This window comes from Podarcis muralis, chromosome 5, assembly GCF_964188315.1.
Source record: "Podarcis muralis chromosome 5, rPodMur119.hap1.1, whole genome shotgun sequence".
Taxonomy (NCBI): Eukaryota; Metazoa; Chordata; class Lepidosauria; order Squamata; family Lacertidae; genus Podarcis; species Podarcis muralis.
The window spans coordinates 53828837-53898563 of NC_135659.1; the positions used below are offsets into that span (position 1 = coordinate 53828837).

The 69727-nt window shown below is 45.7% G+C and overlaps 4 protein-coding genes across 10 annotated transcripts in view; 1 reads left to right on the top strand and 3 right to left on the bottom strand.

The window, feature by feature from the left end:
• The first annotated feature begins 2251 nt into the window (after window positions 1-2251).
• EPS8L3 (EPS8 signaling adaptor L3) lies at window positions 2252-28319 on the top strand. 2 transcript variants are annotated; one of them, XM_077928837.1, is made up of 21 exons: window positions 2278-2403; window positions 2786-2877; window positions 4518-4575; window positions 5606-5670; window positions 7091-7155; window positions 8404-8562; window positions 9424-9573; window positions 11110-11186; window positions 11632-11819; window positions 13510-13601; window positions 14633-14747; window positions 18060-18124; window positions 19566-19640; window positions 20140-20288; window positions 20711-20819; window positions 21047-21081; window positions 21602-21695; window positions 23899-24021; window positions 25037-25122; window positions 26558-26690; window positions 27823-28319. In XM_077928837.1, exons 3-20 carry the CDS (start codon window positions 4535-4537, stop codon window positions 26688-26690), a joined length of 1821 nt encoding a protein of 606 aa, XP_077784963.1. In that variant the 5' UTR covers window positions 2278-2403; window positions 2786-2877; window positions 4518-4534; the 3' UTR covers window positions 27823-28319. The 2 variants fall into 2 exon arrangements, with proteins under 2 accessions (XP_028589688.2, XP_077784963.1); XM_028733855.2 differs by lacking the exon at window positions 2786-2877 and having other exon boundaries at window positions 2252-2403.
• A 391-nt stretch (window positions 28320-28710) lies between these two features.
• On the bottom strand, window positions 28711-37394 carry LOC114599169 (glutathione S-transferase Mu 1-like). The gene is made up of 8 exons (XM_028733859.2): window positions 37237-37394; window positions 35984-36059; window positions 33733-33797; window positions 33402-33483; window positions 33202-33302; window positions 31572-31667; window positions 31384-31494; window positions 28711-28995 (listed from the first exon to the last, which is right to left on the bottom strand). Exons 1-8 carry the CDS (start codon window positions 37270-37272, stop codon window positions 28900-28902), a joined length of 663 nt encoding a protein of 220 aa, XP_028589692.1. The 5' UTR covers window positions 37273-37394; the 3' UTR covers window positions 28711-28899.
• Window positions 37395-38736: 1342 nt separating this feature from the next.
• On the bottom strand, window positions 38737-57202 carry LOC114599170 (glutathione S-transferase Mu 1-like). 3 transcript variants are annotated; one of them, XM_028733862.2, is made up of 8 exons: window positions 56938-57202; window positions 54510-54585; window positions 53484-53548; window positions 51921-52002; window positions 51674-51774; window positions 51265-51360; window positions 51063-51173; window positions 38737-39706 (listed from the first exon to the last, which is right to left on the bottom strand). In XM_028733862.2, exons 1-8 carry the CDS (start codon window positions 56971-56973, stop codon window positions 39614-39616), a joined length of 660 nt encoding a protein of 219 aa, XP_028589695.2. In that variant the 5' UTR covers window positions 56974-57202; the 3' UTR covers window positions 38737-39613. The 3 variants fall into 3 exon arrangements, with proteins under 3 accessions (XP_028589695.2, XP_028589694.1, XP_028589693.2); XM_028733861.2 differs by lacking the exons at window positions 51063-51173; window positions 51265-51360; window positions 51674-51774; ... (2 more) ...; window positions 54510-54585; window positions 56938-57202 and adding exons at window positions 41107-41217; window positions 41309-41404; window positions 41693-41793; ... (2 more) ...; window positions 45297-45372; window positions 47112-47253; XM_028733860.2 differs by lacking the exon at window positions 38737-39706 and adding an exon at window positions 50249-50498 and having other exon boundaries at window positions 56938-57194.
• Window positions 57203-64875: 7673 nt separating this feature from the next.
• Window positions 64876-69727, bottom strand: part of AMPD2 (adenosine monophosphate deaminase 2) — a 50697-nt gene continuing 45845 nt past the window's right edge. For all 4 annotated transcript variants that reach the window (XM_028733865.2, XM_028733864.2, XM_028733866.2 and 1 more), the window contains one exon: window positions 64876-68058. In XM_028733865.2, coding sequence (XP_028589698.2) covers window positions 67843-68058 — 216 coding nt within the window. In that variant the 3' untranslated portion in view covers window positions 64876-67842. The remainder of the gene's footprint in view (window positions 68059-69727) is intronic.

A 69727-nucleotide genomic window follows, 5' to 3' on the forward strand; every position in this document is an offset into this window, starting at 1 on the left:
CACTGTGACTTTATTTCAAGGCATATCCCTTTGCAAGAATCCACCAGCAGATGTCACTGCAGAGATGAACAGCAGACTAACAGGGATGGGTTTTAACAAATGCCCCCTCTGCACAACACACTTAAAGCAGTATTATGCCACTTTAAGCAGTCATGGCTTCCCCCGGCCCCAAAGAATCTTGTGAAATGTAGTTTGTTAGGGATGCTGACAGTTGTTAACAAACCCTTATTTATGTGAAGAGACCCTCACAGAACTACAATTCTGATAGAGGTTTAACAGTCAATCAGTCAGTCTTCCCTATTATGGTGACATATCTTGTGTTTCTATTTCTAGTTAAAGTAATTATTTCTACATTTGTGTACATATTAGAATACACTTTTTTTTTTAAGATGAATTTTCTTTTTCAGGTCTGCAGCGCAAGATTTGTGTATTCCAGTTAAATCCACCCTCAAAACAATGACAGATTATGGTGCCTTTGATAACTGAAGTATCCAAGTCTCTTTTCGGGCCAGAGTGGATGGTTTGCATAGGCTAAGGCTAGAGTCACAGGCAGATGAATTAATATGAAGATCATATTACCAAGTCTTGGCTCTGGTTCCTGAACTGTGCTTTCTCCCTGCTTTATATCTGAGCATCACAACTATTGCAGCTGCACCCAACTTACTTCCAATTTTGCAAGGAGGACACGTTGCCATTTAATTGAGCTGTGCTGTCATGCAGACTTAATGTCATACAGTGAGGTTTGGCACTAAACCAGAAGTACAGAAATCAGGAGTGAGAACAAAAGAGGGGGGGCTTTGTTTCTTCTCTCCTGTGGGCTACATGCCCTGCTCATCCTGCAAATGCCTTGGCCTGCTATTTGAAGTGGCAAGGATAGGCCCTGGGGGTGGGGGTGGCCCTCTGGCTTGTTGAGTCAGTAGTCCAAAGACCAGAAGAATCTTCCATTGGCAACCACCTCATTCACTTGGCCCTTTGGTTAGCATGAATGGCTGATATTTACTAGATGTCACGTTCTTGACCACCAAATCTCCAGGGGGAAAGTTGACAGAAACCAGACAGCAAGGCAGAAAGCCTCAGGGCTGTTTGCTATGCACATTTTTCAACTTGATGGGAAATTGCACATTGGAGGTGGGTACACAGAAATACAAAAAGTTCTAGCAAAAGTATAGAAGAGATTCACCCAGAGGTAACAGAAAAGAAGTAAGGATTATCAGAAGACATAGGCCATAGGCAGAAGTGAGGCAAGGTTAAATTGTCTTTAATTCTTGGGAGTGGAGGTTAGTTGTGGATAAGCACAATTCATAGTTGCAGAGTGATGTTTCTTTAAAACCTTACAAAGGATTCAAAGAATATATAATCTGCGTAGCTCATTGGGATTATTCCTTTTCATACCAAACTCTTCAAAATGAATGGATTTTGTCCCTAGGGATGATACACATTTCCTCAGAAAGGAATATTCTGACAAATTCTTTCAAATTTTCTTGTTTGAGAATCTCCTGAACTGCTGGGGAATATTATTCCTCTCATGGAGAATATTCAGCAAAATCACCTCCTCAGTTTCACCATCCCTGAGACCAGTTACGGGTCTTATTTTCCATAGGATTTAACATTATTTTAGTGTTGTTGAATGCCATTGACCCTGGCTCCTCCCTGCCCTCCTCTTTTAACCCATTGCTTCCTTCATCCACCCAAAGGAACTAACAACAGAGTTTCAATGAACATTATGCAAGCTGATTTTTTTTCCAGAAAAGGAGTTTTTGAGAAATGTTTGCAGTTTTTTTGGTTTTTGAGCTCCCCATAAACTTTTGAAGGCTTTCGGTCCTCCCCTGGGGAATGTTTTGCAAATGGCCCACTATTTCAAAACAAATAGGATGTGGGTGTGGCCCTCCCTGGGAGAGGGAAGGAGCCCTAGTCCCATAAGACTGTCTTAACCAACCTGGCATCCTCCAGATGTTTTTGACTACAAACTCACATCCGTGTGCTCTCTCCTAAGTAAGTACTGTTCTGGCACAAGCAGAGTTGGTTGTGGTTTGAGGGGGTCTATGAACAGGAGGTATGATACTGAAATGGCCGCAGTGTAGGAGATGTACACGGCAGTGGCGGCAGCATCAACAGTACTGAATGGGATGGATTGCTTCTTTCTGTACACGAGAGACCAAAGAGCACAAGGTGTAGCCTCTGCGTCACAAGCAGTCAAGCCCTGATGGATATGAATTGCTCTACGCCTTTCAGACCTTAACTCTGTTTGTTTCTTTCTTTCACAGAGGGGGCAAAGTCTAAACTCGAAGCTATGTATCCAACCCAGTCGACTCCTTCCCTGCTCTGCTTTCAGGCGCTGTGCGCAGCAGAGGGGGGCCTTGCACTTGTTCTACAGTAGGAGCTATCGCTGCAGCATCTGAGAAGGTGAGTTGCTTCACCATTTCCTAGCCGCTCGCTGATGGTACTCAGATTTCCCTGTCCTTCTGGTTTCTCATACTTCCAGGTACAGCTAATCCCATTTCCAGGGAGTGTTTGTCACGGTGTCTCAAGGGAAGGGAGGAATAGAGGGACTTTCCATTCAGTGGAAGGGATGTTCTGAAGCTGAAATTTGCATGAAAGTGGGGTTTAAAATAATCTATACATGTATCAAAAAGAACTGCTTGTGCTTTTGCCTTTCATACAAAGGGAATGGCCACATCCCCTTCTCCAGCTCAACCCCACATATGGGAGAGACTGTAGCATAGTGGTAGAGTGTGTGCTCAGCATGCAAAAAGTCTGAGGTTTAGTCCCTGTTCTCTCTAGTTAGAAGGATCAGCTTGAAGGGAGCAAGGGGAAATCTTCAGATCTTCAAGAACTGCTGCCAGTTACTGGAGACAAATGAACAAACAAACTGGCCTGGTAGGAGGAAGCTTCCTGTTGTCCTCGTACAAAGCTTTCTGGCTGGAAATACCCTAAATATAATTGATTCCTGGTGTCCTGGCATCCCAGCAATTTGGAATATGGAGATGGAACAAACTGCTTGGCTCTTAAGAGCACCCATGGCTACTAAAGGCCACTATTGTATAAATGGAAACATAAGACTCAGCCATAAAATATTATTGATCATTAGGCAAATTTCAGGAGAGATAACTATGGCCTAGTTCCCATGGCACAGTAAGCTAAACTATGGCTTAGCATGAATGTGTAAGTAGGTGTGCAAGCTCTGGGAGAGGGGATTGTGGTTGCTTTGCTCTTCATTGGCCTTTTGCCTGCTGTGCTGAGCTAAGCCATAGTTTGGCTGAGGGTGTCATTTGAACCCGGGCTTACCACTTAGTTCTCCCGGGCAAACCATGAGCTGTAAACTATTAGCCTGGACTTGGACAACACACTAAGCCTGAACAATGGCTTAGCTCAGTGTGGTGCAGCAAAACAACTGGGTTGAAGCAAAATAGGCTCTCAAGGAAACTGAAATACTTCCACATTTGATGTGGTGTGGCATGTGAAGCAAGCCAGCCTTAGTTACACCACGCAGAAAATAAGGAGGATTTGTGGCACTAAGTTTCCATGGATTAAAGCCCATTTTGTCGGCTGCATGAAGTTTTATCCCAGCTGGTTTATGTGTATGTGTGCATATGTACATATGTAATCACACAGAGAAAAGTCAAGTGTGGGGGCATAAGCAGAAAGTCCAAAGGGCTGTGTAATGCTCGATTTACAATGAGTGACATTTCCATACAAAGCTCAACTGTGCAAGGTAAACATAATTAATGGACTTGGTGACTAATAAGGGTGGGCACATCTTTCAGTTTCTTCCCAGTTTCTTATTTTTCCAGTCTTAAGTTCAGTTCTTCACATTTTAACATCAGCATGTGAATTATTCATTTTTTTAAAAAAGGTTTTCATGAAAATTCACCAGCATCTTAGTGTGAATTTCTCCTAATGTACACATTTTTGCAAAGAAAATATCCCTACAATTATGCATTTATGTATATTAGTTCACTAATAAGTGAATGTGTATGCACACTTTACTCTGGTATATTCCTTTTTATACACATTCTTTGGCTGCATTGCAAAATTCAGATAAGTGTGAATTCCACAGGGTGGCTGTGTTTCAGACCTTGTATTATTTCAGAGAGTGCGAATTAAGGAATATTTAAGTGTGAACTGAATAAAAGTTCTCCACCATCCCTAGAGCCTAAGGATGATGTGGAATATGCAGTATAAAAAGGAAGCAGTACTGAGGACCATCTGATGCTGTTCAGGTTGTTGTTTTTCTGTGTTGTTTTCCTTCCATTCATTTTTCTTTCCCTTCTTTTCTTTCTTCTTCTATTTTGGATTTTTGCTAGTTCTATTTCTTTTTCTCCTTAGCTGTATTTCAGCCTCTGAATAGATTTGAGTGGGCAGCTAGATGTACAGTAGTTCACAATTTGATCCAAAGTCTTTAATAGAGAGAAGCTTACCACACCCCACTACTTCTTTCATGCACACCTGAAATATTGATTAGATAGACATGAGTGCTGGGCGTCTGTCTGGAGATATAACTGATGTATAATCCACAGGATCAAAAGTCAGGAAGATGGCAGCTCTCTTTCACCACAGGAATGACATTTCTTACAAGTAGGTTTATGCATATCTTTCATACCATTTGATACCACTGGAGGACTCTGCTTGCCACAACCAACTGTTCTTCACGTTATATTCATTCTTGCACATGGACAAGTGTCTTTCTTCATCAGGAAGAATTTGATTCTGAAAACTTTAGACCTTTTATGTTCCATCTTTGGAAGATGCCAAGTTCTAATTAGGATTCTGTGGTTTGCAAATACAAAATACTACATAGTTCCCATGGCAGTTTTAAAATATGCATATTTTCAGCCTTGTTGCTAGTTAAGGTTTGTTTGCTTTTTTGTTTATTACTTGTATATCCCACCTTTCTTCCAAGTAACTTGAGGTTTAGCCTTACAACATCTTTGTGAGATGGGTTAGGTTGAGAGATGGCAACTGTCCCAAGGCAATCCAATGAGCTTCATGGCTGGGTGGGGATTTGAGCTTTGTTAACTAAGTTGCTGCTATCAGGATCCCCTGAAGGCTCATTGAGATGGATGCTGCAGCATCCCTACTTGTGGGGAGATGCCATCAGTACCCAGTTTTGACTCCATGTAGTAGTGATGAAGGGACGCGGGTGGCGCTGTGGGTTAAACCACAGAGCCTAGGACTTGCTGATCAGAAGGTCGGCGGTTCGAATCCCCGTGATGGGGTGAGCTCCCGTTGCTCAGTCCCTGCTCCTGCCAACCTAGCAGTTCAAAAGCACGTCAAAGTACAAGTAGATAAATAGGTACCGCTCCGGCAAGAAGGTAAACGGCGTTTCCATGTGCTGCTCTGGTTCGCCAGAAGCGGCTTAGTCATGCTGGCCACATGACCCGGAAGCTGTCTGCGGACAAATGCCGGTTCCCTCGGCCAATAAAGCGAGATGAGCACCACAACCCCAGAGTCGGTCACGACTGGACCTAATGGTCAGGGGCCCTTTTACCTTTACCTAGTAGTGATGTAGGGTGAGGGAATTTAAGGCACGTAAGGTGGATATATTTAGACATTTTAAAACCTAGGGAACATTTCAACCCCTTGTGTCTATTTGCTTCCTCCACAGTGAAACTGAGAGCAGCTTCAACAAAGCCAACAGCATGACCAGGCCAAGTGGCAAGTCCATTTACCGTAAGAACAGCCTGTTCTTTTCTCCTGCGTTCAACATCTCCAGTCTTAATAAGTCTGAATCCCCATCCGAGAGCTCTCAGGGTTTCTTTGTTCATTTTTATTATTTGCTGCAAAGTCTCATATTGGAAGCGGGGAGAGAGAGATAACCAAATTGTAGATGCCACCTGCGTCCTCTCCTATTTCTGTCACAGCAGCATTAGAACGCTTTGTACCTCAGGGAATGGCCTTAGAGTAATATAGTTGCCACTTTCCTTTATGATTTCACTTCCCCTCCTCAGACAGCAGTGAGATCAGCCGTCCCTCACACACAAGCTAGTTAGAAGGGTGGAGAGCTCCCCCCCCCCCCATCTTCCTGCTTCTCAATAAAAAATAAGAAATGCTCCCTAGTTGCACAGTTAATCATTTTACATTGGAGCAATATTAATAGAAGCCACACATCCATTCTAATCACCCAACAATGAAGCCATAGGGCTGTACAGTGGTGCCCCGCAAGACGAATGCCTTGCAAGACGAAAAACTCGCTAGACGAAAGGGTTTTCCGTTTTTTGAGTCGTTCCGCAAGACGAATTTCCCTATGGGAAACTCTTGCGAGTTTGTTTCCTTTTTCTTAAAGCCGCTAAGCTGTTAATAGCCGCTAAGCCGTTAATAGCCGCTAAGCCGTTAATAGCCACTAAGCCGCTAATAGCCGTGCTTCGCAAGACGAAAAAACCGCAAGACGAAGAGACTCGCGGAATGGATTAATTTCGTTTTGCGAGGCACCACTGTAGTAGACAACATGGTGAAGCAGAGATGATTACCTGACCTCCTAAGCTGGTAAGTCACGTCACTGCTGTTTACCAGGAGGGATGAGGTAGTGGGAAGGGTGATGTAAAGCAAGCCCTAGGAAGTAAGGTCTCATAACATCTTCCTGCTTAAGGCAAAGGTGAAGATGGGGCCTCCATGGCTCTATGTGCAGAAGTCAACTGGACTGGCAGTTGGATTTTCTTTTGGTATTGGCAGTAGGATTGTGTCTGCCACTGCACCTCAGGCCAATGTGGTGGCAGGTGGTGTGGCACACACAATTCTGCCCTCCAACTAATGGGTACAGCTAGGGATCTGGATGCTGCGTCCCCACAGCACCTGCTGCCTAAGGCAGTTGCCACACTCTGCCTAATAATAGGGACGGCCCTTCTCCAACTTATGCTGTTGCTTGCAACTCATTGGCCACACGAGAAACTCCTGCGAAGCTGTCTTCCTTATGAATTGTTGGAGCCAAAGTTATTGGACCATTCTGAATTCCCTGATATTTGTACAAGAGGTTGTACAAACCTCATACAGAGGTTTGGATTCATATATTTAAGTGAGGATTCCCTTACATCTGGGGATACTGAAGCTGATTTCTTCATACTGTGTCTCCTCTATCTCCCTCTTGCTCTCATAGACCAGCGGAAGGAATATACTGAAAGTATGATAAAGCACCAACATGAATTCCAGCACCGGGTGGAGGTAGGATCAGCTTGGGGAAGCAGAGACATTTTATTCTGTCCAGACATGGGGGAAGAATGAACTGGTCCCATGCAGTGGTGCCAGTTCCTACACTTGGTGGTGCAACACAATTCCTATCGTTTTGCTAACCTGCTGGTGGCCTCATACTCTCTCCTACAGGGGATCCCATGTGGGTCGCCCATTCCCTGACTTTCATCTCCTACATGTGTTCAAAGGAACATGTTTGGTGAAGGGAGCAGAATCGCAGCATCAGGCACCATACCCAACCTACACACGTTCATTTGAATGTGTTCAAAGAACACCTACATGAATAAGGCTTTCTCCACAGAAATGGGAAACCCGCTCCACTGTATGTGCAGAGGCTCTCATCATTCATTCAGATGAATGTGGATCAGGCAGGGACAGAACACGCCAACCGTGATCCCACTTGCTCCCTCACTCAAGGCTGAGCCATGGGCAGAGGAGCCAAGAGCTGTGGGGGAAGCAAGTAGCCAGCAGTGCAACAGAGCTCAGGAAATCCTTATTGTTCAAGGAAAGCTTTTATACTCCTTCCTGCCCAGGAAGATTCAATGGGAAGCTTGAGTGGGTGGAGCTAGTCCAGGACCAGAAGGTTTTCTACCAAGAAGATTGCCACCAGCAGGTCCATAAATCACCACAGGGCAATCCAATAAAACCATCACACAAATGATCCATGAGTTCCTGAGTACTGTGCATAGAGATTTGTATACCAGAAGGAGCTCAGGCCCTAGTCTATCAGATCTGAAGTTACCCTGAGGTCCAGCACTAGAAGTCTATACTTGCTACACAATTTAAAAATACTTAGCTGATAAATCACCTGCTTTTTGATCATCCAGTTAATCAATTAATTAAATTTAAATATATTTGTATACCACTAAAACCTCAGTGTAGGATTTTCTGAGACAGTAGGAGGAATGAGCATCTTTAATATTTTCTTTCATTCCTTTTCGTAATAACATACTAGGACCAAATTATCACTAGAAATAAACACACTACTCAGTTAATTATAATTTGCCCCTGTAGATAAGCATTTCCTCCACCAATGGTTCAACTAAAGCTTTCAGCTTACAGCCCTTATAATTTCATAGAAAGTGTAGAGCCTTAATGCACCACAGCATAGAAGACCATTCTATGCAATACTTCCTGGTCCCTTCCATGGAAACTGTTTATGTGGGGGTGGAGTGTCCTGATTACCTGCTGCAACAAATAAACTATGGCTTCTATTCCCAGCACCTTCTTACCTGCAATGTTGATGGCAAGGAAATTATCAATGTAGAGAACTGTATTAACCGACTCAAGATGATGGATGCCCAAGGTCAGGTGTGGGGACAAGACATGCTTTTGCAGGTGAAGGATAACAGATTGTTGCTGACTGACATTGAGGCAGAGGTAAGCAGAGCTGCTTTATCTTATTGTGCACACCATGTAATGTCAGCGGGGGGCAAGTTGTGATATGTAACTGAGTCTACATCTTGATTGGAAGGGACCAGACCTCTAAATACAGTGGTGCCCCGCAAGACGAATGCCTCGCAAGATGAAAAACTCGCTAGACGAAAGGGTTTTCCGTTTTTCGAGCTGCTTCGCAAGACGAATTTCCCTATGGGCTTGCTTCACAAGACGAAAAAAATTATGGGTTTGAATTTCTGTGTGGTGGGTGGCTGGGGGAACAATTGGGGAGGGGTTTGCAAGAATCTGGAAGCTTGTGTGTTTTTTTCTGCATTTTTATGATTTTCTGTGACCATTGGGCCACTCTGCTGTTTTTTTAAAAAAATTCTGGGTTTGAATTTTGAAATGCTCTTTACAGTATGTGTGACTTTAAAGAGCACTTAATAAACTCTTGTTGTACCAAATTTGGCTTTGTTTGGACTTTTTTTGACCATAGGAACGCATTAATTGATTTTCAGTGCATTCCTATGGGAAACCGTGCTTCGCAAGATGAAAAATTCGCTAGACGGAAAAACTCGCGGAACGAATTAATTTCGTCTTGCGAGGCACCACTGTACTTATTTATACATTTATTCATAAAACATTTCTATACTGCCTTTCACACCAGCTAAAGATATACCTATGATATTACCATCAAAAATGATTAAAAGTCAAGCTGGTTTTAGCAGATCGTCCTCACTCTGTCACAGGTTGGCTTGTAGAGCTCCCCACCCCATCCTTCAGACCTGGAAGATTGTGATAGGATTGATTGCCAGGGAATCCCCAATGGCCTGCTCTGCTACTGAATTCTTTCTTTGCTTACAGGAAGAGCTGGATAGTTACCCCCTGGAATATATCCAGGAATGTGCCTGTGTCCTGGACAGCTGCATCTACAACTCCATCTTGGCCATCACTGTGAAAGAAATGAGACCATCCAGGACTAGCATCATGCTGTTTCAGTGCGAGCAGATTGGAGTGAGCAACTTCAGGGCCCAGAGGAAGGAAGAGACCTGGGCGGGGAGGGGGGTTAGAACAACCTGTATGTTCCATGAAATGCAAGATTGCATTTACTGTGTCTTTTTAGATAGCCATGGTGGGGCCATGGCACATGGGGAACTTTCCCCCGAACCACAATCCTGATTCACACCCACCCACCCAGCTGCTATTTGGTAGTTTGTTTGTTTTCTCCTGTGGCAAATAGCAGCTGGGGTGGGGAGGGATTTCTGCCAGGACCATGGGGGAAGAGCAAAAATCTCTCCTTGTGCTCCTGATTCTCATTGCCTCCCATTGCTGTGATTTAAAAACACAATCATTGCAGTCACACATTAACATGTGTAGTTTGAGCTTTATCCATGTGTCTGTGTGCAAGATGGATGGAAAGAAAGAAAGAAAGAAAGAAAGAAAGAAAGAAAGAAAGAAAGAAAGAAAGAAAGAAAGAGAGAGGGAGGGAGGGAGGGAGGGGGAGAGAGAGAATCTGAGAGTAAGAACTGTGTTGTATAAGTTCCCTGTACTCACTACAACTTGGATCACTCAAGTATGTGTCCTCCATCCTGCACTACCATGAGCTAAGAGGAGTTCCATAATCTGATGACAGATTTCCTCCCAAGGGTATAGGGAACTCATTACTGCTGCTATTGCCATAGAAATTGAGAGTTATTTCTATTCCCTGTGCACCACAGTAGTAGCAGCAGTTCCAGCTCAGAGCATGCCTGAAGCTGAGATTAGAGCAGTGTTTCCCAACCGGTGTTCCGCGGCACACGAGTGTGCCGTGAGACGTTGCCTCGTGTGCCGCGAGATGCCTGGAGGGAGGCGGGCGAGTCGGGCGGCGAGAGGCGGGGCGGCGGCGGCGAGGAGAGGCCGCGCCTCCTGCTGTTGCCTGGCGCTCCTCCTCGCAGCCGGAAGCGCTGCCTGGGCGCCTCCGCGCGACTCTGCCTCGCTGGGTTTGGTCTCCCAGCAGAGACGGGTCACACGCGCCCCTCCCTCCCTCCCTCAGCCTGCGCGGAGGGAAAGCCAGAGAGAGGCATCGCTCCTGCGCGGCGGGAGAGGGAGCAGCCGGAGCGATGCCCCAAACGAACGGGACCGGAGGGGAAATCCTCTCCGAGGCGGATTGAGCGCAGCTGAGAGAAGCCTTTCGAGGAGCTGCCGTGTCCCCTGGAAACCCCCTTCCCAGCTCTGCCTCAGCCGCCGCCGCCTCAGCCGCCGCCGTCCCTCAGTCCCTCGCTCTGCTGCCTCCTCCCACCCCCAAAGCTTGGAGGTTCCCCAGCAAGGGGGAGGGAAAAAACTTTCACTTTTGTGCGTCCCTCCCGGCGTGACGCTGCGCGCTGACGTCACGGGGCGGGGCTTTAATGGTGGTGTGCCGCGAGATTTTTTTTCAGTAAACAGGTGTGCCGTTGCCCAAAAACATTTGGGAAACACTGGATTAGAGGAAGATATTTTCAGGGGAACTTTGATAGATGCTGGTGAATGGTTGTAAAAAGTGATAAGACTTGCAGTGCTTTTACTTTCCTCCAGGCTGAGCTGCTGAAAACCAAAGTGGAGAAGGCCGTTGAGGAGTTGAGAGACGAACAGCAGAATCACAACTTGCTCAGGTAGTGAGAGATTTAGAGGCCTGCAGTATGGACAGCCAAACCTTTCTTTCTCCAGAAGCCTGCTAGATTTTAACTTGTGCATAATCATTATCGATGCAAAACTCCTCAGTCCAGAGAGACTTCTCCCCCAAGTCAAAGTAAGATATATCCCAGCCATAGAGAAATGTATTATTTCTATTGGCCACCTGGAACCCAATCAAACTGAGTCGTTAGGCTGTGAATCTCTGCCTCACTTGTCTGTGAAGCATGTGGCATCTCTCTCTCTCCCATGTTCACAAGCTTTTTCTCACACCTTTTGGTGATTTCTAGTTATCCAAATTCTCCCAGGCAGATTCCACCAGTGCTCTTCCAGTTCCTTTAGGTTCAGGTTCAGTGCTGAATTTTCCAAGGTTTTCCTTCATTCTTGCTTTCCTAAGAATGTACTTATTCTCAATTATCTTATCAGGAGCAACCTGGAGAATATGTTGTACCAGCAGAGCCGATCATCACGTACTGACAAATCCCCACTGATCTCCCAAGAAAGAAGACCAGCAGGGCCAATGGAGCCGAACCATATGCCTTCTCCAGCACAACAGCCTTGGCAGAGGCAGCAGCAACATCCTTGGAGAGCTGGCCCAGTCCCTGTGGACTATGGTAATGATGATGTTACAGTCTCTCTTGCAACACATTTGTAGCTCCCACTCTCATAATGCATCAGGAATCGGTCAGAGGAGACATTGTATCTCCTAAGCAAGAATAAATGCCTCTGGGTTGTATCCAAAGTAGCACTGCATAACGTGTCTCTTTAGTGCAAGGACTTCCACTCCTCCACCTGCATCCCTCTAAATCTGTTCTAGGGATTCACCCAACCCTCCAAAGCAGATTTTGGGGAGGGTGAAGGTGAGCACAAGCAAACGCTTTTACAACATGGGCATATAACAGTACCATTGTACCGTCAAGAGTGTATTAACTTAAGGTCTCTGTGTGTGGTTTGGGAGCTGCACAGTCAGGGGAAAAACAATGCTGTCCAGGGTTGTAAAGACTGCGGAGAGAATAATTGGGTGCACTCTTTCCACCTTGGATCAAATCTACGCTTCCAGGTGTCATAAGAAAGCTGCAGAGATAGTACAGGATAGTGCGGACCCCGGAAATGATCTCTTGCAGCTTCTGCCTTCTGGAAGAAGGTACAGGGTTATTAAGACTAGGACTAGCCGCCTGAGAAACAGTTTCTATCCAAATGTGATTTTGGTTTTAAATGCAGTATAAGGTAGTCTCTATGGGAGTATATTGTATTTAATTATGGGGTATCAGAGTTTTTAGGGGGCTAAACAGGCTGGGATAGCTGGGGTAGCAGGTTTGTTGGTTTTGAATGTCTGATGTAAATTTTTTTCAATTTCGTTGTTCTGTATAGAACAATGACAATAAAGATTATCATATCGTATCGTATCACATCGTATCACATCGTATCGTATAAGGCTGGATTCTCCTGCAGCACTGTTTACACAGATAGGCTGGTGATTAACATAAAGCTGCTACACAACTGGACTGGTTGCACACTTGGTTGAAAGCATATCCTATCTGACTCCTTCAGATAGGCCAGCTGGCCCCACCACCTAAGGTCTGAATCAGCTGTGCCATTGCTTAGGATGTGTATCCTACTTTGCAGAAGATAGCTCTCTGTCTGAAGAGCAGTCAGAAGGCTCTATTTAAAGGGCTATCCTCTATTTAAAGGGCTATCCACTTCAAGCCCAGTTTAAAGTTAAAGAAGCATAAGAAGGAAGAGTAGGGGGTCTTGTCATTGCCTATCAACAGTAAGTACCTGAACAGCAGAGTGAGCAGGTCACCTGGTCCCAGCCTTCCCCACTCTAGTGAGATGTATTTTATTTTTGTATAAATTAATTTTAGTAATTATTTCAAACGTTGCAGCTCCTACGTATAAACTGCCACATGCAAATTTTCTGCGAGTTACATGTCCTCGTTGTCAGTGGTGCATTTCATCTCTTTTGGCAATATGTTAAATGGTTGCCCTGCTTCCTGATGTGGTATGTCTTGCTTCACTGCAAGAAATGAAGTTACAGGGAACTAGGCAGAGGGCCTTCCCGGTAGTGGTGCCTGCCCTGTGGAACGCCCTCCCATCAGATGTCAAGGAAATAAACAACTATCTGACTTTTAGAAGACATCTGAAGGCAGCCCTGTTTAGGGAAGTTTTTAATGACTGATGTTTTAATGTATTTTTAATATTTTGTTGAAAGCTGCCCAGAGTGGCTGGGGAAACCCAGCCAGATGGGCGGAGTATAAATAATAAATTATTGCTATTATTATTGATCTTGGGACTCTGTTGCAGAAGCAGAACAGCCACTTCACCAGCAGCAGAAATATGAGCCAATGTATGAAGACCCTGGACCTCCAATGATGCAAGACACAGACAGAGATGCTGTAAGTACTTTCCCGGATACCACCTCCTGCTACCCCCCCAACTCAACCTCTTTCCCCCTTGTCTTTCTAGAGGGTAGGAACCTCAAGCACTGATAACAGGGGGGATTATTTGATTAAGCAGGGCAGGAAAGCTGTGTTGTCTGAGAGCTTGATTGGACAGAGGGAGAGGGGCATCTCTTGGCTGTGAGACCTGGAAGACCAGCTCCCTGCCTTGGAGGCCTTTTTCCACCTGGTCTGGGAGGGGAGGGCTCAGGCTGACTCCAGCTACAAAAGCTGAGGCTGCTAAACAGACTTTTGGGCTGGGGCATTGTTTAGGGGTTTTTGTTTTTGCTATTATTGAGATGATGAGAGAGGGGGGGTTGTATCTTTATCTTAAATCTTAATGTGTTTGGTGTGGAACCTTTTCAATTTGACTGTGTGCTTTTTGAGGTTTTATTTATTGTTCATGATTACTTTTGTTATCTTTGTAATTAAGTATTTTTTTTATATTGTAATCCACCTTGAGCATGGCTTTAACTATGGAAAGGCAACATACAAATAAAATAATGAATGAATGGTGTGATATGAATGCCTATTGGATAGAGACATGAGTTGGGCTGCTTTGAAGAACAGTGTGCAGTCAAGAAGCACTTCTGTTGAGCAGATATTGACAGATAGCTCAAAAACTGGTTTGGAGGATAGAAGGGAGTCAGGAAGATGGGCAGTTAGGAGCCAACCTTACAAACATTAATGGATTCCTATAACCCTATAACCCTTGGTCCAGGAGTAATTTGTGATAGTCAAATGTATCGTATGACTAATTTACCTGCTCTTTTGTCTGAGACTTTTCTCCCAGACTCGAGCTGAAGACCAAACAAAGTAAAAATGATAGATAATCAGCCAGTATAAAACAAAGTCTCCAGTGATGGCTGTGAGAATTTGAACTTCTGGTGGTTCCTTGAGGAACAGCTTTTGATGCAGTGTCTGATTTATTCATTCATTCATTCATTCATTCATTCATTCATTCATTTTTGTTCCTTTGCTGGCCACAGGAGATCCTGAACCATGTCTTGGATGACATTGAAACGTTTGTAGGGAAAGTACAGGAGGCCAGTAGATCCCAGAATGACAAGAAGAAGAAGTCAAAAAAGAATAAAGGCAAAGAGGGTAAATAAGAATGGCAAAGAGGTCGCCATGAGGTTCTGACCCCAAGCATTTTTCTGCCTTAAGCATATCAATAAATGACAATGCCTGCCTTGGCGTGCATCAACCTTGGTTCCCTCACATGTTGTTGAACTACAATTCCCATCAACTGTCATGGGTGACAGAAGTTGTAGTCCAAGAACATCCAGGAGCCCAAGGTTGAAGAACAGTACCCTACCCTAACACCAGGCCAAGGTACGTACTGCTGAAGTGATGTCAAGATCCTGTGGTACTTGAGACAGATAATCTCATGGGTTTTCTCCCCCTCTTTGGCAGTAACAGTACAATAACAAGACAGAAACAATGTACTTGATTTAACACTTGATTGGAAGCCACCCAGAGTAGCTGGGGAAACTCAGCCAGATGGGCGGGGTATAAATAAATTATTATTATTATTATTATTATTATTATTATTATTATTATTATTACATAGAAAAATCAACAGGACCACAGTCAATAGTAGGGAAAAGGCACCTATGTCAGCCACTGTGGGATCACTCAAAAAAAAAGCTCAAAGCCCCTCTCCACTGCTCAGAATGGTCTGGGCATCGAATCCTGGCATCCAATGAAACATGAGCATATTTAAGGGAGGAGGGACTTTTGTAGGAGAGGCCAGCCAGCGCAAACAGGAACTGAGCAGAAAAAGCAAGCAGTATCTTATGCGTTGCGGATTGTTGACAGAATATTTATTGTGGGTTTTTGCAGTCACTGAAGATATTGCCAGTTACAGTGGCACCTCTAGGTGCTGGATTGGAGGGTCACAGGTTCACAATTCACGGCACATAAGCCGTTCTTGATGATGTCGACCAGGGATGGGTTGTGCACTTTGGATCAGGGTATCTGCTAGGAAAGGGGAAATTTCCAAGCAGATGCTGCAGCTGGCCAAGGCCTGTGGAGGATTAGCCTTGGCAGCTGTGTTGAGCCATAAGCCAGTTGCTTGGTTACCTTCTGTCTTATCTACACTTTCAACTTAATGAAGAGCCTGTGAGCTAGTGAGTGGGTGGGTGGCTTCTTTGTATCCGAAGCACTCAGGATGGTGAGATAGAGATTGGATTCCAAGTAATTCATTCATGGGAACACTTCATGTCCTTGCAGAAATATGAACATTCTAAGCAGATGTGATCACTTATTTGCTATCTCCTTATCTGCCCTTAGCGCTCCTTTGACAGCTGAAGGTTGAACCATGACTCACTGTTTTCCTACTTCAGATATAACATTGGTCTTTAATATTCTATTTTATTTTATTTTGGTCCCTTTTTGTTGGGAAATAACTGGGGAACGTCAGTTAATCCTGAAGTCCCACGTGTGTAGGGAACTGCAAAAGAAAAATGGGTGACTCACTGAATTAAAAAAATTAATGGGGGGGGGGCTTGACTCACTATTTAGCCAAAACAGCCCTCAGCAGAGTTTAAAACAGCATTTTCAAAGCATGGGAAACATACTATAGGTTGTTAGACCTTTAAATGTCCAAGTATTAAGCATTCTCCACTGCCTCTACCCCTCTCAGAGTGAAGAGACCACAAGCTTTAGTAAGTTTAAATGTTTTACTTATAGTAATCACAGGTCTCTCTCATGCATTGTTCAGTGCTACAGCAGAAACAACACTGGCAAGGTATATTTGTTTGCAAAATACAGAAGTGAGTCTCAAACACGCAATCTGAGTCTGGAGCCCCAGCCTCAGAAATGTGCTTTGCTTGCATGGTTCAGAGAGAGGGGAACAGGAAACAAACCATACTTCCTCCCTCCCCTTGCCTAGAAATTTACAGCTCTGTGTTCTTTAACCCCTTTCTTACTGACAATTATGCACAGTTATGATTAGCTGCGTAAAATCTAGATCAAGGGAAGTAATAGTGCCACTGTATTCTGCTCTGGTCAGACCTCACCTGGAGTACTGTGTCCAGTTCTGGGCACCACAGTTCAAGAAGGACACTGACAAACTGGAACGTGTCCAGAGGAGGGCAACCAAAATGGTCAAAGGCCTGGAAACGATGCCTTATGAGGAACGGCTAAGGGAGCTGGGCATGTTTAGCCTGGAGAAGAGGAGGTTAAGGGGTGATATGATAGCCATGTTCAAATATATAAAAGGATGTCACATAGAGGAGGGAGAAAGGTTGTTTTCTGCTGCTCCAGAGAAGCGGACACGGAGCAATGGATTCAAACTACAAGAAAGAAGATTCCACCTAAACATTAGGAAGAACTTCCTGACAGTAAGAGCTGTTCGACAGTGGAATTTGCTGCCAAGGAGTGTGGTGGAGTCTCCTTCTTTGGAGGTCTTTAAGCAGAGGCTTGGCAACCATATGTCAGGAGTGCTCTGATGGTGTTTCCTGCTTGGCAGGGGGTTGGACTTGATGGCCCTTGTGGTCTCTTCCAACTCTATGATTCTATGATTCTATGAAAATCTCCCCCATGCCTCTCCTAAAATTAGCTCTTTTTCAGGAGCTATTTTTAAAACAGGCCCAAACTCACAACTACCAGATGTACCTACCAAACATAAGCCAACTTGACAATAAAATATCTGTCCTTGGTATTCACCAAGAGAGCTTCTGGGAGCAATGGAAACTCTTGCAATAAATGTGGCACTGGTTGAATTTTCAGTGTAAAACAAGCCTGTGCAAAGATGTGGGGTGAGTGGGCGAGTGTCAGACGAAAGAAATAAAAGGGTTTGTCTTTTATTAGGCAAACTATCTGCACTGTGCTTGAAAACCTCAATGACTAGGATGGAGCTAGGAATCCTGTGGCCCTCCAGATGCTGCAAGACCACAGCTCCCATAGTCACACACCATTTGCCACCTTATCTGAGGGGAGATAGGAGCCAAACAACATCTGGAGAACCACAGGTTCCCCATCTATGGATTGGAAGGACAGTAAGGCAGTGATCTTTACTTATGCTATGCTGACCACCATAGCTGTCAACGTTTCCCTTTTCTTGCAAAGAATCCTATTCGGAATAAGGGAATTTCCCTTAAAAAGGGGGAAACGTTGACAGATATGCTGACCACACCCACGGCTAGCAAAGCCAGTCTCTTGGATTTAAACTGACTTTGTCCCGTTGAGGCTATCTGGATCAAGCCAGCTTCTGTTCATGTTACCCTCCAATTGTTTTGGCGTATCTGGATTGTAAATAGGTGTTGAAAGCTGTGTGCATGTGTTCATGCTATGAACCAGCCCATAAATTAAGAGCCTAGATAAACAATGGTTTCTACATGAGTAACCTGCCTGTAACACCTGTTTGTTTCTGGTTGAGATGACTGACTGATTCTTTCTCTGGATCTGCAGCAATGCCTCCGGAGCCCGAGTTCAAGGACTGTTTCCAGAAGATCAAATACAGCTTCATTTTGCTGGTAGGTCAGTGTACAGCCTGCACAAACTTGGCAAGGAAATTCTCCAGCATGAGCAGGGCTGGCCGCATATTTGAAGAGAGAGGCATCTCCCCCGCCTGAAGGCCTGGCCTCCCAAGTGCGGAGCAACTAGGGCAGATGCACAAAGAGCCCTATTGTGTCCTGCTGCAGCCATTCACTGCAAATGGAGAGGCTCACGGTGATTTGTTTTGTAGATATCTTGACCCACCAGAGCAGGATAAGGAATGTATGGATAGGAGAAGGTGGGGAATAGGGATGTGAACCAGTGCGGAGATAGATGAAGGATCAAATAGTATCCATTGATTGTATTTTGAACCTGCTTTCCAGATGGGGAAAAAAACCCTTTTCCCAAAGCAATTAAAATTCAATACACAATGCTGTTGGCAGGCATTCTCCATAAAAGACACGGGTCCTCCCTGTGAGCCACAGTCTAAGACAAACCAGATGACATGCCATTTTTGCAATTAGCAAGTGCAATTAGGAACAGTGTTTTTCCAAAGGAAGGGCAAGCCTGATCCTAACAATGTTTTTCTTCATTTTCTCTCTTAGCTGCCCAAGCTTCAGTTCCTAACAGGAGGCTGGCTGGGCACTAACTCTTTTTCTCTACCAACTTTTCTCATCCAACTTGCCCCTTTTCCCAGGGGGGAAGGAGAAGAGATGTGAGGGAAGAGGGAATGACAGATAACAGAACACCATGTGTAGTTTCAGTCTTAAAGGCAAGACATAGAGGGAAAGGGGAGAGGAAAGATAGAGAAGGGAGAGGATATTTGACAGTGCCAGAAAAAAAGGGGATGACTTGCTTACGGGCAGCAGGCCCAAGTCATTTTGCCGCCTGAGGCAAAGGACAAGGTGGCACCTCCCCCATTCCATAAATAGAAGCCAGCCAGATTGGCAGCAGTTGAACCTTACTTCCACACTGGCAATCGGACAGCATCCTCCACCGCACCTGAGGGAAGCAGGTTAGCTTAGGTAGCACATGACGACGCACAGAGCAGTGTTGACTCCTGCCACCCTATTTGCAGCTGCTACCTGAGGCAGCCACCTCATTCTGTCCCACAGTAGACAAGCTTTGGTAGCAGGCATCAACATCCAGTTGAAGGAGGCCAGGCTGATCTCCCCTTCCTGGTGGTAGCACTGGGCAGAAATGGTGCCGCTACCCAGTGTTTCATGGTCCTCGGGCCATTGATTGGGAAGGGGAAGAGTGCCACTCCCTGGTCTCTGCCACCACAGAGCAACTGAAGGTTGAAACAGTGTTTTTCCTGAGGGGTGGGGAAGCAAGCTTTCTGCAGCTGCATGCATTAAAATTAATGGTCCTAACTTAGTCATGTGCGTTTTGATAGGTCTGCTCTGAGAAAAAGTTAGTTAAATGCCACCCAGAGAAATATATTCACAGTGTAAATATTAGCTTGCCTTTCCCCCCCAGGCAAAACTTGAACATACAATGCAGCAACCAAGCGCTCCTGAGATGGTTCAACTCATCTTTTCCACTTTGAAAATTGTGAGTATTCTAGCCAGGAACAGACTCCTGGAGGCCTCTGGTGGTAATCTACTCTCCCCCATTATTATTAAAGATATTATTTGCCATATCAGTGTGTGCCACTGAAACTCTGATATGAATTTTCCTGTGCCATAATCATTAGATTTCATAGTGTTTGGATTAAGAAGTCCATGCATTTTACTCCTGCCCTGCCCCTGATTTGTTGGTGACCTTGATGCCCCCCAAGCATGATTATATATATCTCACTTTCTGCATGAAAAGGAACAATCGCCAAATGATACCTGTGAATAAAATTCCTAAAACCTTGAGGTCCCTAGAAGGAGGCAATTGAGAGATGAATAGTATTACCTTTGGTCCTCTCTGTGTGTCAGTCTTTGGGCACAACAAAGGGTTCTTATGAGCTTATGTTCAGAAGAAGCCTTCCTGGAGACCTGACCACACTGGGCAGGGACAAAGAGACTGTCAGGCTCCATGAATCTCATATGCTGTTGCTTTGCAGGTTTTGTCCAATTGTCCTTGGACCAACTTGGCCTCTACGGTGTCCTCACCCTTGCTGATTCCTTCAGCAATTGACTTGCTAAGGCGCTCGTTGGATTCCAAAGACCAGCTTATTTGGAAGAATTTGGGAGATGCTTGGAATCTAAGCAGGTACGGATAAAGCCCACAAAGGAGATAGCATGTGCAAACCAGCATGCCATTTGAACTTAATGACAGGCATTAATGAGTACATGCCAGTGACATATCCCACCGTAGCAGGAGGCATCTTGCCAGGCCACTGCTGGAAACAGACAACTGATCTTTTGGCCTAATCTAGCAAGACTCTGATTATGTTCTTCATTTGCAGCTGCACTATGTCTTTTGTTGACCCTAGCTCTGAGTCACATCTTGAAAGTGTGTAAAAGTACAAGTAACTCTGCCACGCAAGTGAATTTCCAGCAGGAAGTCTGAAGAAAAGGTCATGGACTTAATATCCTGCATTGCGAGAAACATCCTTGGTTCCACATCTGTAACAGGATGCACCTTCTCATTTTGGAAGGCCCTTCACTACAAGTTCTCTTCTTCCCTCATAGGGCAGAACATCCAGAGGGACCATCCATCCCCAGCTACCAGCCCACGTTCTTGAGTGGATGGGTGCCGCCGATGCCCACTCGGAGGCAGAGCTCTGTTGATTTCGATAAGGTGAATCTCTCCTTTAAAAGCACATGAAAAGCAGAAGTAGACCTTGCAACCTGTAGTACTGAAACACAAGGGGGAACTGTGTGTTTCCCTGGTAACTAGCGATGACAAAGGATAACATCATTCTGCTACTGTCTCTGCACATGAATTTAATGAGCAAAAGCAGTGGCTTTGACTCAGAATAAGCTTTTTAAATATCCAATACATTTCTTGTGTTTTCCTCCACACAGGTCCGCACAGAAAGCCGGAGTAGCTTCTCAAGCAGGTATGTTCTCTTCCTGGCTCTAGCATGTGACGTTGTTGTTGTTGTTGTTTAGTTGTGTCCGACTCTTCGTGACCCCATGGACCAGAGCACGCCAGGCACTCCTGTCTTCCACTGTCTCCCGCAGTTTGGTCAAACTTATGTTAGTAGCTTCGAGAACACTGTCCAACCATCTAGTTCTCTGTCGTCCCCTTCTCCTTGTGCCCTCAATTTTTCCCAACACCAGGGTCTTTTCCAGGGAGTCTTCTCTTCTCATGAGGTGGCCAAAGTACTAGGAGATAAAGTTCAGGGTTGTGGACATGTGCAAATCCCATTGTACCCAACAGCAAAACAGCACATAGAAAAAATGGTGTTTGTCTCAGGAGTCTATATCCTCACAATTCTGAGTCCCCTTGATTATCCCTACACAGAAATTAATCAGAAAATGATTCTATCAGCCATGTATATGCCTGTATGTGAATATGTACACGTTATTCTAGTCCTAAAGCAGGCCTCTCATTTTCCATTCTCCTGCTCTCATCAGGGCATCTGATGCTCCCCAACTTATGCAAGCCATATGTGACTTCCATGCAAGAAACCCCAGGGAGCTCACATTAATGAAAGGAGATCTCCTAGAGGTAAGACAGAAGTTCCTTACCCTTCAGCAAACTAACCTCCTGGTAAAAACAGCAGTTTCAATAATAATAATTTATTATTTATACCCCACCTATCTGGCTGGGTTTCCCCAGCCACTCTGGGTGGCTTCCAACAAAATATTAAAATACAATAGTCTATTAAACATTAAAAGCTTCCCTAAACAGGGCTGCCTTCAGATGTCTTCTAAAAGTCTGGTAGTTGTTTTTCTCTTTGACATCTGGTGGGAGGGCATTCCACATGGTGGGTGCCACTACAGAGAAGGCCCTCTGCCTGGTTCTCTGTAACTTGGCTTCTCGCTGCGAGGGAACTGCCAGAAGGCCCTTGGCACTGGACCTCAGTGTCTGGGCAGAATGATGGGGGTGGAGATGCTCCTTCAGGAACAAGGCCATTTAGGGCTTTAAAGGTCAGTACCAACACTTTGAATTGTGCTCAGAAACGTACTGGGAGCCAATGTAGATCTTTCAAGACCGGTGTTATGTGCTCTCGGTGGCCACTCCCAGCCACCAGTCTAGCTGCCGCATTCTGGATTAGTTGTAGTTTCCGGGTCACCTTCAAAGGTAGCCCCACGTAGAGCACATTGCAGTAGTCCAAGCAAGAGATAACTAGAGCATGCACCACTCTGGCGAGACAGTCTGTGGGCAGGTAGGGTCCCAGCCTGCGTACCAGATGGAACTGATAAACAGCTGCCCTGGACACAGAATTGACCTGCACCTCCATGGACAGCTATTCCTTCTGCATAAACTCAGCAAGCCTCCTGCCCTGTTGCTTAATTGCACCCATGTGCACTCCAAATGACTGCAGCCCAATCAGGCAGGTCAGGAAGCGGGGGGGACGGACGGGACAGATCAATGGGAATAGGGTAATAATTCCCATTATCAAGCAGTGGTTTCAGCAATGTTGCATGAGCTTATTAGCAAGAAAAGACACACTAAGGGTTAAAGACTTTGAACACTAATCTTTGTCAAGAAATCGCTCTTGCTGTAGATGGACTCTGGAGCTGGAAACAAATCAGTAGGCAATAGAACCTCTCCCACCCAAAGAGAGAAGTCTCTCCAACCTTTTCTTAATATCTCTGATGATTCACTGTTCCAACTAGCTCATTCCATTTCTGCCTCACTGATAACTTTTGCTTAATGCAACCTTTGCCAATGCCATGCTCTCCAGATATTTTGGACCCCAACTCCCAAGAGCTCCAGCCAGCGTGACCTTGGAGATGGGAGCTGTAGTCCAAAGTAACTACAGTGCTTTTCAAGTTCCATCAGTGCAACAGACTTTCTCCCTCCTCTAGTGAGGGAGATTACATTGCACAAGCAGGAATCACTGTACTGATGGGACATGGGACTTGGTGCTATGTTGGATTCCACCCTTGGAGATCACCAGCTTGCTAAAGGCTGGTTTACTATCCTGCATTATGGAACTTGAAAGTTAAGTGGGTAGCCCTTGGCTTGTACTAACATTACTGATATCTCCTTTCTCGTGGTTACATTCCACCCTCACTAGAACTCAAAGGCAGTAAACAGTGGGACCTCAGTTTAAGAACAGCCCTGTTTATGAACTATTCGGTTTACGAACTCTGCAAAACTGGGAGTAGTGTCTCAGTTTGTGAACTTTACCTCAGTCTAAGAACAGAATAGGGATACGGGTGGCGCTGTGGGTTAAACCACAGAGCCTAGGACTTGCCAATCAGAAGGTTAGCGGTTTGAATCCCCGCGATGCGGTGAGCTCCTCTTGTTCGGTCCCTGCTCCTGCCAACCTAGCAGTTCAAAAGCACGTCAAAGTGCAAGTAGATAAATAGGTACCGCTCCAGCGGGAAGGTAAACGGCATTTCCGTGCGCTGCTCTGGTTCACCAGAAGTGGCTTAGTCATGCTAGCCACATGACCCGGAAGCTGTACGCCGGCTCCCTCGGCCAATAAAGCGAGATGAGTGCCACAACCCCAGAGTTGGCCACGACTGGACCTAATGGTCAGGGGTCCCTTTACCTTAAGAACAGAATCCGAATGGTGGAAGGGCACAGGCGGCGGGAGGCCTCATTAAGGAAAGCGTGCCTCAGTTTAAGAACAGTTTTAGTTTAAGAACGGACTTCCGGAATGGATTAAGTTCGTAAACTGAGGTACCACTGCACAGGTATTTCATTTTAATCAGTTGCAGTGTTTTGGAGTAATCACACATTCTCCTCTGTTTAGGTTTTGGATCAACGGAAAAAATGGTGGCTTGCTAGAAATGCTGCAGGAGAGACAGGCTATATCCCTCACAATATCCTGGAGCCTATGGAACAGAAGACACCTAATGGGAACAACGCAGAGCAAGTAGGTACTATTCTTTATTGTACTGGATGGCATTGCAGTGGCAGAGAGATAGGGAGCTATGAGTTTGTAAAATACATCTGCTCTGTACAGTCTTTGAGCATATCTATGTCTGCCCTTCAAAAGAGGCAACGCAATGCATGACCAGAAACGTAGAAAGTTCTCCAGAGGAAATTTAGGTAGCTCTGCAAACACTGCTGGGAGCCAGCTGTGCATGGGACTCCCTCTGCTTCATTTCTCTCCTCACCCCCACCCCCGGGTTCAATATTGGGACATAGGCTATTTTTTCCCCTTTTCACAGAAGCGGATGAAATTTGCAAGCATACCAACCCTCTATGGTGGCTAAAGCTTGCCAATTTACAGACTAAGAAATTCACATGTGTTTGTACTGAAAAGCTCTGAAATGTGATTTACTGTTGTTGTTTTTAAGGAACCATCTACAGCTCTCTTTTTTTTAAAAAAAAGTAGTAGTTCTGGGCAAAATTTGATGAAATTTGCAGACAAGCTTGCCTATTCTGAATCCTGCCAGATTTCAAAAGGGCAGCTGCAGTGGTTTTCCAAGAAAAGCAGCTATTAGAAGCAGGGGTGGGGTAACTCCAGCCAACCAGGCCTCCCCAATTGGGCCCCTGAAGCCATTTCAGGCAAGCAAGCCATATCCGCCTGCTCCACAGCCGACATCTGTGGATCAGGTAAAAGCAGAGCTTGGCCAAAGAGAGCCAAGCACCCAACAACCACCTGCAGCCCTATGCTCAGTGCTGGGAAAGTGCTGGGTGGTGATGGATTTCAGTCAGGACCATGGCAGAGAAAAAGCATTTAATCTGCCCTCCCCCAACACCAGCTTTTTATGTTTTTAAAAGCAACTATGCAAAATCATATTTAGTTTTATTCTGAGAGCTAAAAGAAAGAAAAATTAAGTACCCAAAATTGCAGCCACTCAGCTGTTCAGGATGTAAGCCTTTAGTTGGAGGCAATCATTGTTCTCTATTAAATATCTTTCTCCTCATGTGTCTGCATTAAGGTTTCAAGAGACTTCCCTGATCTCCGGCCCAATTCTTCACCAGCAGAAGTCACAGTTTGGCTCAGGATGAAAGGTTTTTCCAAGATGTAGGTGCTGCATTAATAACTGACCCAAGAAAGCTTGTCCCTAACAAATAACTCGGCCCCACACCCTTTCCTAGGTGCTGTGTTTCTGATACATAGCTTAGCAGACTGCCTGCAAAGATAATAAACTTTCAATTTAGACTTAAAAGGCATCAACAAAGCCCGATAGCACAGCGGCACTATTATCGTGGTCTGGGGCCAGTTTCAGAAACTGTCTGGTTATTTCTCCATTGAAAAACAATGGAATAGTAGGGAGTGCCACTCTTGTATACCTTATCATGAGGATGGTGTGTGCTGAGCATTTTAAAAAATCCAAACTCTGTATAAAGATGACTCAAATGGAAAGCTCAGAAATAATGAAATGTGATTTGATTATCTTGCACAGTATGTTCTACAACCAAAGAACATGGAGGTTTTTGCAAAGTTCAGGGAGAACAGGAGAAGGGAAGGTTGTGAATATAAGAGATGGTCCATAGGGCTAAAAAGCCATTCTCAAGAGATTTGTGCAGTGGAGTGAAATTCTTCCCAGCTGTAAGCCCTGTTCTGCCTCCCTCTAGCTTCAGAGATTTCACCGAAAGACTGCTATAGACAAAAATGTGGTTTTAAATGAAGAGGATCTCAGTGCTGAGTTCTGTATGAAATATCCAGTTCTAGGTTTGCTGAGCCATACAGAACCAAAAGTGACCTAGAGGCTCAAGCGATGAGATTGGATGTAAAAGAGCCAGGTTCAAATGCTCAGTCACCCATTTAAGGAATTTGCTGTCTCCCAGCCTTACCTATCTCACAGAATTGTTTTTTCACACAGAATGATAAACTCATATAAGCTAGATCTGTGAAAATAAAGTGGGCTAAAAACTGCTTGGTCAGCTAGCACTGTATTTGTGGCAAAGTCTACCTTCTGCATGGCACAGGCTTGAGGAAGAGGTGGTGCTGTGGTCTAAACCACTGAGCCTCTTGAGCTTGCTGATCGAAAGGTCAGCAGTTTGAATCCCCACAACAGTAAGATCCTGTTGCTTTGTCCCAGCTCCTGCCAACCTAGCAGTTCAAAAGCACACCAGTGCAAGTAGATAAATAGGTACTGCTGTGGCAGGAAGGTAAACAGTGTTTCCAAGCACTCTGGTTTCTGTCACGGTGTTCGTTTGCACCAAAAGCGGTATAGTCATGCTGGCCACATGACCCAGAAAGCTGTCTGTGGAGAAACACTGGCTCCCTCGGCCTGAAAATGAGATGAGCACCGCAACCCCATAGTTGCCTTTGACTGGACTTAACAGTCCAGAGGTCCTTTACCTTTTACTGTGCTCTTCTCTTTGGGAATGTCTCAAGCCTGTACCATCTTTTGCCACCTTGCTTTGATGCGCTCTCTCTCTCTCTCTCTCTCTCTCTCACACACACACACACACACACGTACAATTTCCCTTCTTTCTTCATCTTTCAACAGCACAGTGAAGGCCCTTGGAGTCCTTGACGGAAACCAGATTCTGTCACTGAGCAGAGAGGAGCTGAAAGCAGTTTGCCCGGAAGAAGGAGGAAGAGTGTTTCTCATGCTTTCAACTGTTAAATCAGCACTGTAGGTAAGACGCCCTCCAACAGAACACTCATCTGTCTTGTGGCAAGAAATACGCTATAGGGTGGCCTCTTCCCAGGTCACACACCCCTCAGGCTGCTTTGCACCCTCCTTGAGTGTTTTTGCCTGGCTGGAATAGTCCTTGGATTGTGGTGATGCCTCTCACTTGCCTGGACAGAGGATAGAGAGATGTGTGTGGGCGCATGTGAAAACCTCCCAACCTTTATGGTCAGAGTCTGTTTTCACTGTTAAGAGCCATGGCTGTTTCTCTACCCACTTTTGCCTCTGGCCAGCTCACCATTGGTATGTAGTCACCAGACAGTTTCTCATGACGGAATCTGGCCTTCAGGCTGAAAGCCAGTCCCCTTTCCCCTCCTGTAGGGAATATTTGACTGGATACAATGCCATTGTGTTCTTGCACAGGCTATGTAGTTTCCCATTGCCTCAGTTTCTCCCTGGTGGAGATGAATGTAGGCATAGGACCCAACTCCTAGGGGCCGAGGTCCCTTTGCCCCCCCCCAAATAAAATATTTGAGGGGGCTGTCCCCCCCAAAGTTGATGGGCATTGCCATTCAAATGGTGTGTGAGCAGTGTGTCTCTTGATCGATTATGCAGGGCCTCCCAATATTTTATTCAAGTTGGCACCTGACTATAGGAACACCATGGGTGCTTAATTCAGGGAGATGTACACAAGTAGAACACAGGGGTTTTCTACTTGTGTATGTTCCTATACAGCGAGTTCCTTAATTCAGGGGGATAGCATATGCATAGCTTGTTGCATTCCTGCACCAGCTTCTCTCTCTTCAAGCCCCACTGAAAGTTGACAAAGAGACCAGTGACCCACTCTTATGCACTAAATGTGTCAGTTTTAGGATTGTCTCACTTTTAAGACTGGGGGTGGGAAACCTTTTTGGCTCCAGGGACCAAATCATCATCTAGCCCCATCATCTAGTACAAAGTTTATGGAGAAGCGCTTGGGGGAAAGTCACTGTTATCAAGCTCAACCATTATGAAGCTGCTAGAAGGATAAAGTAAGCAATTCTGAAATATAACCTCAAGCTTCTTAGAGGTTTGTAAATGTGGTAAATGTAATGATTAGAGTTTATCCAGCACCAACTCCTCTCTTCTTCTCTTGACAGGATGATCCGCCAGAGCAGCCATCTTTAACCACTACATAATTAACATCTTAGGAACATGTTAATGATTTTCCATTTGCTTTTCAAGAAGGTGAAGTGTTTTCCTCTGCAGCTGTGTGCATACAAAAAGTTGTAAATAGTGGGGCTGTAATGCCATAAAATAAGAGGTATTGTCAATGCAATTTCTATGCAAATCTCAAAATATATGCAAGATAAGGAGTAGGACAAATTAGCACAGCAGTACATTAGTGTAGCAAGTTTAGGAAGGCTGTGTTATGACCAACTAAACATTCTTGATTTAGTCTCCCAGAAAAAGAATAAAACTTTTCTTAAGTTAGAGCTATGTCCGAGTGTCCCAGTACCATTTTTGATGGGAAAACGTGAACTTTCAAGATGAGTGGAGGAGCTCACTGCGAGAATTGAATGTTTTCCAACTAGTTCCTAAATGTTTCCATTTGTGTCAAACTACCCAATAAATTTTAATCTTTAATGTGTCACAACTGCTTGTGTTTTTGCTGTATAGCAAGTAATGTAACTACTGGTCCAGAACCTTTTCAAAAATATTTGTGAAAATTGTGTATTTCCTACTAGGCATGTGCTCTTATCTCACCGTAGGTTAGATTTAGCAACAAAATAACTCTACAGGCTACATTTGCACCTGCAGCCAAATCTTAACCCAAACAGCCTCACTCTAGGGAGGGAAATCCTTCTCAAGAAAAGAAAGCATTCATAATAGGAATATAAAGAATGCCACTAGACCTCAAATTAGCAGGAGGCCAACAGAAATGTCAACCCTCTTCTTCCACAGATGGGCAAGACATGTTCATACAACCACTCAGAACAGCAAGATAAAAGCAACACATTAATGGCCAATAAAGGTATGATGGCACATTCAATAGAACAACAATATCATTCTTTATTGGCTACTACAGCTTTAAAAATACAGAATAGTTTCCAACCATTCTATAGAAAGAGTTCTACATTCGGGGGGGGGCAGCCTTTAGTCAATCCAATCAGCTCTACTCAAGGCAAAAAGAAGTCGTCTTGTCTAGCAGCAGCAAAGAAATTTTTATTCTTCATCTACTCTTTCTTGTTACACCATTTAGCCATCTTGTTATTAATGGGAGTCTTCATAAAGCGGCTGGATTTCATGTAGGCAGCAATCTTCTCTAGGGCCTGGAGGTGCAGAAAAAGAATGTTTTTAGGAAAGGATGTGGGTGAAAGAATCCACCTCAGTAAGACAAAAGTTGAAGAAGCCTTAGGAAAACTGACACTGCTCTCAACTGGCACTGGTTTTGCTCATGCCAAAATGGCAAGTCTGCATTATTATTATTATTTTTAAAAAATGTTCCTTTGTTCAACTTTTCTTTAATGGTAGGTGATAAATGAAAGCCACAGGTTGTATCCTATGCTAGTTCTAACTCGGAGACGACCCACTGAATTTAATACGCCCAAGTCAGTCATGCGCACTAACTTCAGTGGGTCTAGTCTGGGTAGGAATAGCATTGGCTACCACACAATTCTTCATGGTTGGTTGGCTTACCTTAGTTGCTGTGTGCATTTAATGCTGGATGTAGGCATCTTTGGGGGGCACTGTCATTTTGGACTCACAGCTGTCCAGGGCAGCTGTCTACCAGCTCCATTTGGTACACCGGCTGAGATCCTATCTGCCCATGGACTGTCTCACCATAGTGGTGCATGCTTTGGTTATCTCCCGCTTGGACTACTGCAACGCACTCTATGTGGGGCTACCTTTGAAGGTGACCCAGAAACTACAACCAATCCAGAATGTGGCAGATAGACTGGTGACTGCGAGTGGCCGCCAAGACTATGTAACACCGGTCCTGAAAGGCCTACATTGGCTCCCAGTACTTTTCGGAGCACATTTCAAAGTGTTGGTGCTGAACATTTAAAGCCCCAAACAGCCTCATTCCAGTATACCTGAAGGAGTCCCACTCCTTCAGGCATCATCATTCAGCCCGGACACAGATCCAGCTCTGATGGCCTTCTGGCAGTTACCTCCCCGCAAGCAGCAAAGTTACTGGGAACCAAGTAGAGGGCCTTTTCGGTAGTGGCGCTCACCCAGTGGAACGCCCTCCCTTCAGATGTCAAGGAAATAAACAACTGTCTGACTTTTCGAAGACATCAGAAGGCAGCCTTGTTTAGGAAAGTTTTTAATGTTTTAGTATGTTCTGATATGTGCTGTGAGCCACCCAGAGGGGCTGGGAAAACCCAGCCAGATGGGCAGGGTATAATTAATACAGTGGTACCTCGGGTTAAGTACTTAATTCATTCCGGAGGTCTGTACTTAACCTGAAAATGTTCTTAACCTGAAGCACCACTTTAGTTAATGGGGCCTCCTGCTGCCACTGCGCTGCCGGAGCCTGATTTCTGTTCTTATCCTGAAGCAAAGTTCTTAACCTGAAGCACTATTTCTGGCTTAGGGGAGTGTGTAACCTGAAGCGTATGTAACCTGAGGTACCACTGTAATTAATAATAATATTTACATACAATATGTTGTCCCTGTCCTACATTGTTTGACAATCTAATGCACATTCTGCTGGGATGGTTATAACCAGCTTTGTGCCGAGAATGCACTTCTCAAGCACATTCTACTTGTGTACATGTGTATACAGAGAGCTCTTTCTCAGGTTATCTCCTGCTGGGGCTGGCCTACTGATACTGTAGGTGCATGCCATTCTCCTTCAACGTGTTTATCTCATCTCTAAAGGAGATTGGCAAAATAGGAAGCAGAATATATTTGTCTCTTCTAGTTGAGGGGAGGAGAATAGAGAAATACATTGCACAGTAGTTTGAAGACAGGTCCAACCATGTGTACAGACAACACCGATAGCAGCTGCCCCTTGACACAATGTTATGGTGCAAAGGTGGGTACAACCGCAAACCGCTATGTACAAAAACACTGAGAAATGACCCCCTGTGCATTGCAAAAGCTACATGTGTAAAACAACAGCAGCCAAAGTGTTCACCTACTGAGCTCAACATGAACCAGCTGTGTTGCTGTGCCAGTGCTGAGGAACTCCACTCACAAGCAATTTGACCAGGAAGCATCTGAATCTCTGGGCTAAGCCATCTGGTACAAAATAAGACACTCCAGGAGGCTTCTGGAGCAATCCATCATTTCATGAAGGAAGGAGCTCCTGCTGTATCTGCAACATCACACGGGATGGGCAAGAACACAAACAAAACCTCGCTCTCTCTCATAGCCCACAAAGATGTCAGCAGAGCCAATTAATTGCTAGCACCCACTGCCTTGCTACCAGTCACATCTAGGAACATATGAAATAATGGATGAATGGGAAATTGCCACCATCTCCCTCTGAAGCAAAGCACGTTTCAGTACCCTGGCCTTTATGAGCAAAAAAGGAAACAGACAAATGTTTCTTGCAAATTCCTTTTTGTGCCAACTTGGACAGTTGCTCTAGCCAGTTTGGAACTTTGTAGTCAATCAGTTTGTGGCTTCTTGCCAGAAGCTAATGAGCCAAGTCACAAGATGCAGGCAAAGACCTGCAAGCAAGCACGTTTTGGGAAGACAACACTAACCTCAAAACGGGAGACAAAATCCTGAAGGTTCTTGAACTGATCAAGGCACTTGGGTTCAAACATGCGGTTTTGGTCGAGGACATCATACATGAGGAAGTCAACAAAGGTGATCTGGAAAGAGACTCAAAAGTGAGACACCAAAAGGAGCAAGCCTGCCTTCAGATGCCTCCAGGTGGACATGCACATACCTTGTCCCCAGCAAACCACTTTCTGTCCCCTAGGAACTTTGAGAACAGTTTCAGCTTTCCTGGCAGTTGCTCCAAGTACCCAGGTTTTAGTTTCTCCTGCAAAACAAGCAAGGGGGAGGGGGAAGATTGGATCAGTGTTCTCAGCTAAAGTTCAGCATAACTCCCCTCCAGCCAACAACCTATTTGATGCTGTTAGTGCAAGAATTAGCAGAGAACAAGGCAGGATGGCGCCTTGCCTTCAAGGAGTAATATGGCAGGAAAACAAGAAGTTATTAGGCATGACCTAGAAGAGCCGCCTTATGGAGATTTTTTTCACTTTCCTCAAGCCAAACTCTATCAATCGCCATAACATCAACAGGAGAAATTTAAACACGCTGTTCTGTGAGCAGATTCACATTTACGCAGCAAACACTGTTGCTTTGTGTACCTTGGTGTTTCCTGCAGAAAATGCTTGTGAAGTGTGAATCCCACACAAATGCATGCACCTGCAACATCTCTAGCAAGGTTTCTAGAAATATGTTCTAGATCAGTGTTTCCCAAACTTGGGTCTCTAACTGTTGAAGACTACAATTGCCATCATCCCTGACCACTGGTGTCCTGTTAGCTAGGCAACATGGGAGTTGTAGTCCAAAAACAGTTCGAGATCTTGGAAGTGACATACTTCTGTCACTTTCATGCATTTGGTGAAAGAAACATTGCTCACTCTATACAGTGTGACTCACTCTCCTTTTGCGGACAGCCTATAACAGGGGCCAATCACCTTTTTGGAACAGTGGGCACATTTTGAATTTTGAGAGAGTTCTGGGGACACCAGTCACAAAATGGCTGCAATGGGGGCATGGCATAACACAAAATTAGAGGCAGCCACCAGCAACAAGCTTAAGCTTTCAATGGAAATCAGCTATCTCCTGCCAGTCCCAATTGCGGGATGACACAATATTGATTTTACACACTGAGGCTGTCTAATAACAACAAGGAGCACTACCCAGCACCAGAAAAATATACAAGGTCACCACACTCACTCTCAGGACCACAATACCTGAAGGACCGCCTCTCCCCATATAAACCAAACCAGAACCTGATCATCATCTGAGGCCTTTCTTCTTGTGCCTCCTTGAGAGGTCCAGAGGGTAACAACGCAAGAATGGGCCTTTTCTGCAGTGGCTTCCTGTTTGTGGAATGCTCTCCCCAGAGAGACTTGCCTGGCACCTTCATTATATATTTTTAGGCACCAGGTGAAAATGTTCCTCTTCAACCAGGCTAAGATTCTACAGCTTTTTAAATGTGCATGTGGGAAGGGAGTTATTGTTTTGTTTTTGTGCTTTTATCCTGCATTTTTATCTTGTGCATCTCCCTAAGATCTTCAGATGAAGAGTGGTATATAAATTTAATCAATAATAATAATTTCACAGAAATTGCTTAGAAAGTACCTGCACATTTTGCCCCATCTAGTAGGGCTAGAGACTTACATTTTCCCCCCTAGAAAGCTCGGAGTCTGGGGCAGCATCAGTAAGAGCTTTTGCAAGCACTAGGCCTAGGGCATCTGCAGGCACTGAGGTGACAACCCCTGTCCTATAAAAATCCCCACAATGCAACAGCAGCTGTGAACAACAGAGGCAGGTGAACTCACAAAATCAGGGTTGTACACGACCATCACGAGGCTCATGCGGAAATCCATCACCTGATTCTCCAGCATATCCACTCTGACAATCTCCTCCTCTGTTTCTCCACCTGGAGAAAACACGCGACAATGAGAAATCCCAGACAGACAGAAAGAAGCCGATCCCAATCAGCCAGCCCAGGTCCCCCAAAGAACTCAATTTTACTCACAGAGCTTATGTTTACGTGCAATGTACCGGAGAATGGCATTACTCTGCGTAAGCTTGGTCTTGCCATCAATTAGGTAAGGAAGCTGGAAAGTAAGCAAAGAATGATCAGCTTAAAGACAAATCAGCTTGAAACTTTGTGCTTCCACCATGAATGGCCCCCATTCACTCTACTCACACTCATTCCTCAACCATTGCTTCCCAACCCAAGGCTCTACAGAGGAGTACCACAAGGAAGAAAGGCACATTCCTCCACCAAATCTCCAGAACTTCTGGATAACCCAGGCACATTCATCTTCCCACCTGTCATATGATAGAAAAAGAGAGTGACCTACATTAGGGAAGTCCAGGCCCAGCTTCTCCTTCTCATTGAACCATTGGCTCTTGTCATAGTCGGGGGCTGGAAGAGAGAGAGGGGATTTTCACTTCCTGCACATAAAATTTGCTCAGTCACTCTCCTTTGCACAGGCAAGGCAATCAACGTTTAAGAAATGCCATGCACGCATGCGCACACACACACCATAAATTTGTAGCTAAGGTTGCAATCCCAAGGAAAGTGGTTAGGACAAAGTCCAGTGACAATTCAGCAAGATTTAATTCTGAGTTAGCTTGGTGAGAGCATTCTGAGGGATATTTTTCTACAGAGGCTGATAGATCTGGGCCTTGCTGAGTTATAGCAAGCCCCGTTCAAGTCAAGGGCACAAGTTCAGGCAAGCATTCTGAATTGCTTTCCCACACTTTACTTGTCCATCTCACTAGGATCCATTCAGAGGAGTATCTCTGAAAGTTACATGGAGCAGTTCTCTGGCTTGGTGTTATATTTTCATTCTAGATCCTAAGAAACCGGGGGGACATTCTGAAGATTTCAAGAAATCGCTTTGCAAAATGAAGATGCAGTTAAGAGGAAAACAGCAAGTTCTGAGCTATGCGGATTATAAGACAAAGCCTCCATTGTGCTCAAGGCTTTTCTGGACAACCAGGGTTTATAAGCACAATCAGTTCTTGCTGTTGCACGTTTTCAAATGCAGACATCTGCCTCAAGATGGTGCTTCTGCACTCAAATGTCTAGTATTTTACAGTTAGGAAAACTTCTCCCTCCTCCTCCTTGAACATTCCCAATTAACACAAGGAATGTGACCTAAGTCATTCCAGGTTTTAAACACTAATTTGAGCACTTTGAACTGGACCTGGAAACAAACTGGCTGCTGCTGCTGGCTTAAAAGGGGGTTATACGAGTTTTAAATAGAACTCAAATAAGTCAGTTACCTGGCTGGCACATTTTGAACCAGCTGTTAACTGTTAACTGTGTTACAACAGAGGGCAAACTCTAAACTTGGAGGCAGTGGCATCTGGCCACATCCTCAGCTTCTTTGTCGGAAATCAAGCAAATTCAAGAAGTGACTCTGGAAAGGGCCGTTGCCTTTTTTCCCCATTGTCCACTTCCCACCAGCTGTGCATAACCAAAATATCCCCCATCACCATCCACTAAGACAAGCAGGAAATGTGGACCAACTGAGTGGTGCATAGACTGCACTCTAGTGCATGAGCGCATCTTAATTCTGAAACAAACACAAAGAGGGCATGTACCCCAAAGATTTGGGGTACCGAAATCATTTCTAAACATGTCCTTGGTGGGTGCATACGCCCATACTGTGCAAAGCTACTGTTGGAATATTCATCCATGCTTGACTTAAGGGAAGCTTGCAGAGAAAAAGCCACTTAAGAGGTACTGTCCCTGCAGTTATGCTCTCCCTATGCTCTCTGTCACTCTCTCATGTGCAAACACACACAAATGCAGGGGATTAAGCTAAAGACACCAGAGTGAGCTAGCAATATAGCACTCAAGATAAAATCTACTTTCACAATCACCCTGAAAAGCTCATTGTGACGGTTTGGTAACAGCAGCCTCTAATACACCTTTGCATTCATGGTATGTGCCTCCATTCTACGCACCAAGGTGATTCAAATGTTGTGGCAATAAGTAGGAATTTGAATCATTTAGTTTCCTGTTGCTTATTAGGGCAAGTACAGACCGCAGAAACCAAACTTAGATATCCACACTTGGGTGTGGGAGAGCCAAGATTTAGTTAGATTCATTCTGCCCCTTTTTAAATCTTGAACAGAGTCACCACACACACAGTTCTAGGAATATTCCTCCAAACAACATCTGGTAGCCATTTAGAATTATATGGTGGTGTGTAATGCGACATATATAAACATTATGTAACAATGACATAACAATAAGCAAACTGATATATTAAATATTATCTTTCCCTTCAACAGTTGCATGAGTGTTACAAGCCCTTCATCAACACACACACACAGAGCCTTCCAGCAACTTGACAAACCTTCAGATTGTAGTACGCAAGTTTAACGTAGTTGCAAAAATGCAACTTTCGGCATTTCAAATAACTGGCTGACATAAGCACAAGCGAAACACTTTCCCTACCAACTCTTGTTCAGAATGCCCAAAGGCAAACTGCCTCTGCCCCACCAGGAAACTATTAATAAAGCAGCAACTTTTAAAAAGTGTTTAGTACTCTGATTAAGAGGATGTCGTTACATTCTAAGTTTACCAATACACACCTTCTCCACAGCTGTAAAACTTATCTTCAAAGGGGGTGTCTGTGTACGCTAGTAGCAAGCGGATGCTGTGGGCAAGCTGGAAAAAAGGAAAGAACAATAAAAAGGTATCGCAGCAGCAGTCAGCATCTAAGATGGAGGAGGAGAGGGCAGAGGGTGAAGAAAGAGCTGTGCGTGAAGGAGGGGGGCTTTCCTCATCCCCCGGGCCCCCTGGAAAACTCAGCAAACCTGCTATACCTGGAAATGGGAATAGGGAATGCAGCTGAAGGGGACACAGCTGTGGGCATCCCAGCAAGTACCATCTGCCTTAGGCCTAACCATAAAAAGCAAGTCTAGAGGGAGACTTGAAGTCCGCTGCTTCCAGGAACTCTTCGCCTGGTGAGGCATTTGGGGGTGAACTGAGAGTTTGACCCCGAGGGAGAACCAAGAGGCTGTGTCAGAAGGGAAATAAATGTAATTTGTACTAGTGGACCCCTAGATGCCTGTGGGAAACCCGCAAGCGGGATGTGAGCTCCTGGGCCCTCTCCACCTCCCGCCCACTCGTGATTTTCTGCAACTGTTATTCAGCAGCATTCCTCCCTCCAGCTGTGGAGGCAGAGCGCAGCCATGGTGGCTAATCGCCATCGCTAGCCCCCCACCTTCCACGTGCACAGGGCTGTAGAGTCCTAACAGCGCAACACGCAGGCAAGGTAGGCGTGGACGAAGCAGAGCTCGGCAGGTGGGAACCGCTCATCCAACGAGCCTCCGCCGCGGGCGCCCCGTCGAGCTCCACTCGCGCGAAAAACAAGGCGAGGCGAAGGCCCAGTGGTGCACATCAAACAGTCTCGCAGGACCTGTCGGCCTTTTGCAGGGGGGAGCAGACACGTGGAGCAGCCAGACAAAAGGCCTCCGCCGAGCTCCGTCTGCCTTTCCCCAGCCGCTGCCCTGGGAGATCAGCCGGGGGCCTCCAGGGCAGCGCCTCGACGGCAGCGCCGCTTCCCAAGGCCCGAGAGCTGGGGACGGTCGCTCGAGCTCCTCTGGGGAACTTCTCCCTCCTCGCCTTAGAAGCCACGGGACCAAGAGCGCACCCAAAGGCCCTCCGCGGGGGGGCACCCAAAGGCCCCTGGACGGCGCCGACTTACGCAGGGGCGACCCACGGGCGCGCCTCCCCCCCCCCCCCCCGCGGGAGCACCGAGAGCCTGGGAAGGCTCTGCAGAGCAGACTCAGCAGGCGGAGGGGGGGAGAACTCTCCCTCGCTTTCTGCACAAGGAACTCACCCCTCGGATGTCCCAGTAGCCCAAAATCATCGTCATGTTGCCCGTCGAGTTCTCTTTCTCTCAGCCTCACTGCCAGCAGCCACCTTTGGAGGAGGGACTCAAGAATCAGCCGCCGAGGCGCGTCGAGTTCAGCTCTTTAAAGGGCCAGAGTCGATTAATCTTATTTTTAATTAGGTGGGCGGGGCGTGGAAGCAACGTTTGGGGAACGGCTTTTTATTACAGAGTTTATGAAAACTCCAAATACACACAATCCTAAAACTGGCTTGATTGCACATTAAACCTGCCCCGGAGAACAGCACTTTCCCATTGGGGTCAGTCCCAATTAGCACCGAAAAAGGACTGGGGTGCGAAAGTCTTTTGCTTTCTTTTAACCCGATGTTATTGTGGCATCGTGTTTTTTACGTCCTACACCACCTTCTTATACTTTTCATGTTAAGTTTTGTGAAACTTTATTATTATAAAGTTGCAATGTGATCTTTCTGTTGCGAGGAAAGGGCGTTTAAAAACAAAACAAAACACGGTCAAGTGAGAAGCATTCGTGAAACTTTTGGAAATTTCTTAACCACTCAGCCCTGTCCATGTCTGCTGAGAAGTAAATCCCACTGAGTTCAACCCCCAGTAACAACTTCGGCTGCAGCCTAATGCCCACTTACTTATGACTTAATTGGGCATAAGACTACAGTCCAAGTTGATACAGGCATCTCCTGGGAGAGAGAAGCTGGAGAGCAGCCAGACGCTGCAGGCTGGAGTCAGGTTTTGGAGAGAGGACTTTGAACATTCTTACAAGTCTGAAAAAGTACCTCAGGGAATTAACCCCTCAAGCGGCTTTTTTCTTTGCAATACAGTATTAGACAGAGGGCCATCTCGGTAGTGGCGCCCACCTTGTGGAATGCCCTTTCATCAGATGTCAAAGAAATAAGCAACAATCTGACTTTTAGAAGTCATCTGAAAGCAGCCCTGTTTAGGGAAGTTTTTAGTGTTTGATCTTTTATCGTGTTTTTAATATTCTGTTGGGAGCTGCCCAGAGTGGCTGGAGAAACCCAGCCAGATGTGCAGGGTATATATTATTTGATTATTAATTGAAAGCTACTGTCTATTCCAACAATTCACACACACACACACACACACACACACACTGCAGTGTCTCATCTCTTCTACCACACACCTTTATTGAAAAGTTAACTGTTGAAAGATTACGGAAAGAACTAAAAAAAACAACCTACTTAGGCAGGCTTTTTATTATTATTATTATTTTTAAAATAAATTTTATTAGTATTTTCCACACCACAACAACAACACAAAAGATATCAAAAAATAACAATACACAACACACAAAAATCAACATTCAAAAACTAAAAAACAACAAAAAAGCAAAAAAAGCAAATCCATATCTTACAAGCTAATATTATAAACAGTAAAACAACAACACCAAGACATTGACTTCCACCAATCCCACAGCACCTCCTTTATCTCTCATTTTGTCTTCCTGTTTTCTTTATCATCTCTATCCTAACATCTAGATATAAATCCTTCTTTCATATCCTTTCACTTCACAAGGTTACTCCAGACTCAGCCAGATTTCTGCCCTCGAACCTTGACTTTTGAGGTATTCATTTAGGCACTCCCATTCTTTTTTTTACTTCTCTTTTTGGTTTTTGTCTTATTATGTCTGTCAATCTGGCTAATTCTAAGTATTCTGAGATAGTTACAGATAGGTAGCCGTGTTGGTCTGCCATAGTCAAAACAAAACAAAATTCCTTCCAGTAGCACCTTAAAGACCAACTAAGTTAGTTCTTGGTATGAGTTTTCGTGTGCATGCATCTGAAGAGTATGAGCTTTTGTGTGCATGCATCGTGTGCATGTATCTGAAGAAGTGTGCATGCACACGAAAGCTCATACCAAGAACTAACTTAGTTGGTCTTTAAGGTGCTACTGGAAGGATTTTTTTTATTCTGAGATACTTAGGCATGCTTTTATGGATCATGTAGAAAGGCCTTAATTGGGAGGAAAGGCAGGCTAGCACTTCCCAATCATACAAACGAAACCTGTGGCATTGGCACAAGGGCATCAGTTGCACTGGGCAATGTTGCAAGGGACGACAATCCCTCCTCCTCCTCCTCCTCCTCCTCCCCCCTCTCCCACAGTCAGGTTGTTTTGTGCCCTGTGAGCTCTTGGAATAAGAAGCCAGGACAATTGTTTCAGTATCCTTTTCTTTTTTTATCACAATGACAACATTAATTAAGAGTCACAATGACAACATTAACACAACATAACATACATGTTTAAAGGCACGAAGGGATAGTGAATCATTCAGAGGCCATCCCTGATGCCATCCCTGACTCATCTACAGAAGCTTTAAGGTCCACATTCTCCTCTTCTATTTTTTATCGCCCCACTTGGCATTTTTCAAGAAGATGGGAGTCTTCAGGTAACGGCCAGATTTCATGTAGGCAGAAATCTTCTCCAAAGCCTGCAAGAGAGAGTCATTAAACAGCAACAGCATCACACATAGCAAGACTCTAAACCCAACTCTGGAGGAAACCTGAAAACAGTTGTCTAGGACCCAAAATGCTTTGCACTCAGGACATGCTTGCACTCTTCTTGTGTGTTTTTGCCTGGCTATAATGTGTCCCTGAACTCTGAGAATGCCTCTCATTTCCTTAGACGGAGGATAGAGTTGCGTGTCAGAGCACATGTAGAAATGAGCCTATGGTAAGAAAATAAAATTTACAGCAATTGCTCAGCTGCTTTTGCCTCTGGCCCTGCCGACCACTGACAGCGGCCTCCAGAAGCTTCTGCAGAACAGAATGTGGCCCTTGGCTGAAAAAGGGTCCCTACACCTGGTATACAGCAACAACAGATAGCTTGAAAAACATGACAGAGTTTCTCTGTGGATTCTGCCACACACACAGCCCAGCAGATACTTTCTCACTATCTGGAGAAGCAAATTTTTGTTGTTGTGCAATTTTGCCAGTCTCTCATAGCATGTATGTCATCTACACAACGTGTGTGTGTAGATGTGTGAAGGGGGTGAGGCAGGGGAAGCACCTTTCTGCAGGAAAACCCTGCAGAAACCCCCCCCCTAGTGTTAGCATATACACAGTGTCTCTACCCCCCTTTAAAAAGAGTATTTAATATCCATAAGGGAGGGGGTGCACATGTGTAAATCTGTGGAGGCTGGTACCAAGTGGAACTGCTCAGAAAGAATGAAAGGAGACCAACATTAGGTAGAGCCAGAGCCAATGGCAAGCAGAGCCATAGAAGTCATAGAATCATAAACTTGGAATGGATCCTGAGGGATCCCGGTCAACCAATTCTGGTTTTGTAGCCATTATTCTCCCTGCTGAATTCCACGAAGGCAGCACTGAGACTAAGGCCACATTCACACTGTACATCCAAAGTGCTATGATGCCCCTTTAAAGAGTCATGGCATCCCCCAAAGAATTCTGGGAGTGGTAGTCCATTAAGTGTGCTGAGAATTTCTGCTCACAGAGGTACGGTTCAGAAATCCCAGAGTTACCTGGGAAGGGGAATTGATTGCTAAACTAATGTGGACAGTTGCTCTTAGAGCCAGGCAGTAACTTGCAGGAAGCACCCTTAACAAAAAAACAGCTCCCAGGATTCTTTGGAAGAAGGCATGACTCTTTAAACTGCTATCATAACACTTTAAACACATAGAGTGAGTGTGGTCTGAGGAGGAGGACATTCAGTGCAACCCTGTGGACTGGCTGTGAATAAAGATGTATAAAGAAAGGGACAGATTAAGGGAAACTGCCAATATTCAGTTGGTTGGTGGATCACATTTCTTCTGCTATGGATAAAAGAACAATTCCTACTGGAGATCCATGCATACAACACAGTAAATCTCACCTCAAAGCGGTCAAGGAAATCCTTCAGATTTGGGAACTCATCAAAGTACTTTGGCTCAAACATCCAGAGCCGTTCCAATACATCATATGCAAGGAAATCTACATAGGTGATCTAGGAAATCAAAAGAGGAAGACGTTTTAAATGGATGCATAAAACTAGAGAGACATCTTTGTTTCTATAGAATTAGGCATAGCCCTTGTACCTTCTTTCCGGTAAACCACTTCCTGTCCCCCAAAAACTGGGAGAGCAGCTTCAGTTCCCCGAGTAACTGCTCCAGGTACTCAGGCTTCACTTTTTCCTGCAACCAGAAGTTCTTGAATTAGTATATACGTACACAGACTCATTTCCAGCTCAGCTCTTGTGAAACCTTGAACTACTGACTCCCCAGTTATAGGACTCTCTTTCTCTCTCTAACTCTAAAGATCTTTTGTTCCTCTGATAGCCCTCAAAGAGCAGAAAGAAAGTATTTGTTAAGTCTCACATAAGTGCTATTTTTCGACCCACGCACACCATATTGATCCCCAAATAATTATCATCATCTGCTGGATTGCCAACTTGGAAGGAGGATTCAAACCACCAGACTCACAAAATCTGGACTGTAGCAAAGTCTTGAAAAGGTCATTCTGACATCCATGAGCTGGTTTTCAAGCATATCCATCCTGATAATTTCTTCTTCGCTCTCACCCCCTGTAGAAACACAACATACACAGAAGATAAGAGCGTACCTCTAACCAACTATTTGACAAGAATATTATCAATCAGTTAACTGGTTAATTTTAAGCTGGGATCCAAAGAAACACTAGTGCCAAAAAGACTCACATATCTTGTGCTTGCGTGCAATGTATCTTATGATGGCGTTGCTTTGTGTGATCTTCGTCTCACCATCAATTAGGTAAGGGAGCTAAGGAAAGGATAGGAAAGGTTAATGGTGCCTGTGCAGAAGACCCAGAACATTTCATCGCCCCGTCATCCTTGCTGGACAACTTCCCATTTACATAGGATGAACAATGCCAGCAGAAAGGATGTCTAAACTGAAATGGCTTCAGGAGACAACACACCGTTGGGTGTTAGTTTTTGCATCACAGCTCTAGTATAATTATTTAGGGCTACTCAAGGACTGACGTGGCAATTTTGCACAGAATTTGCCACCACCAGTTGGGAAACACTGCACTTGAGAGTTGTGTGTGAGAGTTTAGTTGCAGAATATACAGGGCCTGGCTTCTCCCCCCAGGCACACTTGTAAGGCCCTCTGGCCTCTAGCTTCCTGGCAGCTTTTGCTCCAGCAAGAAGCCAGGAACGCACTGAAGATCTCAACCTCCAGCCAATCCACTGCTTTAGATTCTGCCCACACACCATCTTCATTTTCCACTGAGCTGTGACCTGTACTTGAAGCAGCAGTGCAGCAGATCCGGATGAGAAAGAGCCCAGGACTCTGGCCTGATTGCTCTCACTCATCTCAAAGAGGGAGCAGCAGGAGAATGACCCCACCATCCCCATCAAGGCACAACGACATGTTGCTGGGTTTTTCCACAGTTGCTACATACATTTGGGAAGTCCAAGCCCAGCGTCTCCTTCACATTAGTCCACTGACTTGTGTCAAAATCAGGAGCTGTAAATACAGGTATGAAAAGTAAGTTCATGGTAAGTCTGCTCTCACTTCTATACCAGTCAGGCTTATTTTCCCCTTCATTTCCAGCTTCTCTTATGTTTTTGGCTCCATTCCTAAGGGGGTTATCAGGCATGAATCCTAGCAATCTCATGCTGGGAGCCATAGTCCAACACAACCAGAGTGCCAGATTGGGGAAGGTCATTCTAGCTGTAGAAACATATTGGCCACTGTCCAAAGTACAACCCATACTTTTAAAGAGGCAATTGCATCTAGAAGTAGACACAACAAGAGATTGTCTGTTCCATTTCACCTCCCATCACTAAACATTTTACATGGCCTACATGAAACACACACACAAACCCTAAAATCACTGAAGTCCACCAAGATATTTGGCATGTATGAAAGCCAGAAGGCATACTCAGAAACACTAAGCCATTGTTAGGTGATCTTCAGTGTGCATATTTACACGAGAACGTAACCACCTTTTTGGCCAGATGAAGGTCTGACCAAATTGAGCAGGAGGCTTACACTAAGTGGCCACCAGAACTTGCAGGCTGCTGTCTAACCTTTGGTCCACCACTGAGGATCAGAGGCAGCAGCTGGGCTGGGATTTAATCCTACTCTTTCTTGAAAGTCACATAAAAAGCACAAGTTACCGTACTTCTTTTAAAAAGCTCCATCTATTTCCAAATGTTCTTGGATATATTTTTTCTCTGCTTTCCACAATTCCCACAGCTAGATAATTCAAAGACCCTAAGCAAAAAACCAAAGCAACTGACAATAATCCTAACTGCTGAAGGGATTCATTGTTGGTCAAGAGATAAGCACATGGTTTCTGTACTATGAGCAAGGTCAGTGATAAGTAGCAAAGGTTCAAAGAGGTTCTCTGTATCAAGGCGGCAGGAGGTGGAACAGGATATGAGGGCACTTTCAGCCCTTCCTCACAATCCTCTGTTTTGGAGTGGGGGGGAGCCACAATGGCAACTATTTCCCCTCTTGTCACTGCTTCAGGTGGAAAGTGTGTTTTAGAAGAAACATCATAGCTGAGCAATCTGATGTAAGAAGTTATGAGGCCAGCTTCAGAACTCCAGATTTCACGCAAGAAGCACATCAGAATGTTCAGCCATAACAAAAACTTGTTTTGGCGACTTCTTTTTAAAAAGCCAATTACCGTAGCTCTTCCACATACATCTGTGGTGGTTAACATCTGCCCCACAATAATAATAATAATAATAAATAATAAATTTTATTTATATCCCGCCCTCCCCAGCCGAAGCCGGGCTCAGGGCGGCTAACAACACTAAAACAGTACAACATTATAAATACATTCTAAAAATTAATTAAAATACAAAATACAATCCAGATTAGGCCCAGCAAAGGTCCCAAATTGGCCCATGAAGCCATTTCTTCCAATCACACTTGCCCTACTCTTGGCATTCTATGTGACACTAGATGTTGGGCAGGTAAGTATGTGGCTGTAAAGAAACAATTGGGACTTTGAAGTGTGCTCCTCAGCTGATTGGCACTGACACCAAGCCCTGCTGGGATTAGGCACCTGCCAGGATGGGGTCATGATTGTGGAAGTGGCCTTTGAGAGAATGTCTGAACCTGACCCACAGGCTGGATTCAGCTCCCCACCCCTAAAACACATACAGTGGAACCTCTAGCTAAGTACCACTCTGGGCACATAACTTTTGGGTTACGAACTCGGCAAACCCAGAAGTGTATACTTTCGGGTTTTGCTGCGTGCGCAGAAGCGGCGCCTCTGCCTATGGACTTTTTGGGTTGCAGACGGACCCCCGGAATGAATTTAATTTGTATCCGGAGGGTCCACTGTATTTAGGTGTCAGGTTAGCCCTTCTCTCACACAAAGACACAAAACACTGGCAGTTTTACTAGTTGAGGTTTATCAGCAATAACAGGCTTCCAGCAATCCCTCCCAAGGCCAGATATAAGCCAGGCCTGCCCCCGCTTCCTGCTGGCCTTGCTTTGTTCTAATCGCTTGCTCCGCCTCCTACTTCTTGGAAATTCAGGTGCAGCCAATTCTCCTCTGGAGATGAATCCAATTGCCTCCTACCACCTGCGTCCTGCTCCTTCATCTCTGTGCTGCTGGGAAACCTTACAGGCAGCCTTCCAGAGAAGGCTTATCTCACTTTTGTTGTGTGAAAGAATCAAGTTTCTCATTTCCTCTGCCTCTTCCTCCCCCTCTGCAGATCCCCCTTTGCAGGCCATATCTCTGACATCAAGCAATCAACGGGGGAAAGGAACATTTTAAGTAACAGCTCACCCATGCCTTTAAGACAGGCAATTCCCATGCTTTAAAAAACCTTAGAAGCAACAGTGAACATTATGTCAATTAACAGCTACAAAGCTTAAACACATCTAATGTTTAATCAATGGGACTGCAAAACTGCCTTACCAAGACAGGAAACCAAATGTCATTTTGCTTCCAGCAGTGACTAGCCAAATGGCTCTGAGAAGGTCACACGCAGGGCAGGAAGAAGGTAGCTATAGCTTCCTGCTTGTTTGTTTCTAGACTTTGATAATGCAGCTAGAAACTCCTCTGGAGTCAGCTCCTTACCATCTCCAAATGCATACTGCTTGTCCTCATATGGGGTCCCTGTGTATTCCAGAAGGAGTCGGATCGCACCAGCAAGCTGCAGGAAGAATAGTGGAAGAATAATCACCATTGGTAGAAAAGCCAGCAAACTACATCTGCTCCACACTAGCAATGGCCCAAGGCAAAGGATATTGGCATCCTTCTGAAATTTCACAGATGAAGATAGCAGATGCTTGCAACTGAAGGTTCCTGCCCAATAGCACCCTGGCATTACTGAACCCCCGTTTCCTGTCAGTGGATGTGATCAGACATGACAGGAAACCACGGTTTTTGGTGACAGAAATGAGCCTACTGTCAAGGTTTGGGGGCTGGGTGTACTTTTTAAAGCATAAAAACAAGATCAAAAGCTTTCTTTTCTTGTTTTGATTAACTGCAGCTTGTCACCCAAGGTTTAAAAACTGTGGCCTTGAGCTGGTTATTTGTCTCCTGGCGCAGTCAGGGCCGGATTTAGATTTGATGAGGCCCTAAGCTACTGAAGGTAATGGGGCCCTTTATATGTCCCGCTGTCCTTTGTCAACAACAAATTGTTGCTGTTTTTTGTCTTGAAGATATGCTATATGGTAATTTATGGACCTAATAGGTATCTAAGCCATTTGCACAGGTTGCCATGCAACCAGTCCATGCAGAATGTGTTGTTGTTTAGTCGTTTAGTCGTGTCCGACTCTTTGTGACCCCATGGACCAGAGCATGCCAGACTCTGTCTTCCACTGCCTCCCGCAGCTTGATCAACCTCATGTTAGTAGCATGCAGAATGTAGGCATCCTATATACAGAAATGAACAAACTAGTGATATTTTAGGGAGCAGGCTAGCAGCCGGAGCCCATTACCTACATCATAGGAGCCTACACAACATAAAACACTGTTGCTGTATGTAGGCTTTATTTTATTTGTTTTCTATCTTATATTTTGGAAATGTACATCCAAATTTTGTCCCCTTTAAATTTTTGGGGGGCCCCCAAGAGAGTGGGGTCCTAAGCTACAGCTTGTTTAGTTTATATGTAAATCTGGCACTGAGTGAGGTGTAAGGTGAACAAAGGAAGGAGGCTCTGTGCTCTACAAATGGGTAGAGTCCTTCCGTCATCTCCCATATACAGTGGTACCTCGAGTTAAGTACTTAATTCGTTCGGAGGTCCGTTCTTAGCCTGAAACTGTTCTTAACCTGAAGCACTACTTTAGCTAATGGGGCCTCCCGCTGCTGCCGCGTCGCCGGAGCACGATTTCTATTCTCATCCTGAAGCAAAGTTCTTAACCCGAGGTACTATTTCTGGGTTAGCGGAGTCTGTAACCTGCAGCGTATGTAACCTGAAGCGTATGTAATCCGAGGTACCACTGTAGTTAGAAGCAGACACCTGGAGCAGTCCTGCGTGCTCCGTCGGCCTTTCCCCAACCGCTGCCCCGAGGGATGCGCTGGAAATCTCCAGCAAAGCCCCTCGACGGCAGCGCGTTTCCTCAGCGCGACCAGCCGGGACCGGGCTCCTTCCAGGAAAGGTCCCCGAGGGACTTCTTCCTCCTCGCCTTAGAAACCACTCGTCCTCGAGGGCACACAATGGCCCAGGTTTCTCCAACCAGGGCTTTAACATCGGCTGGCTCTGGGCCCGCGGCCCCTGGACGGCGCCGATTTGCGCAGGGGGCACCCGCAGGCGCGACTCCCCCGGTGGGAACAGCGAGCGCCTCGGAAGGCTCTGCAAAGCGAGGCAGGAACCCGACTCAGCAGGCGGACGGGACGGGGCGGGGCGCCTCTTCGGCTCTCCCTCCCTTTCCGCGCAAGGAACTCACCCCTCGGATGTCCCAGTAGCCCAAAATCATCGTCATGCTGCCGCTGTTCTCTCCTCTCCTCTCCCGTCGAGCTCCCTTTCTCTCAGCCTCACTGCCAGCAGCCACCTCGGAGGAGGGAGGGAGGGAGCAGCAGCGGCGTCGAGTCCAGCCTTTTAAAGGGCCGGAGCCCTTTATTTAGTGTTATTTTTAATGAGGCGGCAGACATGGAAGCAATGTTTTGGGGATGGCTTTTATTACAGTTTATAAAACCTGCAAATACGCATAATCCTAAAAGTGGCTTTATTATTGCACATAAGCCCGCAAACTCATATTAAACCTGCTCCGGAAATAGCTCTTCCCATTGCAGATTCCCCCCCCCCCCCCCAGCCAATAGATGCAGCACTCTTCAAAATTTGTTCTCAACTCAGACTGGGAAGAGTGTTTTGATTTGTAAACCCATGATATTGTACTGTGATATATATATGTGTGTTATATATATATATGTGTGTGTGTGTGTGTGTGTGTGTGTGTGTGTGTGTGTGTGTGTGTGTGTGTTTTATATATATATATAGAAAGTGTGGCCTGTAATTATTTATTTAATAAAGTTCCAATATGACATTATGTTGAGAGGCGGGGTGAAATTTATTTCATAGAATCATAGAGTTGGAATAGACCACAAGGGCCATCGAGTCCAACCCCCTGCCAAGCAGGAAACACGATCAGAGCACTCCTGACATATGGTTGTCAAGCCTCTGCTTAAAGACCTCCAAAGAAGGAGACTCCACCACACTCCTTGGCAGCAAATTCCACTGTCGAACAGCTCTTACTGTCAGGAAGTTCTTCCTAATGTTTAGGTGGAATCTTCTTTCTTGTAGTTTGGATCCATTGCTCCGTGTCCGCTTCTCTGGAGCAGCAGAAAACAACCTTTCTCCCTCCTCTATATGACATCCTTTTATATATTTGAACATGGCTATCATATCACCCCTTAACCTCCTCTTCTTCAGGCTAAACATGCCCAGCTCCCTTAGCCGTTCCTCATAAGGCATCGTTTCCAGGCCTTTGACCATTTCGGTTGCCCTCCTCTGGACACGTTCCAGTTTGTCAGTGTCCTTTTTGAACTGTGGTGCCCAGAACTGGACACAGTACTCCAGGTGAGGTCTGACCAGAGCAGAATACAGTGGCACTATTACTTCCCTTGATCTAGATGCTAACTCCTATTGATGCAGCCCAGAATTGCATTGGCTTTTTTAGCTGCCGCGTCACACTTTTGGCTCATGTCAAGTTTGTGGTCAACCAAGACTCCTAGATCCTTTTCACATGTACTGCTCTCAAGCCAGGTGTCCCCCATCTTGTATTTGTGCCTCTCGTTTTTTTTGCTCAAGTGCAATACTTTACATTTCTCCCTGTTAAAGTTCATCTTGTTTGTTTTGGCCCAGTTCTCTAATCTGTCAAGGTCGTTTTGAAGTGTGATCCTGTCCTCTGGGGTGTTAGCCACCCCTCCCAGTTTGGTGTCATCTGCAAATTTGATCAGGATGCCCTTGAGTCCATCATCCAAGTCGTTGATAAAGATGTTGAATAAGACCGGGCCCAAGACAGAACCCTGTGGCACCCCACTAGTCACTCTTCTCCAGGATGAAGAGGAACCATTTGTTTGTTTGTTTTAAAAAGGTCAAATGAGATGCGTGGGTGAGACTTTGGGAAGTTTCTTAACTGCTCAAACCTGTACATGTCTCATCAGAAGTAAACCCCACAGAGTTAAAGGGGACTTTCTCAATAGTAAGGGGGCTCAAGACTACAGTCCAAGTTGGTACAGACAGCTCCCAGAAGGGTTCAGCTGGAGAGCAGCCAGATGCTACAGGCTGAAGCCAGTTATCAGAAGAGAGGGCTTTGGACAGATTTCAGTCTTACTAGGTAAAGGTAAAGGGACCCCTGACCATTAGGTCCAGTCGTGGCCGACTCTGGGGTTGCGGCACTCATCTCGCTTTACTGGCCAAGGGAGCCGGCGTACAGCTTCCGGGTCATGTGGCCAGCATAACTAAGCCGCTTCTGGCGAACCAGAGCAGCGCATGGAAACACCATTTACCTTCCCACTGGAGCGGTACCTATTTATCTGCTTGCACTTTGACGTGCTTTCGAACTGCTAGGTTGGCAGGAGCAGGGTCCAAGCAACGGGAGCTCACCCTGTCACGGGGATTCGAATCGCCGACCTTCTGATCGGCAAGTCCTAGGCTCTGTGGTTTAACCCACAGAATTATTAAAAAGTGGCACAGGGAATTAACCCCTAAGGGGCTTTTTCTCCTCAAAACAGTCATACCTCGGGTTGAATGTGCTTCAGGTTGAGCGCTTTCGGGTTGCGCTCTGTGGCAACCCAGAAGTAACAGAGCTTGCTACTTCCGGGTTTCGCCGCTCGCGCAGACGCTCAAAATGACGTCATGCGCATGTGTGGAAGCGGCAAAACGTGACCCACACACGCGCAGACACACCTTTGCGTCTTACGTTCTATTCAGGATGCGAACGGGGCTCCAGAACGGATCCCGTTCGCATCCCGAGGTACCACTGTACTGTATTAAAGGCTTTTGCCTATTCCAACAATGCTGTTTTGCCCCATGTCTTCTACTGCATATCTTTATTGAAAATTTGACTGGTGAAATATTAAGGAAATTACTAACCAACATACTACTGATTGTTCACTTAGAAAAGCCTTAAGTGGAAGGATTGGCATGCTAGCACTTACAAATTGGGCAAACAGGAGCTGCTGCATTAGACCACAATGCTTCCTGCCAGTGTATTTGGTTGGCAGGTATTTATTGGCACAGTGCACTGGGCAATTTTGTAGAGGACAACCTTCTTCTTCTTCTTCTTCTTCTTCTTCTTCTTCTTCTTCTTCTTCTTCTTCTTCTTCTTCTTCTTCTCCTCCTTCTCCTCCTCCTCCTCCTCCTCCTCCTCCTCCTCCTCCTCCTTCCCCCCACCCCCATTCAGGTTGTTTTGTGCCCTGTGAGCTCTTGGAATAAGCTCTTTTGATACACAAGTAGCCACCAGCTTGGTTTGCTGGCAGCATTTTAAACCCAACTTTGAATCATGGGAATTGAAAAGTACATAACACATATGGAGAATTTTTTGTGGCTGCAGGGCAGAAAAATTAAGAAGCCAGTACAATCTTTTCAGTATCCAATAGGTTTTATTAATGACAGTCTGGATTAAGGGTCACAGCATAACATACATGTTTAAAAGCATGAAGGGATGGTGATTCACTCAGGGGCCATCACTGATGCTAACACCCATCTGCAGAGGCTTTAAGGTTCACAGTCTCCTCTACACTTTTTCATAGCTCCACTTGGCGAGTCTCCAAAAGATGGGAGCCTTCATGAAACGGTCAGATTTCATGTAGGCAGAAATTTTCTCCAAAGCCTGCAAGGGAATAGTCATTAAACAGCAACAACACATAGCAAGAGTCTAAACCTGACTCTGAAGAAAAACTGAAAATAGCTGTTTAGGATCCACAATGCTTCAGAAATGTTTTCGCCTGGCTGAAATGTGTGCTTGAACTCTGCTAATGCCTCTTGCTTGCCTGTAGGGGTGTACCTAGGGGTTGACCAGTCTGCCCCCACCCCCTGGCAACTAACACAGCTAACTAATTCTGGTTTTGTCCCCATGCTACTCCCTGCTTGAATTCCACAAAGGCAGCACTGAGACTAAAGCCACATGCACAATGTACATTTAAAGTGCTATGATACCCCTTTAAAGAGTCATGGAATTCCCCCCAAAGAATTCTGGGAGCTGTAGTCCCTTAAGTGTGCTGAGAGCTGTATTACAGAGTTCACAGAGTTGCCTGGGAAGAAGGAATGATTGCCGCACCACTCGGGGTTGTTGCTGTGGGAGACAAAGAGCAACTCAAGGAATTGCATTTCCTTTGCTATCAATATAAGAACAATTCCTACTGGAGATCAGTGCATACATCCCAGTAAATCTCACCTCAAAGCGGCTAAGGAAATCCTTCAGATTTGGGAACTCATCAAAGTACTTTGGCTCAAACATCAAGTGCTGATCCAATATGTCATATGCAAGAAAGTCTACATAGGTGATCTAGAAGATTACAAGAGGAATACATTGTAAATTGAGCCCCAGAACTAGAGAGACTTCTTTGTTTCTATAGAATTATACATAGTCCTTGTACCTTCTTTCCTGCAAACCACTTCTTGTCCCCCAAAAACCGGGAGAGCAGCTTCAGTTTTCCAGGTATCTGCTCCAGATACTCAGGCTTCAGCTTCTCCTGCAACCAGAAGTTCTTGAATTATTAGGTACACAGATTGATTTCCAGCTCAACTCTTGCGAAACCTTGGACTACTGACTCCCCAGTTATAGACTTCCTTTCTCTCTCATGCCTGCTTATTGGTTGTAACTTTACAGACTTTGTTCCACTCCCAGTCCCACAAGAGCAGAAAGAATTATTTGTCCAGCCTTACGTAAGTGCTATCTTTTGACCCGCTCACACACCATACTGATCCCCAAACAATTCTCAACATCTGCTAGATTCCTGATCAGTTCCAATTTGGGAAGGGAGGGATGCAAACCACAAAACTCACAAAATCTGGACTGTAGCAAACTTTGGCAAAGGCCATTCTCAGATCCATAATGTGGTTTTCAAGCATATCTATTCTGACCATTTCTTCTTCACTCTCACCACCTGTAGAAACACAACATACACAGAAGGTTAAGAGTGTACCTACTAACCAATTATTTGGCAAGAATATTATCAGTCACTTAATTAATTAATTAATTGATTGATTTTAAGCTGGCATCCAAAGAAACACTAGGGCCAAAAAGACTCACACATCTTGTGCTTGCGTGCAATGTATCTCATGATGGCGTTGCTTTGTGTGATCTTCGTCTCACCATCGATTAGATAAGGGAGCTAAGGAAAGGATAGGAAAGGTTAATGGTGCCTGTGCAGATGAAGCTTCATTACCTTCTCATCCTTGATGGACAACCTCCCATTTACTTAGGAGAAACAGCATCAACCGAAAGGCTTTCTAAGCTGAAATGGCTTCAAGAGAAGCCATTTCGCACTGCTGGGTGATAGTTTTCATATCCTAGGTGTAGTATAATTACTTAGGGCTGTCCAAGGATGGATGTGGTAATTTTGCACAGGATATCCCAGTGTTAAAAAACCAAAATTAAAACCAAAAAACCAAAATTAAAATCATAAGGGATGTCTTTTTCCTTTCTGGTCTAGCCTCTTCTTTTAACACTGCGCCTTCTTTCTTTTGACACTCAGCAGCTTCCAGTCTTTCTCAAGTTCCCCAAGTCCCACAGAATCTTTGAGGAAAGTCTTGCCCATTAAATGTATGGCATTTAAGGTGTGTGCTTCTTGTTTCATTGAATGGAGACTAGAGACAGGGCTGGAATAAGGTCTTTAGAGGCCCTAAGCACTTAAAAGATTTTGATGCCTCCATGTACCTCTAATTCAAAATATAACAATAATAAACCATAAAATAAAATTATATTTTTCAAAATAAAACAAAACCAACAGTAAGATGGAAAATAATGTTTATTTTTTACATTTCCACTTTATTTATATCTGAAAATTTTTCTCCTACTTTTTCTAATTGCAAAGTCTTTAATCAGATCCTCATAACTAATCTTGCAGAACACATCTGCTTCTATACTTGGTAGAGATAAGGCATCCAGCCTGTCTTCTTGTATAGTTGTTCTGCTGGGATTTTTGATAATCTTCAACTGAGAAAACGAACACTCAACTGAGCAATTTCTGACCACTAATGTTGAAAATCTGGCAATGGAAAATTTCTGTGGTGACCCACTTGATGCCCTAAGCACATGCTTATTTTGCTTAATGGTTAATCCTGCCCTGGACACAGAGATGGTTGAGAGAATATGTGCAGAAACTAGCCTAAGGCATAACGGTAAAATTTGCATTGCTCCACCCAGTTTTGCCTGTGGCCCTGCCCAGCACTGGCATGTGGCCCTTGGAAAGTTGCTCAGAACAGAACACAGCCCTCTTAAACTAGAGAACTGTGTGTGAAAATTTGGTTGCAGAATTTACAGGGCCTGGCTTCTCCCCCAGGCACACTTGAAAGGCCCTGGCCTCTGGCTTCCTGGCAGCCTTTGCTCCAGCAAGAAGCCAGGGACGCACTGAAGATCTCAACCTCCAGCCAATCCACTGCTTTAGATTCTGCTCACACACCGTCTTCATTTTCCACTGAGCTGTGACCTGTACTTGAAGCAGCAGTGCAGCAAGCCAGATGAGAAAGAGCCCAGGACTCTGGCCTGATTGCTCTCACTCATCTCAAAGAGGGAGCAGCAGGAGAATGACCCCACCATCCCCATCAAGGCACAACGACATGTTGCTGGGTTTTTCCCACAGTTGCTACATACATTTGGGAAGTCCAAGCCCAGCGTCTCCTTCGCATTAAGCCACTGACTTGCATCAAAATCAGGAGCTGTAAATACAGGTATGAAAAGTAAGTTTTCTCCTTCATAGCCAGATTCTCTTGTGTTTTTGGCTCCATTCCTAAGGGGGTTATCAGGCATGAATCCTAGCAATCTCATGCTGGGAGCCATAGTCCAAAACAGCCAGTACCAGGTTGGGGAAGGTCATTCTAGCTGTAAAAACACAGGGCTGAATTGGCCACTGTCCAATATACAACCCATACTGCATACAACAGCAAGAGATCATCTGTTGCATTCCAACTCGCATCACTAAAACATTTCACGTGGTCTGCATTAAACACACATACAACCCTTGAATCCTTGAGGTTCACCAGGACATTTTGCATGTATAAAAGCCAGAAGGCATACTCAGAAACCCTTAAGTCAGGCTTCCTCAACCTCAGCTCTCCATATGTTTTCTGGCCTACAACTCCCATGATCCCTAGCTAGCAGGACCAGTGGTCAGGGATGATGGGAATTGTAGTCTCAAAACATCTGGAGGGCCAAGGTTGAGGCAGCCTGCCTTAAGTGATCTTGAGAGTACAAGGTTACTTGAGAACATAAAGGTCTTTCTGGCTCAGATCAAGGTCCTCCTAGCCCAGCTATCTTTGCAGGAATCCCACTACACTAAGTGGCCTCCAGAACTCGCAAGCTGCTGTCTACCTTCTGAAGATCAGAGTCAGCAGCTGCACCAGGATTTAATCTTACTCTTTTGTGAAAGTCAAATAAAAGGTGCAAGTTACTAAATTATATATATATATAGCCATCTATTTGCAAGTGTTCTTGGATGTTGTGTTCTCTGCTCTCCACCATTCCCACAGCTTAGATAATTCAAAGACACTAAGCAAATAAAATAAAATAAAATAAAATAAAATAAAATAAAATAAATAAAATAAAATAAAATAAGGCAACTGGCAATAATCCTAACTGCTGATGGGATTCACTATTGCCTGCAAAGGGACAGCTCCTTACCATCTCCAGGTGCATATTGTTTGTCCTCAAACGCGGTCCCTGTGTATTCCAGAAGGAGTCGGATTGCATGGGCAAGCTGCAGGAAGGAAGAGACAAATATTTAGTGGCAGAATAATCACCAGTGGTGGAAAAAGCAGACAATTACCTCTGCTCCAGACTAGCAATGGCCCAAGGCAAAGGATACTGACATGTCTGCTGATATTTCACGGATGAAGATAGCACATGCTAACAAGGTTACTATTCAATAGCCTCCTCGCATTACTGAAGACCCTGTTGCATGTCAGTGGCTCTGATCAGACATGACATAAAACCATGGTTTATTGTGACAGGAAGGAGCCTACCCTCTTGGCTTGGGTGCTCCCCACTCCTTTTCAAGCATAGGCGCAAGCTCAAAAGCTTTCACTTCTCATTTTTTCCTTAATTTTAATTATTTCTTAGCCACCTTTCATCAAGAAGATTCCAGCATAGTGTATAAAAGTGTGAATAAATCTGTTCCTGCAACATATGAATAGAATACAAAACAAACAAAGAAAGAAAACAAGAGGGAAAGGTAGAAGCAGAGAACGAAGGCAGCTCCAACAAAAATATTGCCCCAAACGCCTGGGCATTACAGCGACTGCTCCAGAAAAAGAGAAAAATACAGCATATTTTAATGACAGGAGAAATGGGGGTCAAGTGGTGGGGGGGCGGGCTCCTTATGGGAGGCACTTGCCTTCCCCCCCACTGCCACCCTGGCGCCAACTACGCTGGGCAAAAAGGAAGAGCTGAATGTGGCACTGAAAAATATTGCCATGTCATTGCCATGCAGAAAGCATTCCACATTCAGGGCACCATTACAGAAAAGGAGCTCTGTTCCAGAAGGTCCTTGGGGTAGCTGGGGTAGCTCAGTCAGGAGAGCATGAGCCTCTTAATATCAAGGTTGGGGTTCGAGCCCCACGCTTGGCAAAAGATTCCTGCTTTGCAGGGGGTTGGACTAGATGGCCCCTCGTGGTCCCCTCCAACTCTACAATTCTATCTTTCTAGGATGTTAAGTGCCTTTCCAGGAGCTCTCCGGGCAGGGACAAGCTGGTACTTGAACAAAGATCTGGGGCCAGGGAGCAGGATGGGGCTGGGATGTGCTTTTTTGCACCTGCACAGAGCGCAGGAAGAAGAGGAAAGGAAAAAAGACGTGGCCAGCCTGCCTCCTTAGGACTCCAGAGACGCGGGTCTGCCGGAGGGAGGCGGCTGAATTTTTGGCAAGATGGAACTGGCTCCTTCTACTCCTGCACCACCATCACTGCTTTTCACTCTCGCTGATGACACCGTCACCCAACTGTTATCCAACCCTTTTTGGCACCGGATTGAAGAGGTAAGAGGGGAGGGAAGCGGCTCGGCGCCGGGATTGGCTGCTCAGCTTGCCCGTCGGGGCGTATCTCCGAGCTTCCCCGTGAAAATCAAGGGGGAAATCGCGGCCACAGGAAACGCGCTGACGATGCAATCCCGTCGCCCCCGCGCCAAAGCCGGAATTTCAGGGAACTCGAGGTCTGGCGCTGAGTCACGCCATCTCCGCGTGGGGCCTGATGCTGTCCACACGGGCTGGCAGCGACTCTCCGGGCTTTCAGGCCGGGACTCTCCCACAGGTGTCTGGAGACGGCGGCGATTGATCTTCAGCGTGCTAAATAGATGCTGGAGCTCCGGACGTTTGATTGATTGATTGATTGTATTTCTATTATGCTTTTCAGCCAAATGAATCCCAAAGCAGCTTGCATACAATAAATAACAATAACTCAGTGCCGGATTTACCTATAAGCTAAACAAGCTATAGCTTAGGGCCCCACTCTCTTGCCCCCCCCCAAAGAAACTGGATGTCCATTTACAAAATATAAGATAAACAAATAAAATAAAACCTACATACAGCAACAGTGTTTTGTGTTGTGTAAGCTCCTATTTGTTATGTGCAAATGGCTTTAGATACCTATTAGGTCCATAAATTACCAAATAGCATATATTCAACCCAAAAAACAGCGACAATTTGTTGTTGGCAAAGGACAGGTGGACATATAAAGGGCCCCATTACCTTCAGTAGCTTAGGGGCTCATCAAACCTAAATCCGGCCCTGATAGTAGAATATCCTTGTCTTTCCCCGAGTTGGGTGGCTTAGTAAGCGGGGAGAGGGTTGCAGCCTGAGCCTCTCGCCGGACTCCGGCAGCCCGTTTCCCTGTCTGTGATTTTTTGACTCCCAGGCAGAAGTCAACGGGCGAAGTTTTCTACTGCCGCTGCAGATGCGTCTTCGGAAAGCTGCACCTGTTGCACGTCTGCCTGCGAGGCACTCATAGAATAGACGTCCGCCCATCAGAAGCAGAGCGTGAGTTTTGGTACCAAGACCGGAGCTCTGCTGGCCAAAAGACACCCCCAGCCTGCCCCCCGCCAACCAAGGACCCCGACGTACCCCACGGATATCCCAGTAGCCCAGCGTCACCCCCATCTTCGTCCGGCGTCCCTGGCTGCTGTTGCTCGGCTCAGACAGAAGCAGGAACCCCGCTTTGGTGGAAAGGCTGAGCGCCGCTTTCAAACTTGCCCGGCGAGTTTCCGGGAGAAATGTGGATGGGCGACTCCCATTGCGAGCTCCGTATTACCGAGGTGGGCTCCGCCCCCAATCGCGCTCGTTTCCAGAGGCTTGCCTCGCCTCCCGGCCTTGGAGCCTTTCCTCCAACCTCGCCAGTCACTTCTGTTGTCCTCGCAGGGGCGTGGGACTGCCAGCTCCTCCTCCTCCTCCTCCTCCAGCCCCAAACCCACTGAAAGCAAACGCTCCTCTTTAGATGGTTCTCCTGCAGCTTTGCAGATGCTGAGGATAATTTGCACAGCACAGACCTCTTTGCAAAGAAGACTTTTAGAAAGGTCAGAGACAGGGGCTGTGAAGATCTCCGAAAGAAACAGAACAAACTAGGTGAATTGAGAGGGATGCACAGGAGAGGAAAAAATATAACCCCATGTGTTTTGGGAGTGTTAAACTGTAGGACTGACCTTTCTAATCTCTGGATCCAGCAAGTGATGAAATCTAATCTTCTAATACCTGTAATAGCCAGGCTAGCCTCCTGGACAGGTGTCAGAAGAGCAAAGGAAGGGGCTCTGTGGGAGACGGATAATGGGTGGAGCCCCTCCCTCAACTCCCTTTTTTTAAAAAAGTTTTTATTTATACTTTTCAGTTTATATGTTTCATTAGTTTCACAATCAATTTAAAATTTCAAAATTTTACTCTCCTCCTTCTTGTTTTAATAAATTTCTGTGAGTTGTCCACCCTTCTTTCATATTCTTTTTCTTTACTGCTATAGCTTCCAGTACATGGACGCGGGTGGCGCTGTGGGTTAAACCACAGAGCCTAGGACTTGCTGATCAGAAGGTCGGCGGTTCGAATCCCCGCATAGTGCAAGTAGATAAATAGGTCTGGCGGGAAGGTAAACGGCGTTTCCGTGCACTGCTCTGGTTCGCCAGAAGCGGCTTAGTCATGCTGGCCACATGACCCGGAAGCTGTACGCCGGCTCCCCTGGCCAATAAAGTGAGATGAGCGCCACAACCCCAGAGTCGGTTACAACTGGACCTAATGGTCAGGGGTCCCTTTACCTTTATAGCTTCCAGCAGTGAGAGACATAATGGTGTTCTTACCTCTAATAAATTCTTGTATTTATCCCAGGCATAGGCAAACTCAGCCCTCCAGATGTTTTGGGATTACAACTCCCATCATCCCTGACCACTGGTCCTGTTAGCTAGGGATGGTGGGAGTTGTAGTCCCAAAACATCTAGAGGCTTGAATTTGCCTATGCATGATTTATCCCATACTCCATCCCCTCCCTCAACTATTGGATAGCTAGAAAGACAGGGGCAGAGTTGAGAGGGCAGTGATGTGGCCCAGGTGTCAAAGCAACAAGCTGGGAGAAGGCAGAGCAATACTTGATTTCTGTTTGTGAATCCATGGCTGTGGCTATGGAAGAAGCGAGACCCTATTGGGGTGTTAATGCTGTGAACTCCTCCATCATAGGATCAGGTTGTACAGGGTGAGTCCTTTAAAAGAGGCCCCATGGATACAGAGTACACATGCTCCATGGGGCCTCTTTTAAAAGACTCACCCTGTATATATGTGTAAGGCAAAGGTAAAGGACCCCTGGATGGTTAAGTCCAGTCAAAGACGACTATAGAGTGTGGCGCTCATCTCGCTTTCAGGGCAAGGGAGCCAGCATTTGTCCACAGCCAGCTTTCCAGGTCATGTGGCCAGCAGGACTAAACCGCTTCTGGCACAACGAAACCAGAGCACACGGAAACGGTGTTTACCTTCCTGCCGCAGCAGTACCTTTTTATCTACTTGCACTGGCGTGCTTTTGAACGGCTAGGTTGGCAGGAGCTGGGGCAGAACTACGGGAGCGTACCCCATCGCGGGGATTCAAACTGCTGACCTTCTGATCGGCAAGCCCAAGAGGCTCAGTGGTTTAGACCACAGCACCACCCGCTGTGTAAATAAACTATATATCATAAAGACACCATGGTCTCATTCCTGAAGGAAGCATGCACCCTGAATATCCCTGGAATCTTGCACCATTCAGGAATTGGAGGGGCTTGCAACAATATATTCCTAACCTCACATTACCATGCTGGGCTCCTTTAGGAGAAAGGATGGGATATGAATTTAAATTTATTAGTAATAAATATTAGTAAAAATACATACATTTATTTATGGCATTTGTATACCATATTTTCCTCCAAGGAGCTGAGGGTAGCTTACATTTAATCCCTACCACAACCCTGTGTTACCACAGGTGAGGTTAAAAGTCAATTATGTATTGTGTGGGGAAAGGTAGATCTCTCACATAATACTGGAATGAGGGGTTGTCCAGTGAAGGATACTGGAGGCTTTGGGAAGGACAAAAGAAAAGACTATGTCACCTCATGCATAGTGAAACCAATGGCCGCCATCTTGGGTGGCTTTAAAAGAGGATTAGACAAGGACATGGAGGAGAAGACTAGCCATGACAGCGACATTCTACCTCCACTGTCAGAGGCAGTGTATGCCCCTGAGTTGCTGGAAATCACAAGTGGGAAGAGTGCCTTTGCTTCTAGTCCTGCTTGTGGGACTCCTCACACGCATCTGGTTGGCCACGGTGAGAACAGGATGCTGCACTAGAGGGGCTTTTGGTCTGATCCAGTGGAAGTCCTCTTATATAGTATCTTTTCAAAATAATTAGCTGAATCATTCAAGCTATAGACTCTATAAAGAATCTATAGAGCGAGAATTTAGGGTAGACCATTGCTCGCCTTTGTTTCAACAATTCCTGCCCCTGGCCTGAACCTTGCAACTATGTGATCCTAGACAGGGAAGAAAGGAAGTGGTTTCATCACCCAACAGAAACCAGTTGTCTTTGCCTCAGGCGGAGGTGGAAGAGCAAAATGTGACAACCTCCTTATATTTTAACCTACCATAAATAGAGACCTTGGGTTCAACTTCAAAAACTGGGGTGTAATTCCCCCAAAGACTGGACTTTGTGATAAGAAAAGTGAAGGGGAAATGTGCCTGAAATTAAATATACTTAAGGCAACAGGAAGTAGAGGGAGGCAAGGTAAGAATGAGATAACCAGGACTTTAAGTGATTGGATAAGTGTTTTGTGAAATTTCTCTAGGAATGCAGCACCTGCAGTTGAAGTACTTAATCAACAAACCTGAACCGTTTCTTAGTTTCACCTAACAAGAGCTGTAGAGCTCATGGGTTATTACATTGCATGTGTGGAATAGTGATTATTTCTGTCACTAAGTCTTTACAAAATGCATGGGATTTCCATGAAATGGAGCTGTGAACCTGATTGCAGATGTGCAGTGAATATTGTTTAATAATATAACAGCAGGTCCTTTTACATGATTTCATGGGAACAATGCGCGACCACTGGGTCTTAGTATTTCATGTTGGTGTTGGGGGGGGGGTGTTTTTAACAGATGGTTGCGAAGTTTTGAAAACCTGTGCCAACTGGAGGAACTGGTTTTGGACCTTGATTTTTTTTTTTTTTAGCAAGGGTGATATTTGGATCTAAATTGGTGAACATAAGATACTTAAATTTATGCAATTGAAGAAAATGGGTTGATTTGTTTTTTCATTCTACATATCTATCTATAATACATTTAATTCTTAAAAGACTGAACTCATAGGAAATTGCATAACAAAACAGGACACTGGAGAAGGCTAATAAACCAAATTGTGTTTGTCCTTTTAGGGCATATTCACATTAATGGCTGAGATGCAGCAAGGTCATCTCTCCCCCCCCCCCCCCAATGTGCCCAGTTGCGTTTCAAGCCACAATGTTTCCCTGCCCCACAACCCCCCTGGAAAGCCTATTCATTCAGATGTCTTCTGCGCTTGCATGCTCATCTGCACAGCAGCTCTTGGGGTATGTTCACATTAGAAAACTGGATACAGAGTAAGTGGCAATAAGACTGAAGGTGGCTTGAGGAAAAAATGCATCAAACAGCAATATTTGTCAAGAATCTATAGGACCGATAAGCATCATGGCTGACATCATGTGAACGCAGCTTCAAAAATTAGCAGCAAGGGGCCCCTGGATGTGGAATAAGTGGTAATGTGAATATACCCCCCGTTATGCAGAAAACTGACCGAAGAACACTAAGAACACCTCGTGTGCTGGAGAGAGGGCTTCTCATGCTCCGTATGGATGGTTTTTCACATCTTGTGGATTATTTTGATGGGAACTTGTGGCACAAACATGCAGCTTGCCGACAGCACGTCCTGTGTTAGGAAATTAACACTGGTGAGCTGAGGACACCTTGAAACCAAATCTGATGCTTTCTCCAGTGACATTACGTATTATCCTACCCAATGAATAAAAAGGGTGCTCCTTTCTTTAGGGATAGAATTCACTGTTATTCAGTTGTACAGGGTGATTTTGCATTCTTCTGCAATGAGGCAGGGCTAGTAGAGTCCTCCTGCTGTGCTCCTGGCCTGGGCTGCTCACCATCTGATACACCTGTCTCAGGTTACCTCTCTCTCCCCCCACCCCCGCCCGGCCTTCGTTACACAGAAATCTTCCCACAACTCTTAAGGCGGTCTCTTGGCCCGGCTTCCTTTTGGTTTGCTAGAGGTGTCCCTCTGGTGTTCAGATGCCCAATAAAGCAGATCAAGGTTTGGATGTTATATTAGTAATCGTGTCCCATTTCTCCCACCATGATCTAAACATAACAGAACTTAAGTCATAGTGGGGGCCCCAGAGGTCTCCTCCCCTGTTGATATGAGGTTGGAAATAAGCATTCTGCTGTAACAACAGAATGCCAGAGGGGCATCGCTGCTGCTGTGAGTGCTGGAAGGAAGACCGCTTCCTGCGGCAAGGCCCATTTCCACCTGGCCTTTTGGGCGGGGCCAAGACTCACCTTGAACAGCTAAAAGAGGCTTCTGGGAGGCTGGAGAGACATTGCTGGAACAGCTCAGGTTGGGGAAAGTGGCTAAAATGTTTTAAAAGTTTCCCATTTTGGTTCCTGTTTTATTTTTGTTGGGTTGGTGTTGGTTAAATGTTTAGTTGGGGTTGGCGGTTATTTTAATTTGGGTATAACTGTAAACTGTTTGTTGTAATTGTTGTTATTGGTTTCTCTTATTTGTTGCTTGTATAGGATTTTTTTTTTTTAATGTTTGATGTTTTTGCTGTGTTTTTATATATGTTGTAAGCTGCACAGAGTGGCTGGGGAAACCCAGCCAGATGGGCGGGATATAAATTAAAAAATTATTATAATAGGTTGAGAGGTGTCCTTGGCTGTGATGTGTGTGGTGCCCCAAACAGTTCCTCTGGTTTGCAATGGGGCTCAGAAAGGCCAACGATCCCTGACATACACACACTCACCCTACAGATTCAATCGCTTGAAGGCACTGTGGCAACGAAATCCAGGAGTTTTCAATCCAGGCAAACCTTCACAAACAGTAGCAGGTGGTAGAAGGAAAGCATTTGCAAAAGACGGGGAGTTTGATAGCTGGCACCCATTGAGGTTCCCTTGCCTTGCACCCCCTCAGGAAAAATGAAGGAACAGTTATCATCTTTTGCTCCTCTCAAATGCAACAATCCCCCAGAGCAGGGGTCAGCAACCTTTTTCAGCCGTGGGCCAGTCCACCGTCCATCAGACCATGTGGTAGGCCGGAATATATTTTGGAAAAAAAATATGAATGAATTCCTATGCCCCACAAATAACCCAGAGATGCATTTTAAATAAAAGGACACATTCTATTCATGTAAAAACATGCCGATTCCTGGACCGTCCATGGGCCGGATTGAGAAGGCGACTGGGCCACATCCAGCCCATGGGCCTTGGGTTGCCTACGCCTGCCCCAGAGTTTTGTTTCAGAAAAGCTAGAGCGCCATCTTCTGGCAACTTCACAACATGGCATTTTGCAATTATTTCATGCTCCACAAGTTTTCTCATCTCTGAAGCATTTTTAATTCAGGAACTACTTTACTACCCTTACTATACTGACCTTCCACCCACCACAAAATCCCAAAGTGGCAAGTTTCTTATTTCCATTTTGCAGCCGGGAGACAGTCGGACTTGACCACAGCCACAGAATGAGCCCATGAAGAGTGGGTTCGAACTCGGATTTCCCAGCTCCAACTCTTTAACCCCAAGGCTGTGCTTAAAAACAGGCATAGGCAAACTCAGCCCTCCAGATGTTTTGGGACTACTACTCCCATCATCACTGACCACTGGTCCTGTTAGCTAGGGATGATGGGAGTTGTAGTCCCAAAACATATGGAGGGCCAAGTTTGCCTATGCCTGCTTAAAAACAAAGAGTATTTTTAGTTTCATCTAAAACAGCAAACACTACATGAATTTGCCAAGATAGCCTCAGAAAGGAGTTCGGAGCAACCAGCTAGCACAGTCGGTGCTAAGCTACTATTTGCTCGTATGTAGGCACTCACCTTCTACTTCATGGGTAGGCAACCTAAGGCCTGGGGGCCGGATCCGGCCCAATCGCCTTCTCAATCCAGCCCACAGACGGTCCAGGAATCAGCGTGTTTTTACATGAGTAGAATGTGTGCTTTTATTTAAAATGCATCTCTGGGTAATTTGTGGGGCATAGGAATTTGTTCATTCCCCCCCCCCCATAAAAAAAATTGTCTGGCCACCCACAAGGTCTGAGGGACAGTGGACCGGCCCCCTGCTGAAAAGGTTTGCTGACCCCTGTTCTACTTGATATAGCACTGGGCATTGGATGGAGTTCATTCCCCCCCCCCCAAGTTGTGAGTCATTGCTATGTCTTAAAAAGCAACGACGACAAAGTGCACTAATTCATGTACTCAATGAAAGGAGACAGGAACACTTATGTGGATAGTAGCCTTGCATTTTCATAAACTACCTGTCTCCACCAGTGAAACAGGCCCCAAATTGTTCAAACTACTGCCAATATATATTTATGCAAGCCTGGGTTAACTACAGATATCACTGTGTGTTACATAACGCACCATGTACAAATTAAGAGCAGGTATTGGGGTAAGGGAGTCCAGCTATCTGGAAACCTCCCGTTTTGAACCAAGCCCACATTCCAGTCAACCTGGGGGTGGTCATGATCGTTAGCTACTGTTTTATGAGCTGCGTTCCAGCCTTATCTGGTTGTTCTCTAGGGTCAAAATCCACGAGCTCACATTTTCTTAGATAGGCAATCCTAGCTAAGTTAGATACCTGACCCATAATTTCCTGCTGTTCCAAGCTTTCAAAAGCCCCCTCAGGAAGGCTTGGTGCAAACAGGAATCCTGGGTTTCATTTCACCCATTTTACTCTGTGACTCACAAGGAAGGAAGGTGTTTTCAGTTCTGTACTGGTCTACCACTTTAACTTACAGGGATACACTCCCGACTCACCACCCCCACAAGAATTGTCTTCAGTGAAATCATATGAGAATATCCCAGACCTCTCTCTCCTGCCTTCTGGAGAGAAAATAGACCTTTAGCAATGACATTCTGGGAGCGGGTTAATGTCTGTCTTTGTAACAACGCAAGCAGCAATTCTTGGCTCTCTGAATTAAAGCACCAACCATGTGTATTTGATGCATTTTCTATAACTTGTATACATTTATATTTTTGAATGTTTAACATATTAATTCATTTTAAAAAAAAAAATCATTTCTTAAAAAGGAGTAGTTGCCCTGAAGTCTACAAAGACATGGTGTTGATTGCTCAGTTTGCAAAAGTGTACAATTGTCACTGTGGCATTTTTAGACTTTGGTCCTTTAGATGATTAATGTCCCGCATAAAACATACTCCATCCTTGTGTGGAAGCAATCTGAGCGACAGCCCTGTGTGTGGTCTATGTCATCCAAAGGAAGAAGTCCATTCAGTCAGAAACAACACAGAAGACTTACTTAAATAACCTTTAATGATGGATCATGCTCATGTTTGATAGGATTTCTAACATCACATTTCAGCACAGACAAGCAGATAGTTTATCCACACTACGTCAAAATTATCAAGAGTGTGTGATAGGAGGATGCAGTGATTGCCAGGGGGATACGGGTTTCATCTCCATCTGACAACAAAGCAAAAACTAACATGGTGTGTGCCGCACCAGATACCAAAGCGAAGCAAGGCAGGTTGCGGCAAGAAAGGAAGGAAGGAGGGAGGGATCTGTGGGGAGGGGAGAACCCTCTTGACATAGACCAAGGTACATTCAACTCCCTGAGTCGAGATTCCGTTATCTTCACAAAGATACAGACCAAAATGCTGTGGCTCCGATCCGCAAGGCTAGCTGAAACCAAGGCAAAACACCTCCACTGCCCTCTCCGAGTACCCAAACAAAAGCACAGAAGTAGGGGAGGAAAGAAAAAAAGCTTTCCCCCTTTCAGGCCATGGAGGTGAGATGCCAGTCATACAAAGAAAACATTTTGACCCTCTAAGAATTCTCCCTGTCCCTCTTGTACACACACAAACACACGGACACAAAGGAGAGCAAGTGCCTGTTTCAGAGGTAGAAGCTCAAGGGGAAATCTACCCAGTCTTGGCACACTCCATGTACTACTTTAAGCAAGGCACTGGCTGCAGTATGGATCTTCAGATTTTGGTCCACAGCAGCCTAGAGGGAGGGCTCCACAAGCTCCCTGCCCAACCTTAGAAAAAATAAAAACCCCATTTCTATTGCTGCTGCCCATCTAATGTTTAGCAAACGCATTTTTCCATTGAATCAAAGCTGCTTGCAACTATAAGGTCAAAAGTGCCTTGGCAACAGCAAGGGAGAGGTGGCGCCGTGCAATCGACTCACCACCAAGAAGCCTTTTTTCGTGAGCAATGCAGACTTTGCCTGAGAGTCTGAAAGGAGTGAGCACTGTCTGAGACTGGTCTTCTACTCCAAGTGGCTGTGCTCACGAGGAGTTCCTTACTGCGACTAGTTGCACACAGACTGCTAAGGGGGCCACAGAGGCCCAATATGTCAAGGATGGTGAGCTGCCCACAGGCAAGCTTCAGAAGCTATGTGATGGTGAACAGCTTGGCCAGAGATCTGTGGGGGGGGGGGGACCCTTCTAACCGTTATGAACCTTTCACAGGACAGGACTCAAAATGGAGAGCTGGGAAAGGCACCGATCCATGTTCTTCTGCGCGTTTCCATTTTGAGTCACATGGCTTCAGCAGAAAGTATAAGTTACTGCCTGTTGCCTCCTTGAGATTCATTACCCATTTGCAATAAGCAGGAGGCATCAAAGTCAGTTCCCAGAACAGCAGCAACTTTGCTGGTGAGAAAGCTAAACCATTTCTATGGCATGTTTCCTTGCCAAATGTAGAAAGAAGATCTTGACATACATGTGCATTATGCAAGGGCAGACACAAGAGGCTGTTCTCCTCAACCCAATGCAGAGGGCAAAGGAGGTTGCCCACGTGGTCTATGCCCAAGCGTGGCAAGGCGTACTGAGAGCTAACGGCTCTCCCCAAGCTCAAGCAATTGGCAAGAAACCGCTCTTTGACCCAACAGGGTGGGGTTTAAAAACAACGCTATTCTAGAGCAGGGAGGAGGAGTCAGATTTTGTTTGGAACAGTGATACTGAAGTGGGCACCATTTTGCTGATCTACTCCCCAAACAGCAGAAATGTTCCAGGAGAATAATACAAATATGATGCAGATACTGTTTTTTGCCCTGCTCCTGGGCTAAGGGTGGCTTGTGGGGTGAGGGGAGGGCACCAGTTTAGATCAGATAAATGGATTAACACATGCAGTCTCAGTGACACTGATCCAACCAATGTTTAAGGTGTATTTTTTTTGGTGGTTTTTTGTTTCAAAAGGACATAAATAAAGGAATACTCAAGACGGCTGATCACAGAACGCCCATGTCACATCCATTTCAACCTTAAGGCAAAAGCCCCTGCTAGGATGGGTGTTACGCCTCCTCTTGTTACACTTAGATATTGACATCTTTGTTACATGATTGTAGAGAAGGACAGACAAATGCTAAATATGCCAGTTACCCGGCAGGCTACTTTCTCTTTATCCTGCTGGGCTAGACTCGAAGGCCCACTATTCCCCAGCCACTCACAGTATTTTGCCTCCTAAGGCAGGGGGGTTGAGAACTGGCGCTTTCCCCAAGCAAAAGACACCAGAGTTTAAGGGCTTGAGACAGAAAAGACTCTCACCACATGGCCACGCTGTGCACTGGAGGCTGCAGCACGGGAGAGCTGCGCCAACATGCTGCTCTGATAATAAAAGGCAGGGCTGCCTAACCAAAGAGAAATAGAGATAGAGAGGGTGTTTTATTGGCCAATGAGAAACTCCAGCTGCCAGCAGCCAAACAGAGGACAAACAAAAATCCAACGCAGCAGAAGGCACCACCACTCTGCTCTATCCCTTGGCAGAGCCACACAAACACTCACAGCATCTCATTCCAAATACAACTGGGACACATGCTTCCATGCTGGTGCTTCATTTGGCCTCCATGCAACTGTCGCCAGGCGCCTCTAAGGTCCACTCAGCAGGTCTCTGCCACAGCCTTACTCTTTGCTGTCCAGCCTCTGCTCAAAATCAGCACTGCCAACATCTGCAGGATGCTCTTCCCCCTTTCTAGCACTCATTCTAGAGACCCCAAAAGGAATTTCTCTGACACCCCCGCCTCCATTGCCCCAGCAGGTTACCAAGTGCAAAAAAAATCCCAACCCATTAATGCCTTTCCAGGAGATAACAGAAGATAACAAGATGCTTAAAAACCAAAACACAACAGGAAATTAAAACGGTCCATGGGGCCGGGGTGAGGTGGGTGGGTTGGTCAGGGTCTCTTCATGCTTGTAGGACAGCCCCACCTTGGCAGGCCAAGAAGGGGATGGAGGGGAGATTGTGAGCCGGCCATTCTTCAGCGAGCATCCAGGCTGGAGCTCATGGTCAGAAGGTCTTCCTCCTGGATGGTCTCCAGTTCCTCCGTCTGCACAGCCTGCGTGATGAGGGTCAGTTCCTGGGAAAGTGTCTCATAGCGGTAGGCCACCCGGATGTCTGGCACATTGGTGCGCCGGATGTCGTTGCCCTCAGGACCCTCCTTGTGGTAGTTGTGCCCAAGCCACTGGCTCTTCACCTGGGCAAAGAAGAAAGAGACCAATCCATTGTTAGGACAAGCAACAATTTATGCTTTTCCACTGTGCCATTCAACTGCATGGTAACATCCTGTGCCCATGAGCACTTTAATCAAGGCTAGCACCAAGCATAAAATCCCAGGATACCTTTGTCTGTCTTTAAGCAATCTGTAAAAAAGAAACCTTAGAAAACAAAGCCCTGTGGAAGCTGTAAAGAGCTGGCAACAAAACTGAGCATACATCTGGGCTGCTAGGATAATGGGCTACATCTCCATAGTTTCTCATCAAGGCTACAATGCATCTTTTGCAAAAGAAAAGAAAGGCAGCTACATTTATGGTTCTCTATACCAGTGTTTCCCAACCGGTGTTCCGCGGCACACGAGTGTGCCGTGAGACGTTGCCTCGTGTGCCGCGAGATGCCTGGAGGGAGGCGGGCGAGTCGGGCGGCGAGAGGCGGGGCGGCGGCGGCGAGGAGAGGCCGCGCCTCCTGCTGTTGCCTGGCGCTCCTCCTCGCAGCCGGAAGCGCTGCCTGGGCGCCTCCGCGCGACTCTGCCTCGCTGGGTTTGGTCTCCCAGCAGAGACGGGTCACACGCGCCCCTCCCTCCCTCCCTCAGCCTGCGCGGAGGGAAAGCCAGAGAGAGGCATCGCTCCTGCGCGGCGGGAGAGGGAGCAGCCGGAGCGATGCCCCAAACGAACGGGACCGGAGGGGAAATCCTCTCCGAGGCGGATTGAGCGCAGCTGAGAGAAGCCTTTCGAGGAGCTGCCGTGTCCCCTGGAAACCCCCTTCCCAGCTCTGCCTCAGCCGCCGCCGCCTCAGCCGCCGCCGTCCCTCAGTCCCTCGCTCTGCTGCCTCCTCCCACCCCCAAAGCTTGGAGGTTCCCCAGCAAGGGGGAGGGAAAAAACTTTCACTTTTGTGCGTCCCTCCCGGCGTGACGCTGCGCGCTGACGTCACGGGGCGGGGCTTTAATGGTGGTGTGCCGCGAGATTTTTTTTCAGTAAACAGGTGTGCCGTTGCCCAAAAACATTTGGGAAACACTGCTCTATACCCTAAGAGAGAACTTATCCTCTGAGTGCCATTCCTTATGAGGCCAAAATGGCACCTTCCACATACCAAAGACAGGTTATCAGCAGACCTGGGAGTGAAATGTCAATGTTTTGCAGAAGTACAAACCCGAATGGGTAATGCAAGAATAAAAACAGCTGATTAAGGACTGAACATGCTCAATGAGCACAGAATAGCGACTGACTACTGGGTGGATGGGCAGAACTTGAAAATCGGGGGGAAATGGAATGGAGCACCCTTGAAAATGGCAGGAATCCTGAACAGGAACACTCCAAGGTGCAACAATTCCTTATATTGCAAAAGTAGGACATCTTTGTGCAGACATCTCAAAACCTAACAAGGGCAGAGGAGGAGACAGATTAGAACCACTCTTTGATTCCCGCCTCCTCAAATCCCACAGGGGCAGAAAATGTGAGCTGCTCTCAGCTGGCCTGGACTGGAAGAAGAATCCTTTTGGTAAGGATGGGGACTTCTTTCACATAAAAGGACTGCAGTGGTATTGAGTTGGGAGAAATTGAGCTCAAGAGGCCACAGGCCACAGGGACAGCATTATCCAAAATCAATTCCCTCTCCCATCCACCAGGGTCTTATTGGCAACCAGGAGGACA

Excerpts from the sequence above, each read along its gene's own strand:
- EPS8L3 (XM_028733855.2), top strand. The coding sequence starts at position 4,535 with ATGGCAGCTCTCTTTCACCACAGGAATGACATTTCTTACAA. Across the intron at positions 13,602-14,632 it reads AAGACACAGACAGAGATGCT|GAGATCCTGAACCATGTCTT; the intron begins GTAAGTACTTTC and ends TGCTGGCCACAG. Across the intron at positions 19,641-20,139 it reads TCTTTTCCACTTTGAAAATT|GTTTTGTCCAATTGTCCTTG; the intron begins GTGAGTATTCTA and ends GTTGCTTTGCAG.
- LOC114599169 (XM_028733859.2), bottom strand. The coding sequence starts at position 37,272 with ATGACGATGATTTTGGGCTACTGGGACATCCGAGGG. Across the intron at positions 33,484-33,732 it reads TGGGCCTGGACTTCCCTAAT|CTTCCTTACCTAATTGATGG; the intron begins GTAGGTCACTCT and ends CTTACTTTCCAG. Across the intron at positions 31,668-33,201 it reads TCGTGTACAACCCTGATTTT|GAGAAACTAAAACCTGGGTA; the intron begins GTGAGTTCACCT and ends CTTGTTTTGCAG.
- LOC114599170 (XM_028733860.2), bottom strand. The coding sequence starts at position 56,973 with ATGGGGGTGACGCTGGGCTACTGGGATATCCGTGGG. Across the intron at positions 53,549-54,509 it reads ACAATATGCACCTGGAGATG|CTCCTGATTTTGATGCAAGT; the intron begins GTAAGGAGCTGT and ends CTGTATTTACAG. Across the intron at positions 51,775-51,920 it reads TGCACGCAAGCACAAGATGT|GTGGTGAGAGTGAAGAAGAA; the intron begins GTGAGTCTTTTT and ends GTGTTTCTACAG.